Below are 72,089 nucleotides of genomic sequence, written 5' to 3'. Positions count from 1 at the left end.
GTTTAAGTCACAGGCAGGTTCAAGGCAGGACAAGTTGGACCACTTATCTGTGGATGTATCTATAGTGAAGAGAGAGACTTGCTAAATCATAGACCAATCAACTCTGAGGTGGAAGACAAGTTAAACATTTGCCTTGCTGGAAGAGAATCTGGAGGTTGCCTTCCTTCATACTTGAAGGACTTTGAGAATGAGTTAGAGTTATTTCATTGCAGCTAAACTGATGAAAGGCTTTTACATTTTGTGTTGGAAATATATAGACTATGCCCCATGTGCTTGAGGGTTATAGTAGCGGGGAAAGGAATTGCATCAAATACTTTCTTATTTTTATGGCTTCATTCAAGAAGGTGCAGCTGTAAGAGACTACTAAGTTGTATGAATAATCTTAAGTACCTGTTTTAAACTCTGATTATGAATCCAGGAAGCAGACTGTAGTTTTTGTTCCCTTACAATTTTATTCTGTGTTAGCATTTTTTTCACTTCTAATTCTTCAGGTAAAAGTTAAGTCTATTTCACATTCTTCAAATAATAATCATATGCTTTGGAAAAAATGGGTTTACTTATTTATCAAGATGTCACATACAGTAGATGTAACAGGCAGCTTTTTATTGTCAATTTCGCATACTGCTGCCAGTGAGTTCTTTCATCATGAACCCTCTGAGAGAGTGAATCTATGCCTGAATCGAGTCATGAGTTGTTACTGGATAATCTGGAGATGTACTTGTCCTGAGGTTTACAATGACTATAGTCAAGCAGCTTCTCCAGATGATTGCATCTGATGACAAGGGATATTAGTGGTAGCCAGAAACATGACACAGCCAAGAGTTTACACCCCTATTGAAGCCACTCAGCACTAAAGTAAAGATGGAAGCCTACCTGATAACCTTTGAATGGATAGCCACCCAGGAAGTGTGTGGCCATAGGAGATGAAACCTCACAGAGACATTCCTAAAAGAGACTATTATAACTTTGAGAACATAACAAAAAATCTATTAGTGAAGGCAGGAGTTACCTCAGAAACTCAGGCTGTCAAGTTCCATGAATGCATTGTACTTCAGGTAAGAAAGTCAGGCACATGTATTTAAAATTAAACATATTCCCTGTGATTCATTAACAGCCATGTAGGCATCACTTAATGACCTCATCAGTGTGTTTCAGAGAGGATGTTGCTGCAAAACAAGGGATAAGGGAACACAATCTCACAAACACAGATACAAATACACATAAACATACACAAGTCTTCGGTGGTGGGTATTGAACCTCCTACCTATATAGCTTACACAATCTAGAGAGCAGTGTAATTGTCACAAGCACCACAAAGGAATACATAATACCTGTATAAAATTGGATATTAGAATATTTGTACAAATCAGTGCTTGGAAGAGATAGTGCAGTGCATCCCAGATCATGCAACAAATACCAAGTTTGCTGATGACTACAAACTGGAAGCTATTATTAGCTCCCCAAATTATGTTGACATTCTACAGAAAGGCCTCACGGAAACCAATGACTGGTGTCAGAACCATGGCTTCAAGCTCAGCACCAAAAAATGCATTGTCATTCCCTTTGGGAAGAACATGGTACCGACGAACTACCACATCGATGGTAGTCCAAAAAGATCTGGGAACACAAGTGAATAGCAACCTACAGTGTCCAGCTTACTATGTGGGCAAGATGCAATGTAAATTAACACAGAGAATTAAAGAACATTTTTATGAGATTTCACAAAAGAAGGAATCTAATGCATTGCTTAGACATTTACAAGTGTATCCTGAACATACTTTTAAATTTGCAGTGGTACATCAGGTTAAGAGGGATTCCCAGGGTGGTCCTTGGAAAGTTTTTTTAGAGCAAAAAGAAACATGGTGGCAAATATATTTAAATGCCAGCTTTCCCCCCAGTTTGAATGAAATGATCTCTATTTCAATTCTCTTAAAATTAAAAGTGTTTGACAGGTAATTTTCCTGTCTGGTTGTAAATAGTTGCTGTGCAACTATGAAGTTATGTATTTTTATACATTTCTTATCTATTTTCTCATCATCTTACTTACACACACATATATATATATATATATATATATATATATATATATATTACAAAATAGAAAGAAATATAGACATGGAAATACTGTGTGTAAATCTATGGGGGGTTTATTGTTTCAGTATTTTAATCAACAGATGGTTAAATGGTATTTTGAACTGTGCTGATGTCATGTATATATAGGGTATGGTTTTTAATCATTTTGTCTGAGGAAGTTTGGAGATTACTCTAAACGAAAGCACTTACAATAAATGGTTTTACCTACTTTCGAAAGGTCCTTCCTTGTTTGTACTGCCAGCCTTTGTGGTTTTACTGGATAGCAACCTATCCTTTGATAATCACATTGCCACTGTGATCAGAAAATCCTTCTATGTGGCACATCTCATTACAAAGGGTTTTGCTTCCAGGAAGAAAGAGGTCATTGTCTCTCTCTACTCTTCCTTCATTAGACCAATTATCGAGTTTAATGCCCCATTCAGCATGTACCTCACTAAACATTTGCAACAACTAGAAAGACCACAAAAATACCTCACTTAGAGAATAATATGCCTTAAACACTTGCCCTATATGGAAAGACTAAAAAAACTCCAACTTTTCTCGCTATCATATCGCCTACTTAAAGGCAATCTCTGCTTGACCTACAAGGCCATGTCAGACCCAGCACGGCTAGATATGCTACATTTAAATAAATCCCAATCTCTCCATAACACACATGCCAGAAACCTCAACCTCATTACCACAATCAACAGAACTTGTTGGAGGGACAGATTCCTAACCCAGAGACTGCCCATTTTCTGGAATAGACTTCCCTTACACGTCAAGCAGAGCACCTCACTGACCGTCTCCAAGAGAAATCTTGACGAGTGGATGGGAAATAGAAAATTCACCCTGGGGATCATTTCAGTGGCCCTGCTGGACAAAGGCGGAAATAACATCAGGCGGCATGTTGCCAGGGAATCTTTTAGGCTAGGCTTGTAAAGGCTCGAGGGCCATTAGCTTAGTACACTCCTATGAACCTATGAACCTATATGTGTACACAGGACAATGTAACATCACTATGATTTTCACATGCAATGAGATGCCTTGATAATGCAATGTAGATACTGTCCTTACTATACATTGTGATACTATGAGGGACATTGACATGTTCCACATAATGGGATGAAATACACAATGCTGTTGCCCACCAATGGACTATCAGCTAAAAATTCCTGTGACATTATGTCAGGATGATTACACACTTGTATTGTGTCATACTTGCACCATGTACATCGGCAAGACAAATGTGGAAGTCATACATAGGAAAGTGCACTGCAGAATGGCAGCAATAGATTATGTGAAAATAGATTAGCCAAGCTTGCAACACAGTGCAAGTGTAAACACTGTACAGCAGATGCATTACATCACAAAAACTAATTAGGTGAGTTAACATCATTCAAAACTCATGATTATCATTGGACAGCAGTAATGAAGACATACAAACTTTGTGCAACAGAAAATTAGGATTCTTTGATCTCCTCTTTTTTTTCTTGTACTGTTTGAGTGCAGCACCACTAAGCTGATTTGTGCTGCTGATGGCAAAGTGTTAGTGCATGCATAATCATATACTTAAGTGTTGAACTTACAATGATAATTAATAGCACTCTCTGTTGCTCTGTGCCAACCTCGGCATAAAGACCTTTACAGGACAGCATTTCTGATAGGCAGTAGACAGATTAGTGTAGCAGAAAGATGATGAAGTGCTAAGTAAAGGGGCTTAGCTAATATGTACAGAAACACTCAAACCTCTCAACCTCTCAGCTCAAGAAATCTGGACAAAGTTATGGGGGAACAATGGTCAAAAAATGGGGACAGATTTTAAATATTGCTCCTACAGAGTTAGAAAGTTGCTAGAATAACAGGTTTTGCTTTCATGTGTATTTTCCGAAGGATATGAAGTCTGAAACTCAAATATCTGTCATTATTTAATATTATTTAGTGACTTCAATCCTCAATGACTTGGCAGAAAACTACAAATTTTATGAGGAACAGACCAAAGATAGGAGGTAAAATCTGGGCAGTTGAGAGGTATGGAAACAGTACTTGAACCAATCATCATGAACTGTGTTGTTATCTATATGCATCCGAACATTTTTAGCATGCCAAAAATTAATTTACACACGAGTGTTATTTTAGCACAATATGTGGAAATTCATAGTTGTGAAAGGTAAGAATTGACAGTGGATATCAGCAAACATCAATTGCACCACCAAGTTATGCAGTGGTGCAGCAGTTACCATTGTCACTTCACAGTACGAGGTTCTCTGGTTTGATTCTCAGCTGAAGTGCTTTCTGTGCAGTCTGCATGTCTTCCCTGTATTCACATATGTTTCTTCTGGGTGATTTGGTTTCCTTCCAAAGACATACACCTGGAGTGTTTCTTGCCGGGCCTCAACTGAAAATGGGCTCTGTCCCAGTTGGACTTTCCTGGCAAACAAATGTTAAACTAAACATGAATGTATGAAGCCATCTTTATCACCCAATTGGCAACCGTAATGCATACACTCAACTTTTCATCTTGTTTAAATTTACAATAAACTGACTAAATATAGCTTAGCAGAGTGATGCAAAGTGAAACAGAGTAGTGTGGATGAAGGCAGTCAAATCCAAATATATTGCTATGAACATTGTACTTCCATTTAGTGTTCATTACATTTGTTGCCCTGTGCCAAAATTGTGGAAATGCAGAGGTAGAAGAATAAGAATAATGATACAGAAGGAAGAATATACATTCCCTGGGTGACATGGAGGCAGGACAAAGTCAATTCTCAATGAAGAAGGGTAATAGCGGCTCACAACAATATGTAGCCAACTGATATACCTATTTTACTGAACCAAAAACTGTCATTAACACTTTGCTAATGGCCGGAATAGAACCAATGACATTATTACAAAATAATTCTACACTTCATACATTAGCTGACCACACCATAAAGCAACTACTACTTTCTGACATTACAATAACACTATTGAAGCATAATAAAAACTCATTGAAGTAGAAGGTATGAACAGAGAGAGTTAGAGACAGATGCAGAGAGAAATTGCACAAATAGGTTTTGTAGGACATGTAGAAACATCTGTATGGTTTGCTTATTAAATCATAATTCATTTGTTCTATGCTGTACAATAAAATTATTGCTATAGGTACAAATAAGGAGTTGGAGAGTTCAATAAACATGAATACCTAACCAAGAAGCTTGGCTTACTATGTCTCCCTGTTCGGACTGCAATGTTTTTGATAATGATGTCTTGCTGTACTATTCCAGTGTTATGTCAAGAGAATATGTTATATGTACAGAAATGCAGACATATGCAATTAAACACGATACAAATATGAAGTGTCATGAAGCAATAAACTGACAAACAGCTGTAATTGAACCCATGACACTTTGCCAAAAAAATCAGGCTACAAGCAGGGCAATTATCTCAATGCACCACATTGGAACAATGAGCGTAATACATCCTACAGCTAATAAATGTTACATGTAACTGTTCCACAGTACGGCTTTTAGTATGGCAGCAGATTTAAGCACATTTGCATGACAGTAACTAGACCACTGCATCTTCAGCTTTTGCAATAAGAACTTAAACAGTATTCACTGCCACTCTGTATTGCTGCACTATTCTGCGCAAAAGCTGTGGATATAAATTGAAGGCTTTTTCATGGGTCACTTCTGGCCATGTTTGTATTGTGTGTGAATCTGTTTTTTAACCAGATTAAATGTGTGGAAAAAAAGGTGGATAGGACAATGGTGAAAATGGGGTTGGCAAGCAGAGTGTAGCACCCAGGGAAAAGAAGACAGGAATTGGCAGGAGGTTTATGGGAGAGCACCATAGCTATCCACTTCTTCACATCAATGTACAACTGCACAATCAGTATCATGGTTTTGCAGAGTCAGCACACCTGTGATAGGTGACAACAGTGGAATAATGCTGTATAACCAATTGGACCTAATCAGTTGTGTCAGGATGACAAATAGGTGAAGGATAGCTATGTATGGGCATAATTTGTTTTTGGAACAGGTGCTCCTTTTTATTTTTTATTTTTTGGAAGAGAGAGAAATACTGGGAAAGGTGCTTAGGAATGAGAAGGTCAGGTAGATAGAGATGGTTAGGAAGCATCTGAAGACATTCAGGACAAAAAAAGCAGACATGGATGGTGATGGAGACAAAAGGATGGAGGACACCATGATTGGGGATATGTAGAGGACATAGAGGCACACACACATCCAGCATGAGAATAGTGAGAATCTAGTCATCACTCTAAGAACTCTCATCACTTTCTCCTGCTGCTGCTCCCTGGGTCAGTGCCAGAATTGGCATCATCTTTACAATATAATGCAGGACCCTTTCAACCCTGCTAATACATACACCGAGGCCTCTCTCCATTATATCCTCCATCAGCCCAGTCATTTCCTGCTGATGACATAATTGCCACCTCCACTAGTACTACATCTGGAGGGAACCACTGCCTCAGAAGCTGGGAAAAGCTATCTGATTTATTCAGAGCAGGAAGGACAGGGGTTGTGGAGGCAACACTGACAGGTTGTGACACTGAAGTGAGTGTCTGTGCTGCCATCTGTGGCGGTATGAATGGCCAAGACACAATGGTTGGTGTACTTCTCTGTGCTGTTGATGACTAATTTTCATCAAGTTATGCAAACAGCAGACTGCTAATAAATTATAACCCCCCAAAAAGAGACAAGGGGGTGAACAAAAAAAATAAGAGATAAGTAGACAAATGTCATGTAACAGACAGTACTGTATACTTTAAACAAATTTTATTTGGCAATGCACAAACAACTCTGATACTTTATTATTGCAAACCTTTGCAACATCTATATATGATGGAAAGGTATTTGTATATTATTAAATAAATAACACTGATCTGATATAAGAAAAAGCTGCCTTTATTTTACTATGACTGACTGGAATTATGCATTCTAACTAAACAATTGCAATTACCATAATGTAATTCTTCCTGACAGAGTGCTGTTAAAATCTGATTAACAATTATATTAAATAATTATTAAATAATGATCAATTAAAAAAAACGAGTATGATGCTTTTGGGTTATGAACCCACACACAGTAAAGCTATTATTCTAATTGTCTAATATTAACAGCAACATGTATTGGGGAGGGCATGCATGCTTCAGATGAATGATGAGGCATGCCTGCTCAAGATGCTAGTGCCTGAAGAAATGAAAATAATATTGTGGATTTAATTTTTACTTGACTCATACTTACTCCATCCATCTCTGAGTTGAGTTAATCTCTCCTTGTGAGATTCATGGTTTGCAGAAAACTCTTCGATTGTACAGAACAAAAAAAGACAACTACATATGAAAACATAATGAATAACTGCATTGGCTGGCTAGATGCATAGGTTATACTTACACAAAGACCCAATATAACACTGCTGCAGCAGCCTACGGTTGTAGCTTATTACAAGGAGTGCCACAAATATCCTGGATTGCTCAATACCCCACCTTTATGCTCTAAATTTAGCACCACTCTCTCCCTCACCAGCCATATCTGCAAAACAAAGCTTACAAACTATGTCTGAATTGGTGACTAATTCAGATCTTGTATATTACTGTTATTGCACAAACATGCATGGCTTTGCCAGCTGCATTTGCATAACTGTAGGTAGATGGACCCCCTAGGTAGACGCATTGGCACTACCTACAGCAGATAGCAGTAATGGAGTGAAACATGGCACTGAAAGTGTTCAACAATGGAATGCTTACTTGCATGGTTTATATATGTGAAACATTACAGAGATAGCTTTAATAGATTACAACTGAAAATTAAATAATGTGAATTATGGCAAGCTGCTCGCTACCTAAGGCAGCATAAACTGAAATTTTCACTTTTTTCCTTAAGTTGTGGTAGATAAAAAGACATGTGATTAACTGCAATGTGATCACTACACAGGATTTGAACAATGTCTTGTGTGCCTTATTTCTCTCAGTTTACTTCAGTTAAATCTTACATCACAGACCTTTATATCAGTAAGGTGCATTTCATGAAGTAATTCCTGTTGTGGGGGTCTGCATAACAATGACAGCTAAATGTTTTCATTGCAAATTACCTTAAAATGGATTACTTTTGATAAGTAAATATGTGAATTCTGGAAAGATGTTCTGTAAACAGGATTCAAACAATGTTTCATGTACCTTATTTCTGTCAATTTACCTGTTATACCTTACGTCACAGAGAAAGTTACCTGACAAATGCATTTTCTGGAATGATTACTATCTAGGGTGCTGTCTAACATGCAAAGCCACCAGGAATTTCTGAGCTACCTGAAGCAGCCTAAACTAAACTAAGTAGTAAACCATATTTGTGTGACACCAAGCGGAGAGCAAATAGAAAAGAGATTGGAAGGGTAATATATGTAAAAGAGACTAGAAATGTAATATATGTTAGGGAAATTACAGATCATAAATAAGATGCAATGCATGGGTATCTTTAACAATGACTAGAGCAAGAAATGACTAGATCAAGAAATGTGTTCAAGTGAACAGTTCTTCCTTCTTTCATCTCCTTGTAACATCAGACATGTACTTTATGGAATACGTTATCAGACTTGTAGTTAGTGACATATTATGCTACAGTGGACAGACTAATGATCACATGTTGCTAGCAACAGTGACAAAAGTTGATTTTTAAACAACACAATGGTTATCGCAAAATGTGATGAAATATACATTCAGACAGTCCTCTGTAAAAGTATCACATCAGTAGATTCAAACATCAGATATACTTTATCTATAAGCTCACTGTACCTTGCGCCATAAAAAAAAAAAAAATGAACGGTCAAGTGTAGTTTCTTCATTGGTTACTATCCAGAGTGCTGATAGCCATGCAATGGTGTCTGGTTTGCATTACCTATGGCAGTGAAAATTATTTTCACACTGCCATATGGTATGCAAAAGATACAAGAAAAACATGCAAAATATTGTAGATAATGAAATTTACATGTACATGTTGGATAAAATGTGTTATGTTGCAAAAGGGAGCTGCATGGATTTGAACCCTCAAACAAGGGTATTGAAAGTAATCATTTCACTTCATTTCCCAGACTTGCCTCAAACAAAGACATAGAGTTCACAAATAATGACAATGTGACTTTCTATCAAGTCACACTGAAAGTACAACAGAAACAAGTTATAAAAGTTGTCATTTCATATTTGACTGTGAATCTCTGCATGATTGCGATATTGCAAACAGAACAGGTATGTAGTCACACAATATTAAATAAAGACTGCAGTCACTACAAGTTTATCCCTTAATGCCTGCATAGTATATCCTTTCATAATAGCAACTCCATCTCTGTATTCATGCCATATGTTATCTTTAACAGTGGTTATAGTACTGCCTTTAATATGAACAAGTTTTCAAACTAATGGCCAGTAACTGTAGTTATTTAAGCCAACATTTGAATGTTAAGACTGTCATTCCCCTACATTAGTCAATGTACTTGTAACCCTTTTTAAGTGTATTCTCCTTGACACAGCCTTAGTAGGTGTGTAGTAAAGATAGGAGAATGTGTAAGCTGTCAGGGTAATCATAGACATCTGCAAGCCATTAATAAGAAACACTTCTCAGTGCTGGTCCTTGCATTTCTAAGGTGTGTGCATGCAATTCTGTAGGTCCTTATACCATGTTTACATTCCCTACAATTAGTGCAGAATTAGGGAATGCTATTGATTTTACACTTCATTTGCATAATCACAGGACTGATTCCACACTATATATAAAGGTAATTGTGTTACTAATTCCCTTGTATTCTACTGGGGATAGTGTTCTGAAACAAAGAGCTTGATACTGCTGGTAAAACAAGACTTCACAAGGTTTACCTATTTTCTGTAGTGCTATATTGTCAAGGTATATTGCTATTTCTTTAATACAAGTTTTAAATTAACATTAGAGGGCAAAGTGACTTACTCGCTGAAAAGCATCTTATAGAATTTAAGATTTATGTACTATTCTCCCTTCCTTTTGCCATAGCCATGTCTGCATTCCTACAATTATGCTACAAAATTCTACTTCATAGCAGTGGAAATGGAAGTTGAAATATTTTGGGTTGTTACTTTTCTAATGCTGTATTTATATTGTTAATGTAACGAGGTATTACAAATTTTAGATCTGTGTTATATCCATTATAGACATGTTATGGGATCTCTGCTAAAACTTGATCACATCAAGATCTAAGGATGTAATGGTGCCCCTCTACTCTTCCCTCATCAGACCCATTGCCTGGCTAGACATCTCCAGCAACTGAAGAGAGCACAGAGGTACCTAACCAAGAGGATTACTGGCCTCAAACAGTTGCCCTATGCAGCATAATTGAAAAAGCTAAGACTGTTCTCTGTTGCATACCGCTTTCTCCAACCCAGAATTGTTGAACATGCTCCATCTTAGCAAAACCAAATCTACTCGAGCTACATGCTCTAGGAATGTAAACCTCAACACAACAATGAATAGAACATGCTGGTGGGATAGATTTCACTATCACTCTTCAAGAGGAACCTTGATGAGTGGATGGGCAACAGAAAGTTCACACTGGGGATCACACCAACAGCTCTACTAGATAGGGGCCAAGGGTACTAGCTGCTAGTACAAGGGTCTAGGGAACTACTAAAGGGGTGGTGAATACTGCACAACTTGGCTGGGCTAATATATGCCTTTGGGCAGATAGCTCAGTACCAACCTATGAACCTATGAACCTATAAATATATACTTTTGAAGGGTAATCTATATATATATATATATATATATATATATATATATATATATATATATTCACATATATATATATATAGAGGACCATTGATTACTATGTGTGAGCCATTCTGCAGTCATGCAGACATATTTGAGTTTACTTTGAGTTTTTGGTGGAGGGGCAGCCAACTGTTGACTAACTTTATTTATGAGAATCTTTTTAATCTGCAATAGAGAAGGGACAGTTCACTTTTTCTTGTTTCATTTCGATTGTGCTACTTAGCACACTTTTTTCCTTTTCATTCGTCCCATACAGACAGTTCTGGGTTACAGAATGCCTGCCCAACTATACATGGTAAGCACACATTATAGCTTTTTGAAAATACTTTATATAAGGTAGATTCAGGTCTATATGACAATAAAGTTTGTTTCTATTTATAGTATCAGTTATAAAGTGTATGTAACTTAGTTACAAGAAAATATGTGATCGATTTTATTCTCTCTTTTTCTGTTTGTTGTGTTTATTGTTTGTTATCATAGGTGATCCTGACAATGGCACTGTGGAACATCATTCTAACTGAGGTTAAGCATGAAATGGCAAAATAGCAAAACAACATATAAATGATTTAATCCATTACTTTGAGACCTCTGATATAAGATTGTTTGAGGGTAACACATTTGATCAGGCAAGTGTGGTTACTCCAGCTGCAGAGCCAGTTGCCTCTCCTGGTAATTATCAGAAGGGGTGGTGCCACACAGGAGGGTTGGTAAGGGTGCTCAGAGGAAGCCTCCTGTCCATTATCTTCCTGATGCTGGTGCATCAAGATGAGATAGTGTGTCTACTGAATGTGGTGCATCATCCTACCTCTCAACTGTGCAGATTTTTGCAGAATGTCTAGATTTTTGCCTCATATTTTTCATCTGTTCATCATACATTTGTGGTTTTCTGGTAAAATATTGAATATTGAAATCACTAAATAATACTAAATAAAGACAAACATTTGAGTTTCAGACTTAACTTTCTAGGTTTATAGGGACAATATTTATATTCTATCCCTTTTTTGGGCCTTTGTTCCCCCATTCTTTCTGGCTTTGTCCAGATTTCTCTTTGTCCAGATTTCTTGCACTAAGAGGTTGAGAGGTATGGTGTGCATCCTTGTAGCCAGAAAGCCGCTCCATCTTCTGGTGTTATCAGATGTGGCCGTGAAAGATCCCACTCTGGCAGTGACACTACATCCACTGCTTCATTAGTAATTGCAGTGTCCACACCTAGATATGTAGGCCAATGGGTCATGGTTCTGGATGTAACCCTAACGAGAACTCAACTAGCAGACTTTGCTCACATTCAGGTATCCAATTGACTTCTAGCCAGGCCCATGGAAGTACCAGTGCAAATCATGCAGATGTGGTTCTCAGGGTCAGAGGCAACAATGCAGATCTGAGTAGCCTGTCTTGTACTTCTCACAACTGTCCAAGATGTCACGACATAGTGCTAGCACAGTGTACAATTGTGTCCAAGTAGACACACATAGAAAAGAGTTTCACATACCCATACTGATTTACACATATGCAAACCATCTAAACAGTACTGTTGAGTGGTATACATCTGTTGTTAGTGATCCCAAACACTGTATTCCCTGAGAGATACATATGTTTCTTATTTGCACACACTTACTTCTTTGGTGTCAGCCTTGCCCTTCTACCCACCCCCTCAAACCTGTGCAAATGATGATGGCTGTGCCCTACCCTTTGCACATGTCTTTGTGACTTAGGGTTGTATTTAAGTCTGATGCACACAGTGGATAGCTGATGCTTGCTTATTCACAAGACTGGATTTATAAATATGTATTTCAAAGCTAAAGCTATTGATTTCTTTTTACTACTAATTTGTGAGCATCTTACTGCTATATTGTTGTACAGTATCATATTTCAGTTTGTATTGTCATTGCATAATTGGAAACCTTAGGTATTTCAGTCTTGATTCTGGTTATAGTCTTGCAAATGAAGGTATAATTAACCAGTTCCATGTTTTATGGATGGTGGTCAGTAGAAATGCCTGATGCAAAGTATTGCTTCTAACATGTACCTGTTCAGCTGCAAATATCTTACAGATGAGATATTACTGACATAAGGCTGCAGAAATCAGACAAATAGTTTTGCTTAGAGGCATACACATATTTCCTTAGAAGAGTAATCAGTTATATAACTGTTTTAACAGATTCCACATAGCCCAGTTATGGGGAGTTGTTCCTGCAGGATCTTAGACTTTGAGTTAGGCAGTGACTGTGTATGCTATCCTTTTCCTCTTAGCCAGTGAGAGGACATACTGTGCACCTCTCTGTCTACCAGCACCATCTGCAGCTGGTGGTCCTCCCTCAGACTTCTTATCTGTACCTGCTGCTGCTGGCCCTGCCTGTGGTCCTCGAAACTGTGGTCCTATCCATAGCTGTCCTTGTTGAAGCTCCATCCTGAGAATTATAATGTATAACATGGAACAAACAGTATTTCAGCACAGGTGCTTGGGTCGTACTGCAGTACACCTCCTGATGTGTGTTGACACAGGATCCTTGATTTATGCAAACAAAACACATGGTCTATGTTATTCCTAAATTGACCATGGTTCACATTGTATCTTATCTTTGTGGGGTTGTGTAGGTTTGTCATGGATGTCAAGAGCCAGGACTCAGGTGCATAATTTGTACCCCCCCCAATAGATACCCTTGAGAAGTGTCAGCCCTAGAAAAACTGGTTTACAGCTCAAAAGTGTGCCTTATGTGTGTCAGTCATGGAAACTCCCTGGGTTACCTGCACAGACATTGTAGAAGATCCCTTGAGCATTACAGACAACCTGACATTTTATAGAGTTGAAACCGTTTCTTTTGATCTATCTCCTTCATTGCTCTCCAGGTGGATCTTTTCTTTCTATGTGTCTGCATATGTCTCAACTGTACAGATTTTTTGCAGAATGCCCAGATTTTTGCCTCATGCTTTTTGGTCCATTTGCCAAAAAATTTTGTTTTTCTGGCAAATCATTATAGTAAAGCCACTGTGATGGTGATCATAGTGACTGATTATTTAAAGAGAGCTTTAATAGTGATCATTGAGAAGCATTTGTGACAGAGTGATTGACAGGACACTGAAAGATTTTGACAGTAGTTTAGAGAATTTTATGTAACAAGAATATGTATAAAGTAATTCAAGAAAAATTACTGATTAATCAGTTAATAAAGGAAAGGAGACTACATTGACTGCTTATTGTATCGTTGCTAAATGTGGCAAGAGAGGGTAGACTGCAAAGTTCTGAGAAGGGGACACCAAAGCAGAAACTCTCTTTGACAACACCTGGAAGGAAGGTGAGGGCAAAGAAGATCTGGAGTGTGACCAAATGATAACCTGCTTGGTTGAATTAACCTCCTTTTATTGTGACCCCACAAATTAATGACATGCATGTTTAGGGTGGAGGTACAAGGTTTGCATGACACTAGGGGGTATGATCACTCTTGTAAAAGCACAGTATATTTGTAGAAGGAATGCCCATTTGACCCAAAGACAATAGAGGTAATATGCACAATGGGAAAAAATATTGCTCCTGGTTGTTCAGGTGGATTCACAGATCAAGGTGCTTCTTTTCAATCAAAATGAATGTTTTGTGTCTTTGACAGTGGAAAGAAGACAGCAAGAAGGTATCTTGTACAGCCCCATGGAGTTACTATAAAGGGCACTGGCCAAATTACAGTGTGAATAAATATATCTGAAAATGAGAGTTTTTGCCCAAGTAACATGGATGTCGGAAGGAAAGGATGCACTGACTGTCTGATGAGGATATCAGGTCCCAAGAACACAAGACAGAGGTAAAGTTATAAAGTAAGGGAGAGCCACAAAGGAAATGTAACACTGGTAGATAGCAAGATAGTAAAAGGAGACCCAAAAGATGAGTTGAAAGGAAGGGAGATAATAGTGAAGAACCACAGATGTGGTATGGGAGGAAAAGAGGAATTTGAGGAAAGCTCCTCAGATACTGGAATCACTTTCTTTGAGGAAGTATGGGATTCAGAGGTCCCAGTACTTAGCCATGTCTGGGGAGGATATTAGACTTTCTTCCTCTCAGGGTCTGGGTTAACAAGGAGCATCCCAGTCTTTCTGAATTTTAGGAAGGTCAAGTGAGTTTTAAAAGAACCCAGAAAAGATGACACCTTAAGCTGTATGACAGAAAACATATCCAGAATAATGGGAAGAGATTCGTACAAATCACAGTCACCATCTTACTTCTATTTTTTAATTTAAAAATGATCTTTTGTATAGGCTAGCTAATTAAAGAGGAGAGAGAGTTGAACAGCTATTTGTATATAAGCAGTTTAGACAAATGGTTATGAAAATGGCTCATAGCCATGTTTTTGCAAATAATTTATGACTAGACAAACCCAAAGAGTCACAGAAGATTTTACTGGCTGGGACTTAAAAGAAGTTGAAGACATCTTCACTACATGCCCTAAGTACAGACAGACAGACTCTAATCTCATTATTTGAAATCCTTTAATGCTTATGTTCATAATTAAAATCACCTCCTGAGTGTAGTCTAGCAGTGAACACAGTACATACGGGTGATGCTGGACTATGACACTGAGTTCCCAGAACCTATTCCACTCATAAAAGCTAATTTTAGAGCAAGTAGGTGGACCTAGTTTTACTGTTTTCCCAGGTAGGGACAACTAAGGAAATTTTCACAGAGATGGGCTTACTTTTTAGTTAAAATTATGAAACACTTATGTCCTTAGGTTGAACAATTAAAGACTTCAGTGTATCATGTTCAAAGGAATGAAATATTCAAATAGTTTAACTGAACTTTGACATCAATGTTGAAAATAGTAACTGAGAGAGAGAGATAAGAAAGACTTGGAACAATTATTGTCTTGCTATGATTATAATTGTTTAGATATTCCAGGCTTCCACTTGGGTTTATTCCTTTTGGGTTATCATATGGTAGGAGATCTGAAGGATATTTAAATATAATGAAAAAAAATTGGGAAGAAGAAAGAACACCCTTTAGGAGTGTCATTTAATATTATACAGACCTTTGGGAGAGACTGAATGTCATAATGGCTATTGTATGAAAAACATGGAAACAGCTCAAGTAAACAAACAAGGGAGTATATATCAAGAATAGTTGTAGTTCATAGGTTCATAGGTGTTTACTAGGCTAATGAACACAAGGGCCTTTTAAGCCTAGCCATGCATCCCAAATCTCTGACAAGTTTTAATACCCTTGATAAGTGTAAGCATGGGCCTGGGTGATGAACCTTTTACAGGTTATCTGTGTCCATTAGAAACAAAAGTGGCAAACCAGAGATAAATTTCTGGTTTCCAATCCAGTTGTCCAAGTTGCACTTGAATTGGGTTAGGGAGGAACTCTGCTTCACATGGATGAGGAACCTGTTCCATAGATGCGGTAGCCTCTGGAATATATACCTATCTCTCCAGTAGGTCATATTTGTATCACAGGCAAGGATTAAGTCTTTAGAATGGGTAATTCTGGTGCTGTTTGTTTTGTGGATATGCAGGAGATCCATCAGAGTGGGGTCTGACAATGCCCTGTATGCCAGGAATAGATATCCCCCCTCAAAAAGCCTGTAGGAGACAGAATACAGGGATAGGGCCTTGAGGCGGTCTACATAGGACATTTAACTTATGCCCTGTATTCATTAAGTTCAGAACCTCTGTGGACATTCCAATTGTTGTATATGCCTGGTTGAGTACATACCAAAGGGGGCATTGTACTCAATGATAGGTCTGATGAATGCTGTATACAGCAAAAAAAATTACTTCCTTGGACTTAGATGCCATACCTTTGTTTATAAGTTGCACAACATAGAATGATTTCTTCACCACTGTAGACAAATGATAGTCAAAGGCTAGATTACTATCTTTGTGTGTCCCTAAGTCCCTGACTACTGGGCTAGCTCTAAGGGGTGCATTGTCAATATGATATTTACCAGGGATGGGTGAGTTCCCAAAGGATACTATTATGAATTTCTTGGCATTTAGTTTTAGTCCATGGCTCTGACACCAGTTGTTTGTCTGTGTCAGCCCCTCCTGGATAACATTTGTGTCAGTATAAGAGTCAATGACAGTTCCTGATTTGCAATCATCAGCAAATTTAGTCAATCGGAGACCACTGACATTGGCCTTGACTTCTGAGAAGTAAATTCCAAAAAGAGTGGTCCAAAGACTGATCCCTGAGGGACTCCACTTATGATTGGCCTCTTTGTAGAAGTGGAATTCCCAATTCTAACTTCCTGGGTCCTATCTGTGGGCCAGTTGGCTATCCACTGGGTGACATACGGGTTTATATCTAACCTCTTGAGTTTGTCAACAATGATCGAGTAGAGTATTGTGCCAAATGCCTTGGCCAGGTCAAGGAAGGCAGTGTGAATGATTTTGCCCTCATCCATTGCTTTGCTGACCTTCTCAAAGAAGTCCACTACTTTGAGTAGGCATGATCTGCCCTAGATGAAACCAAACTGGGTTGAATCCAGTGTATGGAGGTTTGGAATATCTCTATTGATCATCTTCATTATAATTCTTCCTTGGCTTTATATATGAGACTAGTGAGACTTATGGGTCTGTAGTTTCCAGGGTCAGTAGATGGCGCACTTTTGTGCATAGGAATGACTGTTGCCTTTCTCCGTTCATGTGGAATGAAACCTGTTTGGAGGATACAGTTAAATAGTAATTGCAGAGGCCCTGATAGGTCATGTTTCATGCTATTTAGAAGGCATCCTGGGATATTGTCTGGGCCCACTGATGCAATGTTCTTGGTCTTTGAGAAAGCATTAATGAGCTGTTCCCTAGTGATAGTAGGGGGAGTTATATTTGATGTATTTCCTGAAGGAAGGTTGAGGGGGAGAGAGGCTAAAGTTGGAGCTGAATTTATCAGCCAGGAGGTTTGCTATTTCTTCTGGCTCAGCATAGGAGGCTCCATTTACTATGAGCTCTGCACAAAATTCTGTATAGCAGTTGAGGTTGCAGACATAACTAAAGAATGTTTTGTGGTTTTCCTTGGCCTGGGTGGCCAAACTTACCTCAAATCTGGCTTTGATAGACTTTATTTGTCCTCTGAGATGTTTGTTTAGTTTGATGGGAGTGTTTTTCTCCTGCTGGGTGCTGTATCTCCTATTTTTTGCCATGATTTTCTTCCTCCTGTTATACAGCCTATTGATTTTGCGATTCCACCAGGGTGTCTTGTTTTTTGAGTTGGTTTTGTACTTCTTCTGGTGGGTACAGCTGTCTCTATGCAGCTATTAACATGCTTGTACATGGTTTCTGTGAACAGTTCTGCATAGGCAGCAGTGTTCTCATGGTTTATGAGGGCTTGAAATTTTGCCAAATTCTCTCCAGGTTTAAATGGAGTCTAGGTTTTATTTTTACTTCAAAGGAGACTATTTTGTGGTCTGACCTTACCAAGGAAGGAATTACAGTAGGGGGTGTGCAGCAGTCTCCCATATTAGTGAGGACCAGCTCCAGTATGGTTGTACCCCTGGTTGGTGTAGTGACTATCTGGTCCAGAGAGTTTGTGTTTACAAACTCCGGGAATCTCTCTGCATGTACATTTGGTGTCGTATAGAATTCCCAGTTAATAGTCAGGTAATTAAAGTCACCCATGAGTGAGTAATACAGAGATTCTCAGTTTTGTTTCTGGACCCACCCTGAAAACAAGATTTTTGCTATTTTGGAAGGAAGCTACAACATTATTGGGCAGATAAATGAGCTAAATCCCAATGGTAAGCAAATATATCATGTACATTTTCTGAAATCCAAGTTGGAGGGTACAGTGCAGTAGATAGGATATCCAAAGCCTGAAAGCATGAAAAAGAAAATGTGTCCCCTCAGTCCCTGAAGCTGACAAAACTTTCTCTGTAATCCTAAAAAGCAGAAAGTTCAGAAAATTCTCCTGAGGAATAGAAACATATTTTCTGAATTATCAAGGAGAACATCCCAAGATCCTACCAGCTACCAGAAGCTCAAAATGAGCAGTGAAAGAGAAGATAAATGAATACTGAAACTGTGGATTATTAAAGGGTCCACCAGTAACGAGTAGCCCATTCTTTTGGTTCCAAAACTAGATGCCACAACCTAGTTCTATAATGATATCAGGAACTATAATAGTATCTCAGAATTTCATAGCTACTCTGTGTCTAGGGCAAATAAGCTAGTGGACAAATTGGGATAGGGTAAGCTTTTGACTATTCTGGACCTCACAAAGGGGTATTAGGAAATCTTCTTGAACAACAAGGCTAAAAAGATGACAGCTTTTTCTACTTCTCCATGGCTAATGTTTTTTTTCCCAGTATACAGTTTTACCATTTGGCCTCCACAGCACTCTGGCCATGTTCCAAATGCTGATGGATAATGTATTAAAACCTCATCAGGCTTATGCTGCTGTTTTCCTGGAAGATGATGTTATTCTTTAAGAAGACTGGGATTCCCATCTCCCCAAGATTCAAACATTGTTTAGTTTGCTGAAGCAGGCAGGAATTACCATTAATGCCCTAGTTGTGCAATATGGATGACCGAGGTGAGGCACTTCAGATATGTGATGAAAAAGACTGATAAAGTTTCAAAAGGAAGAGGTATATGCATTTAGAGACTGGCCCATACCACAACCCAAGACTCAAGTAAGGGCCTTTCTGAGGTTGGGAGTTTGCTACTAGAAATGTATTTCACAGTTTGACTCTATATTGTGTCAACTTATCAACCTCAGTAAGGGGAAGTTTCCAGAGTGAGACAGGTAGACCAAGGAGCTGTCTTTCTAAAAGTCAAAGTGTCTCTGTGCACAGTCAGCCCAGGTATCCCCTGACTTTTTCTGGTCCTTTAGTTTCTATGCTGATATCAAAGGCGGTGGCTGGGGGACTGTGTTAGCATGTAAAATAAGTAATGAGGAACATCTGTTATGCTAACTTAGAAATAAGTGTAATAAGACAGAAGTTAAGTACTTCATCACTGAAAGACAATGTTTGACCATGAAGTGGGCCTACCCTGGTTACAAGACATACCCTCCTTCGGTGGCCACATTATCAAAAGAAAGGGAATGCCAAGCTGTGCAGGTGGAGTCTATCATTATAACTATTCCATTTCTAAGTACAGCATCAGCCTGGTGTTATCTATAACACTGTGGGTGATCTAAACAAGGTCCATCGATCTTCCAGTTTGTTTGACTCCAGTCGTTTCAGTCTAGGGCGGGTCATATGTAACATAACATTGTAGTTCCATTGGGTAATTGCCAAGCAGGTAAACCAAGCCAGGAAGGGACAGTGTAGTTTTCCACCATGGCACTTGCTCAGGACCAGACAAGGTGTACTTCAGTGATACAATATTTGGAAAGGCTAGGAGGAGAGGAGAGATAATAAAGCAGATTAATGGGGTCTGACCCTTTAAACCAAGATGTGTGAGTTTCCAGGTGCGATTGTATCTGAGCAGTTGCCTGCTGCTATTTAAAAAGAGGGCAGGTTTACAAGGGAAAAGGGCCATAAAAAAATCAAGAGGAGTTTATCTGTGCATGTACTCATACTAGACAGTCCAAGGCGGGGCACTTAGCTCCAATGCAGAGATTTAATAGAGCATTTGTTGGGAGGTTTCTGATAGAGAATCTGAGTGGTATTGCAAAGGCTTTGGATACATTAGAGTAATACTGAATGCCTACCAGAACCCATGCCTATGGGTTAAAGTACAGGGAAGAAGTTGTATTATATAATTATGTCAGTACAATTCATTTGGTTGAACTTACTGATTAATGGCAAATTGTTTTGTATGAGAATTGATCAGATGTTGAGATTATTGAGGAGAGCAAAAGCTGAAGAGCTGAAAAACATATAAATGATAAGCTATGGCAGGCACTTATGCAGAAGCTTTCTTTGTAATGAGCATTTCAGCACTGAGACTGTGTGTGTGTGTGTGTGTGTGTGTGTGTGTGTGTGTGTGTGTGTGTGTGTGTGTGTGTGTGTGTGTGTGTGTGTGTGTGTGTGTGTGTGTGTGTGTTTATGTTTATCTGTGGGTTTTGTTTAGTGGCACTGTTAGAAAAAAGGTGTTTAGTACTCTAATGTGTAGGGTTGGCATTAGGAGCAGAGGTAGGGAAGGAGTTACCATAAGCATGTATGACTAAGGTGGTGGTGGTATTAACTTGATGACAATGTTACCAGAGTTATAGATCAGACATACTTATAAAGCAACAAATGATTCCAAAAAGATAAGAGGAGTATAGCCTATCAGCCAGTTGGGACAAATATGGATTCTTGAAACCTAGTGCTTTGCATTATGGAGTTTAAAGATGTCCAGGGAAGGCATGAGTGCAAAGACAAAATTCAGGCTGTACTGTGATTACAAGGAGTTTGACAACTCAGATCTTTCTTGTGATTTGTGAACTATCATTGCAGTTTTTTTATTCTAAATCTGCCAATCATGTTGCACTCTAAATGATCTGCTGCAATCTGGTAGACCATAGGACTAGACTAAAGAATCTGATCATTCATTTTCTAAGGCAACAAGGTTGGTAACATCTAATACAGTCAAAATGCACTACAACCAATCTCTTTCTTTGAAACTACCCAGTGATGCATTCCCACATGATATTGAAGCAATGATGTTGTTTGTGATGTCTGATGTCAGCACAAAGTCTGTAGTATTCACTTTATACTCCATATCCTCAGCTGAGAAAAATTATACCAAAATTTAAACACTGGCATTGAGTCTTCTGTGGGTTGTCAAAAGGTTACAGACACCAGACTCCAGACACCAGACACCGGTCTCCATTTTTAGTCTCATAAGGGAATTCCATACCACAGCAGCTTCTCAAATGCAGTGTCTGGTATTGTTTTTGAGAGGACACCAACACAAGCTGAGTATAAATGCACTACATGTCATGATTTATTTCAATTATCTTTGGAGATTTTAATAAATAATCATGATGAAAAGAATGCATTCGATATGTTCTCCTTCAGTCAGTCTGAAAGCCTGTCAGTTACAACAGGCAGTAAAAGCAGAAAATGTATTTAACAAGGTTTCATCACAAGTACGTATTATAACACAAAATGTCTGCATGGGCTAAAATAAATCTCATTCACTCCAATGGAGCTCAGGAAGTTTGCACTGTAACTTCCAATGGCGGAGCCTAAGCCATTTGACAGAATCAAATTATGTCCTCACATTTCAGACAAATGTTCATATCTCTGGAACCATAGGGGTTATGAAAGAAGTATAAATGGCAAACTCGTCAGCAGAAACTATTTTTATAGTGGTAGTATTCTTTCGGTTCTAGGTCTTAAACTGAATTTTATAAGTCACAATAAACACAGTAACTATTGCATTTGCAATATTTTGAAAATGGCTTACAATATCTCAGCAACCAATCAAGTTACACACATACTGTCAGCAGCATTTTATTCGTCTAACTAAGAACTTTCATATGAGGCTAAAGAGTTCTGTCTGTGGTACTAGGCTGTTGAAATATTTAAAAAAATGTGAAAATTATATCTATATAAATTAATATCATAAAAACAACAGTTAATGTCTATTTACTTGTACTAGACAGAGGTCAAATATTAATGCAGTTGGATTTGCCATTGTGTAGGTTTTAAGATGAAACCCTTTAAAACCTTGTACACAGCATGGTTTTGGAATTATTGATGCAAATATGAACAAGCAATATTTGACATCTAGAGGCATCAGTTGGAGTCAACTGCAGATGCACCTGGAGGTGTCATGTGGATGTCATGAAATAAATATCTACTCACAGACTATTATCCAAGATGAAATTAACTTACCTTAAATGCAATTGCGGGGTTAGGGATAATCATACCCACTATATTATGACACAGGTTATTGGAAGAACTTCAGCAAGGTCATTTTGGAGTGCTAAACTGAAAGCACTACATGAAAATTAATGTCTGATTGTATAGAAATGATCAACAGTGACTAAACGGTCTAGAATGAGTAAAAATGTGAACTAGTGCATACATGCGTAACTCTTGACTGTCCAGATTTTCATAGAATGTCCAGATTTCTTACCTTACATTTTCAGACTGTTCCTCATAGAATTTGTGTTTTCTGGTATTGAAAAATTATTGAGGAATGAAGTCAGAATGCAATGACTGACATTTAAGTTTCAGACATCATACCTTCAGAAAATTCATGCTAATGTTATCAATTTTCTAAGTTTGTAACTGAAATATTTAAAAATAGTCCCTATTTTCGACCCTTTATCCCCCCCATTATCTATGGATTTGATCAGACTTCTTACGCTAAGAGTTTGAGAGGTATGCATCCAAGGGAATGGACGTCATCATCCCAGCAGTGGATCTATGTTGATTTTGTTTGCCAATTATGGGAACAATATTTTGGTGATTTTTGTCACACATTATAAATGCTACTTCAAAAGTAAACACAAAGAGTTAACCAGAAGTTCTGGTGCTTAGTTTGGAGCTTAGAGGACTACATGACAAAAAGGACTGGTCCTAGTACAGAGGTCTGGAGTCTCGACTGGTTGCCATCATGTTTTCAGATAAGCCACCTGCCATGCAGACTATTCAGATTATTTCTTTCATCCAATTTGCTATCCATCTTAGCATATAGGGGTCTATATTCAAACCATTTAGCTTACTTACAATGCCTGAATGGGTTATGGTGTCGAAAGTGTTGGCAAGTTCAAGATATGCTGTTGGGCTGTGACTATGAGAACACTTGAGAATATCAAATCCAAGCCATGCTACATCTGGGAAATGCAAGTTTCTGGTTTTGCATTTTAATTTGTGCTAACTGATCACACTAAAGTAAATGGCATCTAGCTAAGTGATTGATAGCTAATCAGACATGAACTCAGAATCAAACGCTACTACATCTGGGAAGTACATGTTTCTGTTTTTTGCACTTAAGTTAGAGTTTGCTAGTGATGATTTAACTAATCTTCTGTATTCTTTGTCTTATGTTGAATTTCTTCATTTAGAACTGGTTTAGGAAGTTATCTCCTGGTGAGAGTAGGGACTGATTTTCCTCTGTGTAAAATGTGCTACCGTTGCAAGGGAAGTGCGTTGTTTGGCTGGCCTATGTGCTCTGGTCTGTTCTTTAAACTCAGGGTATCTTTGAACATCATCACTCTACTCTACTCTGCTGGGCTGTGGCTACACAAAGACATCTAAGGATACTTAATTTGACTTGACCTTAGAACAATCCCTACTACATCTGGGAAGTCGACATTTCTGTTTTTTGTACTTAAACTGTAGTATGCTAGTTCTAATTTAAATACTTATATACAATATTTGTGCTGTGGTGGACTTATGCATTTAGAAGTGATTTAACAAGTTATCTCTGGGTGAGAGGGTAGTGGGTGCTGCTATTTATCTGGGCAAAATTTGCTACTGGTTCCAAGGGTTGTGTGTTGCTTGATTGGCCTGTGTGTTCTGGTTTGTTCTTTAAACCTGAGTAATTTTTTTCTTTAAATGTAGGAATCCTATCAAAATCATTGCTCTACACTGCTGGGCTGTGACTACATGATGATGCCCATTCAAACTTGACCTCAGAATCAAACCCCGCTAGATCTGAAAAGTGCTGCATATTGTGAGCACGGTTGTGCAGGAACTATTTATGATAGTTTCAAGTGGTTTTACAGTCTAGTTCTTTAAAAATATAAATGATGAAGTATTGTCACCTCTGATATTACTTATTAGGCATGGTACTAAAATGACAATAGTATCCAAATGACACATGCACACACTCCTGCAGATGACTGAGTGATGTTACAGACAGATGAGGATGCACAAGCTTAGTTGTGTACAAGAACATTTGTAGTGAGCTATATCACCCAGAGATGAGCTTCATCTTGCTGTAGGCATGTTTTTCTTTCACTACGTTTGCCAGCTTTGAGCATTTTGAGCCTAAGTATAATCCTTGCTGTGATGTCAATTTGTTGTACAACTGTGGTTATGGCTTTCAAGCCAATTTATCTTCACTGTCTCCAAGAAACTGTTAGTTATTGCAAGCACTTTTACTGTCTTTTGTACCCATTTGCTATCTGCTGCATGCATTCTGAATCTGAGTAAAATCGTAGTAGCAGTTTATTGATTGTTTCATCACTGTACTAAGTTGTTGTATTGACAACTGAGCCAAATAATTTGTTCTAAGCTGTTGAGCTTGCACTGAGCCCAAATTATTTGTATTACGATATTATTGTGGAATCCAGCCACATCACTTTGTACTAAGCTGCTTTTGTGGCACCAAGCCAGGTCAGTAGTCACTGTGTCACATATCCTCTGGTAGATACTACACTTTTACTGACTTTTGTATCCTTCATTTATTTATATTGTATGTATATAATTGAAAAGCTGGTGATTTGACTCATTATTTACCCTAGTGTTCTAGCATATAGATCCTTTCTACAAATTAATTTTGTTAGCATTAATTAGTGTTCCCTATTTCACCAGGCACTAAATATCAGGAAGCCACAGTTTATCTCACCCTCTATTGCCAGCCTGATAACAATATGAACATTAAGACAATGCAAGACCTGCCTCATGTTCCTGACAGTTGTTTGATTAATCCCGCAAATAATTCTAAATGTGAGAGGTGCAAGTGCCTACTAACCCTGGAGGCCAACCTCTCTTCAAAGGCAGTAGACAATAACTAGGATGTTGTCAGTTCTGATTCCCACCTCACACAACCATGCCCACCATGCTGATGTACTTGCCTAAACCTCACAGGCCTCCTAGACAAAGGTTTGGTATACAGGACCTGAGTGTCACACCAACAGACAAAAAACACACGCAGATACTACAGAAAACAATTACAAAAATAGGTCACTCAGATGGCAGTCCAAAGCCCTTATGACAGCAAGGCCAAGACAGTACATCTAGAGAAGTTTTAATCACATGTGACTCCATTGTCATATACAAGGATATATCACTTATCAGCTGAGCACAGACAGAGTGATGGTTAGCAGTCTCTTACAAGCCAGGATCTGCAATCTCACTAGAACCCTCAAGGTCTTTCCGCTATGTACACATATGAAATGGTAATTGCACATGAGGAAGTGAATGACTTGAGACATACATTGCAAAGGCATGCATCTAGAGCATTTCTCCTCAGGCTTCCGCTGAAAATTGGCTTTGTTCCAAGTCGGACTTTCCCGGTTAACAAATGTTAAATAAATAAAATAAATACTCCTTGGATCATATGAAGAGGAACATGGCAGAGCTCTCAAAATTTGCATCTGAAATATGTGTCAAATTAGTATTGAGCAGTATCTTACCATCGCCAAGAATGATGCCACAAAACAAACAACATAGCTGACTTCCGTTATAACCTTGTTGGATGGCATGGAGTTCCTTTAATGTGAAAAAGATGTGGAGGAGTTTGAAGTGATTGCCCAGACCTACAAGTCCGGAGGTGAGATGGCTTCTTAAGAATACAGACATGCCCCTCCAATAACGCCATAATTTCCCACCTTGGGTCTCAAAAAGTGATAGGCATGGAAACCCTGCACTGTGGTGGTGCTGTCACTGTTCCAAAACTACCTTACCACCTCCATGTTACCTGCAGCCAGTGAGATATATCTAAACAAACTGACATCACTCCCTATCCAGCCTAACACTATTCTCATGGGATTATTCATCTATTCCTCCATTAGTTGGTAAAACTACAATACCTCAAATAAATATGTACAAAGGTTGTTGGACTTCATTAATGCCAGCTCCCTAGCCATGCTATGCTTAACATCTACAGTTGTCATGTCACTGGTCATATCTGCTCACCACTTGGTAACACTCAGTACGAGAGTAAAATCTAACTTACAAAAAAAAAAAAAAAAAAAAATCTTCTGCCTTTACAGACTACTGTAAGGCAAACCTAATCAAGCTAAGTTATTTTCCTGATGAATTTTAAGTAACGTCCTCAGCTCAATGACCCCATGCTGTGTGTTACATATATGGATAATTTCTACACCCACATTAAGGCATGCATTGAATAATCTGTCCCTGTAAGACTTAAATGCAATGCCAAAGCCAGCAATAACCCCTTATGGTTGAACCCCAGTATAAGCAAAGTATGCATAAGGGGGAAGAATCCCATAGTTCACAAAAGCAAACTTATTACCCTAGTATCAAGAGATGAACTCAAAAAGGTCAACAATGAACTTGAAAAGAAAATCGAATCCTCCTCTTCTGCTAAGGGTAACCACATAACCTTCTTCAGGTGAGTCAACAAACTTAGCTCAGCAATGCTCAAAGCTAATACACAAAAACTAACTTGCTCATTCCCTGAGGACACACCCAACATATTAGCAGACAAATTCAGCTCTAATATTACTCCACAATCTCCCACTAACATTTGCCAGCTTATTAACACACCTACACCACCCCCTCTGATCACCTCTGAGCAAGCCCTAAATGGTCTCTTCAGGTCCAAAAATGGTAGCTCCATGAGCACTAATAATATTCTAGACTGCCTTCTTATCAGTGCCAAGTATTGTCTGTTATACTTGATACAAAGCCTACTCAACCTCAGCATCTCCTCTGGACTCATGTCAGAGGAATGGAGAACTATGGTACTTATCCCTGTCTACAAGGGGAATCCAATACTGATCGAGAAAGCTATAGACCTACAAGCCTCACTAGCCTTATCTGTTATGCAATGTAATGCAAAATTATTGAACTTATTAACAAGGATATATGCAGTTTGCAATCCCTGGGCCTAAGCCAGTTTGGGTCTGCAAATGGAAGATTCTGCCTTCTAAACCTGGTGGACTTCTGAGCAAGTGACTACGTATTAGACTCAGTCAAATTGGCACAAGGAGCCTACATGGACCTAGCCAAGGCCTTTGATACCATCTCCTTATTCACTTTTCTGATGTTGAAGCCAACATCATGGGCCTGTGGCTGACCAAGCTTGCAGATGACTATAAACTTGAATCTATCATTAATTCCTCATCTGATTTCCAGAATGTTAAGGAGAGAAGTGCCTGGACTGTGTACTACAACTAAATGTCAAGAAATGCTGCATTTTGTCCTTTGGCAAAACTGGGTACCCATGTACCTGCCACATCAGTAACACCCATTTGAAAGTTGACTTAGTCATTAGAGACCTGGGCACATTCACTGAAAGTAAACTACCCTTTGATCACCATGTATCCACTGTCATTAGGATATCCTTTTAAGTAGCCAGAGTGCTCACCTGTGATTTTTCTTCCATATCTAAGGAAGTTATCATCCCTCTCTACTCTCACCTCCTCAGGTACAGAATAGAGTATAATAGCCCCTTTGGTATGTACTTGTCTCAGCATGTCTTTCTTGGGCTACCCTGACTACCTTAAGTCACTCCCTCTTTCCGATTTCCTCCAAACTAGTGAGATGAGACCTCTTTCTAACCTACAGAACCTTGAAGGTTCCAGTCCAATGTGATCCGCTGCACATCTACAAAACTAATATCACTGTAAACACTCACTCAAGAGATCTTAATTTCCACCAAAACATAAATAGGACCTGCTGGTAAGATATATATATATATATATATATATATATATATATATATATATATATATATATATACATATATATATCTCAGAGAGTCCCTCTTTTGTGGAATAGACTTCCTCTGATATATAAAGGAAGGTAGCTACCTGACCTTCTTTAAGCATAACCTGCATAAATGGATGGGAACTAGTATGTACATCCTGGGTCTGGCCCCTCAAGCATTCATTTAAAGGGACTGATACTAGGTATAAATTAGTCATGCTGCAAATTATGTTTAATTGGCAGGACACACTCTCTTCTTATGAAGCTGAACTTTTGAGGGTCTATCCTAATGAGATTTTCTTTGTATTTTCAAAACATTTTTTAATTAATCATAGTCAGTGCTTAGTCTTGTATTTATTTATCCTTTGTTAGCCAGTTCAGTCCCACTAGGCTGGTGGCCTCTTTTCAGGGGAGATCTGAGGTGGTATTTATACTACTAGGGTAAATTTAGCCGGGACATTGGGGAATTTCCCCTACTATTTTCAGTAGGTGCCATGGGATCTTTTACATTCACCTGAGTTACACCAACTTAAGCAGATGGGGCCTTGGTTTAATGTCTCATTCGAAGGATGACATACTTAGGAGTGCAGCACCCAGTTCAGTACAGTGTTGTATAGTTAGTGCATATATACTTCTAAGTACATCAACAAATTGCCACATCATTGTTGGCAAATATTCTGTTAACACAGTTATGAAAGTAGCTATGAGCATGCTGACCTCACCTTCTTCCAACATCGTAGTTCAGTCTATTAAATAGACAGTATCAATGGATAGTCTCAGAAGATGTTTTTTTTGTCCTTCATTTTGTGCCACAAACAGATAATGCATTTCATTTGCATTGAATGTTTTAGGAGCATATTATTTATCTTTGTCGTCCTTTAAATGTGCAGAACAAGCATTCACTGTTGGAATTCAGCACTAGGCTCTGTAACTCCTCATTCAGTGAAGTAAATTATGGTAGAGTGTGGCTTTGTACACACATTAGGGCAGAGACAACTTCTGACTGGATAATCTCCACGTCAATGCCCTCCCCATATTCAGTATTCTTATGTGCAGGACTAGCTTAGTCCTCCATGGAAGCGGATGTTTAGGAGCAGAACAGCAGCGCGCCATGCATATTAATGAAGGAGCTCTGCCCGACCCCCTAAATGGACACTGAGTATGTATGAGTGCAGGGGGCATGTCTGAGAGCAGAGCTCTTAGAATATACATGCCCATGCAATGAAGAACAGCAGAGTATGCATAAGAATGAGCGAGACCGCTCATAGGTGTTCACATACCCCCAGCAACATCCCCCCACATTTACAAGAGTGATAGTTAAAACATTAAATATAAAGAAGTCTTTTTTTTATGAAACAGTTTAAATTTAAACACAGGTGCGCGGGTTCGCCCATCGCTTAGCTATGGTTAATGCAGCTTAAAAGGCACAAGAGGATAAAAAGCAAGATATATGCAAATGAAGCAGGACAGCAATAGCGTAGTGGGCAGAGCATTTGCCTTACAAGCAGTCATACCCGGTTCGAGTCCCACTCCAGTACAAGCCATTTTCCATGTCAAATCACTGTATGATCAATTTATTTTGCTGCATATCCTATGATAACATATATTTATAACATTCATATATTTATAATATATATTTGTGAACTGGAGTACTGCATTAAATGCAGATGTGAGGTGTCATTGTCATTATGTTGCAAAGTCCACAGATAATCACAAGTGCCCCATATAGTATATGTACACAGGAATCATGGATACAAATGGAAGGTAAAATGTGTAATGAATGATAACTCCATACAGTTTCCAAATCCACCACCTTCCCAAGAACCATTAAACATTATTGTCTAAATTAGTGCGGTGGTAAGCGAGAGTAAGCAAGTGGAAGCATAATTCAGCAGTAGTAAGTGGGAGTATTCATATGTAAGCAGTGGTAAGTGGGTTTAAGCCCGTTTGCATGGGAGTAAGCAATGCACACACAGGTAAGGCAATTTTGAAGCTAGCTCTCTGTAAGCATATTTAACTGAAGGTTAGCATTGCTTACCTTCATGCAAACCTACGCAAACCTGCTTACAACTGCTTAAAAGTGCCTTAAGCACTCTGTATGCATCAGCTGCTGTTCTGGCCAGAAACAAAATAAACAGCCTTTGCAGGTCTTGAACCCAGAACCCTATACACTATAGTCACAGTAGCTAACCACTAAGCCATCAGAGCAGTACATAAGACTGAGGTATCACCAAACAGATCCTCATTATAGAAAATCCAAACTGAACATGTGAAAGGAATCTATATACAGTTTTATGTTGTATAACCTACTACATAACATAAACATGTGAACTGGAGTACTGCATTAAGCCCAGATGTGAGGTGTCATTGTAATAAAGTGTTGAAATTCTCTAATAAACACAAGGACCCCATACAGTGTACGTACACATGAATTATGGATACCAAACACAAAAATAACATGTAATGAATAATAAATCAATGCCACAATGCAAATACAATGCAAGTTAAATATTAAGCAACGCTAAGCGTTGCACAGCCCAGCTTCATAGGTGTAAGTAATGTGTAGGCCAGCTAACTCAATCTGCCCATTGATATACCCCTTTAAGCAATGCCAACATTAGGTAAGCAGATTTGCCTATAGCTTAGCCTTTTCAAAACCATCCAGTCATGGCAAAGTGTGAGAAACCGTCCCTATTTAAACCCAACAGGTGGGAATGCATCTCATAACTGGTTGTAGCTTCCCCTTGTAGGCACAATGTCTGGAATGGGAGAGGGTGTGCAGCTCTGGGGCATCCAGGAGTCCAGAGTCATGGCAGGACTCTTTGTGAAAGACCATGACACGAGACTGTTGCAGGGCCAGTACCAGGGTTCCCAATACAAAGTGGAAGCCTGGGGCTGTCTCACCCATGACCTCACCAGTGCCACTGGCATACTCCAAACTGTTGAGCAGGCCTGAAGAGGCATAAGGGGGATCTCTTGGATCAGTGGATCCAAGAGGCTAGGAGGACAGGGGAGGTCCCAGCCATGTGTAAGTATCAGTCCACTACCTGTTTAATAATTGCCAGCTCATGTATATTATGGATTGGTATGGCTACATATTCTTCTTATGTCTTTCACAGCGACAAGTGAGTGGGCTATGAACCAGGAGGCCCATGGATGTAGATTGGAGCGGTTGTAATGCGAGGCAGGTTAGTAATACTTTTGCATGTACTGTCATAAGAAATAAATCTAAAAGTAGTAGTAAGTTAATTGCCTGTATAAAACCTGTATTGTTTAAGGCATATACTGCATACTCCAGAGAATATGGCAGGAAGAGTCTAATATAGGTTGTATGTAAATAAAAGCAGGTCTAACTGCTGGATTGCATGTGTTTACTCTGGTATCATATGGTAATGTAGATTTGCAATCACTTAATAGTACTGTTGTATTAAGCAATGTTACCCACACTGTGCTACATAAATAAAATGTGTAGGAATGTCTGTATATGACTGGTGTAATCCCAAGAAGTCATATAGTACAACTGAAAGAGACTTAGACAGAAAACAGTGAAAAGACAGACAACAAAATCCAAATAGTGCACTCAACTGAGATGTGGGCTGTTGTATTTTTAGCACACACAGCCATGGTTTGAATCCTGGAAGTGGTAGTAGGCTGCATACAGAATCATATCCCACAACTGTACAGATATGTCCAGAATGTCCAGTAAATCGGTCCATACCTGTTGCTTGTCACCCTGTCCCCCTGGGAAATCAGTGGGATGATCCCAGACATTTATGCAGCAAACAAGAAATACAACTGATTGTCAGACATCTGTAAGAACAAACCTGTCACTCTAGCAACTCCCCAAAATGTTATGAGAGAAATAAGCCAAGTATGCCCCATCTACATTCCCATGTTTGATTATAACAATGAAAGTAAGATACTCCAAATGGAAACAGCAAACGTGTAAACATAAAAATAATAAAAAACAGTCACCAGAGAAAATATCAATGGTCTTCCACTTTTAATATGCCAGAAAACACAGAAATACCAAACGACTAAGCACTTTCACCAGGCTACAAACCACTGGCTTCTTCAGAGTCATTTGGTTTAACATCCACAGTTCATTACATACAAACCTTTAATTACATAATTGGTTACATCACCACTTAACACAATGATTTAACTAACTTCAATAATAAGCTCAATTCATGTCTTTTCACCTTTCCTACACCTAAAATTCAAAAGCTAAAACACTATAATGTTAGATGTTTAATAAAACAGGTATGGAAATGTTGACTATTATCATTAACAACAATGTGACTAAACTTGTAAAATTGCAGGAAGAAATTAATAGCCTCAATGTTAGTATTACAAGTGATTTACTGTTTTCTTAGCAAAAAGACAGTCTTGATAAAGTATTAAAGAGTGTAGAGACCTTTGTTAACAAAAACCTTACTACTAAATACAAAAAGCTCAACAGAGACACTCTTGACTACAAGAATAATTGTGCCTATCCACCGGGCACTAAACAGCAAAAAACTAACATTTCTGTGATTGACAATCGAGCTGATTTTGTTGAACACAATAAAGTAGATGAAAATACTGACTGTGATGAATGTTTTTTAGTACACCAGACTGAATTGAGGAGATCGGAGAGACTGTTAAACTAGGGACAAAGAGGCAGGAATGTTCAACACCAGTATTGGAAAGGTCATGGGGGGGTACAGAAGGGGTTATTAATGCCTACGATGGAGAGAGCTGTTCCTTTAAATAAATTGATAAAAGTGTCTTCCAAAGAAGTTTTAAATGTTTGTAATGGCAGTATTGTTCAGTTTACAGGAGTGAATGATAATGAAATGCATGATTCTGTACACGAGCAACAATTTTTTGGAAGTTATTTACACAATGAATGTTCAACTGACAAGAGTTCTTTGTCGATTTTTAGTGACTCTGAGAAAATTACATTTCCCACTATCAACAACACATTAGAGTGTTATAAAGTGTGCAAGAGAAATTTTTTTTTTATTTACAATTATACTGATATGGAGATAGGAGATGTTCACTTTGATTTATTAAGTAAGGGCATAAATTTCGTACCAGCCTATAGGTTAGACATTGTGCAAGTTCTGATTGATCTTAAAATGTATATGAGACAGTTAAATTTGAAAATGTTTTTTCTTACGACAAAGGAAATACTATTGGGATAGGAATGAATATGCCCCTTAAGAAAAGTAGTACATTCATCCCCCCACCAAATTCCGAGGTTTCTACTTTAGAGAGATGTGTGGAAACAGATTTTAGAAGAATATTATCACAGGAAAAAATGTGAAGGATAATTTAACAAAGGAAAAAAGGTTGTTTTTGAAAAATTTATCTCAAAACAGGCAATACAGGTTTATGAAACTGGACAAGGGAGGGGGGATGGTGATTATGACTAGAATGGACTACTCGAGTAGAATGATTAATATCCTTAATAATGAGACTACTTATAGGAGAACATCAAAAAATGAACTACATAGAGCTTATCTAAAGATAGACCTATTTCTCCAGGATGCACTTTTCCAGGGGGTGATTAATGAAATAGAATTCAACTACTTATTAGTAAAATTTCCAACTTTGCCAGTTATGTTTGGCATTCCCAAGGTCCACAAAGAGGTGAGCAACCCTCCATTTAGACCGATAGTTGCAGTTAAAGACAACAACAACTTCGTTTTTTTAACAGTAGATGTAGTTAATTTATTCACAGTTATTCCCCATGAACAAAGGCTTACTATGTTTTATGAGAGTCTCTCAAAAAGTAAGAAGATGGGCAAAAATAGAATTAATTTGCTCATAGACCTTATGGAAATGGTCTTGAAGAACAATTTCATCAGTTTTGAAGGAGAAATTTACCAGCAACTAACGGGTGTAGCAATGGGAGCCAAATGTGCCCCAGTATTTGCTAATTTAGTATTACTTGCCTGGGAGGAATTGTACATTTTTTCATCTGAATATAAAGACAAGATACTGTCATACAACAGATTTTTAGATGACATATTAATATTATGGAAAGGGGATGGAACCTCTATTGTAGAGTTAATTGATTATTTAAACACTACAACAGAGTTTTTTAAATTTACACACATATGGTACAATGAGGAGATTCATTTTTTGGATATAACTATCAAAAAAACAAATCATGGTTTATGTAGTAACATTTATAGAAAGGAATCATATTCCAACTCACTACTACACTTTGATAGTTGTAACCCCTATCACCAAAGGAAAGGCATTATTAAGGGCCAAATGGTGAGAACATCTAGACTGGTCAGTGACAACTCAACTTTTAAAAATGAATTATACAAGTTAATAGGAATGTTCTTGGACAGGGGGTACCTGCTCAAACTATTATTAAACATCAAAAGAGAGATTATGAGAAAAAGGGAAACCTGTTACATCCCCATTATACGGAACACAGCACCTATCACAAAGAGTGAGAATAACTTAGAAAAGTTAGGTACCAATCTTATACTTAAATATAATGATAGAGCTCAGGAATTGGTGACAAGTTTGAGAAATGCCTGGAAGTTTTGTCTTAGTGACAACATTAAAGTTATTTTAGGACCTGAACATTATAGCAGAGGGAACAACATAAAGGGTATACTTGAAAGAGAAATCAACACTGTTAGAAAATCTTGTATGAAGAAATGTGCCATGTGTAAATATTGTAGATATATAAGTGAGGGACCATACTTATGTGTTTATAGTTTTAAATATACAATTCCATGTCCAGGGTATTGTTTATGTTACTTCATGCATTTCACGTGATGGATTTTATGTGGGTAAAATCATTAGGAGGCTGCGTGATAGAATTTCAGAACATCTGAGATGTATTAATAGAAAGGATGAACATAATGCACTTTTTTTACATTCAAAAATGTGTAAGAATTTTAAGAAGTTTAGATTCTTTATTATAGGCTGGAAAACCATGGGTGAAAGGGGTTGTGATATCAACAACAAGGTTGGAGCTCTAGAGACAACATGGCAATTAAGATTAAATGCCATGAAGTTGCCTGGCTTAAATGATGCTATTTCTCTGATGCCTATTTTAAAATTAAATTCAAATCAAGTGTAACTGAAAAATATATTATTTTAACAGTTATTATGGTGAATAGAATTTGGTAAACACCAGTAGGTTTAAAATGTTAATGAAAGACACTTTTTAGTGTAACCATGTAGATGTACTACAAGTTAAGGGTTACAATAGTAGTAATAAGTTGAACATCTTGCCTATAAATTTGTATGTTTTTTTAAATAACATGACTATTTCAAGTCAGTTTTAACTTTGATATGAACAAAAAATTTCTTCTAACATTATAGTGTTTTAGCTTTTAAATTTCAGGTGTAGGAAAGGTGAAAAGACATGAATTGAGTTTATTATTGAAGTTAGTTAAATCATTGGGTTAAGTGGTGATGTAACCAATTAAGTAATTAAAGGTTTGTATATAATGAACTGTGGATGTTAAACCAAATGACTCTGAAGAAGCCAGCGGTTTGTAGCCTGGTGAAAGTGCTTAGTCATTTGGTATTTCTGTGTTTGTTGGCATATTAAAAGTGGAAGACCATCGATTTTTTTCTCTGGTGACTGTTTTTTATTATTTTTATGTTTACACTCCCATGTTGTCAAGCTGTGACCAGAGTGTGTACAGTAACATAGTGAGATGTATATGCATCATACTAATGTGGAATCTGGTAATTTGTGTGGCAACATTCAGGTAGTGCTAACAAACATTGATCCCATGGGTCTGTCAGATACGAACACTGTGCCTAGAAATAAAAGATTGATACCCTGCACTGGTAGTATTTACTCTGCTATTGTATGGCATTGTTAGAATTGCAGTTACTCTGAATAATAAGGTATTACTCATCACTGTCACCCACACTGTGCTACATAATATAACTGTCTAGGAAATCCTGTATAAGGGTGTTGTATTACAAGGTCAGAATGTAAAACCACAGGAGACTTGTAGACAGAAATCAGATAAGAGATACACAGCAATATCTATATAGCACACACAACTGTGATGGACAGTGCTTTATTTTTAGCAGACACAGCTATGGTCTGAATCTTCGGAGTGGTAGTAAGTTGTATGCAGAATCATACCCCACAATTGTACAGAAATGTCCAGAATGTCCAGTTAGTCGCCCCCATATCTGCTGCCTGTCACCCTGTCCCCATGGCATATCAGTGTCCTAATCTCTGACATGTAGGCAGCATGTCATGTCATATAACTGACTGTCAGGCCTGTACAGAAATGTCCAGAATGTCCAGTTAGTCACCCCATATATGCCGCCTGTCACTGTGTCCCCCTGGCATATAAATGTGTTAATCTCTGACATGTAGGCAGCATGTCATGTTATATAACTGACTGTCAGGCATGTACATATTTGGAAAATGTCAATGAAAACCTGCATGTGGTCAAGAATGCCCAGAGTCTGTGCAAAAAGAGATGGACAGGTATGTGCATAACATCATATTAAGTGAATATATGTGTATATATATATATATATATATATATATATATATATATATATATATATATATATATGGATGTATGGTGTGGCATATTTTTAACTCCAGGAAGGCTGTGCCAAGGTGCCAGAGTGATATTCAGTGTGAATAAACTATTTAATACAAGATTGGTGGCATATTTTTCACTGGCTTTGTAGTCTGGTATGTGCATAACATCAATCTGGAATCTGGGTGTATATGTAGAAACAGTTAGTTAGTGTTAACAAACAATTCCTCCACAGATATACCAAGTAAGAGGTGTATACTGCAGGTAAAACCAGTTCATGTCTATAGCTGTCGACAGCCATACCACTGTCCAAACTAAGGCAATAGGGTAGTGTGCTAATACTTGTAAGGTACAGATAACAGCACTGACTATGAAAGTAATGCGAACTACATAAATATACTAGTTGTTAATTAACATATTTCTCTCCCTCCACCACATCTGCAACAATAAACTAAATAAACAACTCAATTGGAATGTGCTGACTTAACTCTAATGTTGGGACATATGTCCTATTGTTCAATAATTATTTAAATCTGTTTCTCTGCATGTGCTATGTTGAAATACTCCCACATTGGTGGCATGGTGCCATCAATGTACCTGCATGCTGTTGTAATTAGCACTGTGGTCCCATATATGCATGCGTTCTGTTTGCTATGCAACTGTTGCATATCAGGTGTTTGGGTTAATGGGAATATCTATGCATGCTGTTATAACTAATCCTGGAATTTGTTGACTATTACTAACCCACATATGTTGATAAAACTTAAACACCATAGCACGTATGGGAATGCGGGTCCCAGCAGACCAACCTGTTCCACCTTAGCTGACCGTGGCATTGGGTACCAGCACATCTGGGGCCCAACCTGGGACCTCCTTGTCCATTGGGCCTGCACCACCTTCGGGTGGAACCACCTCAGGGGATGAGGCTGGACTCCCCCAGGGAGAGGGTGTGGACAGAAACCTGTCACCCATTGCCAAGTCTGGGTCATGGTGCATAGCAAGCTCCACAGAGAGGTCAGAGATCTGCTACACCAGCTTGAGGGCCATGTGTCACAACTAGATGATCAGCCTGGCTCTCCTACTCAGCCCCCCAGCACAGACACCTTTGGGGCTGTGAAGGTGGAGTGGTGACTGCCCATGGGTGAGAATCTCAGTCCCACTGTTTCCACTAGGGGACTCATGGGCTTCCGATGTCCCATCACTCCTACCCATCAAGGTGTTTACCCCCCACATGTGTCATATACCACCTCTGAATGTGTCTTGTTTGTCTTGTCCGTTAACCTACCCAACCTACCTCCCCAAATATACCTACTATCCCTACCCACCATCCCACTCTCACCTGAAAAAAAAGGGCAATCTGTTCCCCCCCAAAAAATCTCACCCCATACATAGCTGTCAATGTTGCACACATGTCCACTGGACACATGTAATCTGGTGTAATTGGCTAAACAACATATTATTGTTGTCCTCACCCTTCTCTCAGGGGTGTGAGTGTCCACATCTATCTCCAAATTCAGTGTATATGCAAATCTGTTGCTGTAGAAGAAATGGGCAGCTATAGACCATCCCTACACCCTTCCTGCACATCCCTAGCTATTTTCCCTCCCCTCTTTGTGCCCCTTTTTCACCACTATCCTATCAACCCATTTTCATTTCTTTTAAAGAAATTAGTGCAGGGGTAAGCACTTTTAAGCAGGGTTAAGGCTGACTTTGCGGCGGTAAGCAATGTCTATAGAGGTTAAGCAATTTAGAAGCTGAGTATAAGAAACTATAACTGGAAGTTAGTAGTGCTTACCTCTGCCCAAACCCGCTTACAACTGCCTTAATTACTCTGTATTCAATGGCCCTTGTTCTGCCCAGCCTCTGCAAGGCTCGAGCCCAGAACCCTACACACCATAGCCAAAGTGATTTACCACTAAGACATGTCAGATAAACTTACTTCTGATGTTTTCACAAACATATCATCCAGCACAGTCATTCAACAGTATTGGAAATGTATTTATAGATGTAGATGTATGTGTGTGTGTATGTGTGTATGTGTGTGTGTGTGTGTGTGTGTGTGTGTGCATATATATATATATATATATATATATATATATATATATATATATATATATATATATTTATATATCTCCGTGTACATATATATATACATAACTATATATATAGATATAGATATATAAAAATGTATACATATATATATATATATATATATATATATATATATATATATATATATATATATATATGTAAACATATATATAATATCTATATATGTATATACATATATATATATATTTTTTTTTCCCTCTGGTGACTGTTTTTTTATTATTTTAATGTTTACATTACCATGTTGTCAAGCTGTGACCAGAGTGTGTACAGTAACAGAGTCAGATGTATGTGCATAATACAAATGTGTAATCTGGTACTTTGTGTAGCAACATTCAGGTAGTATATATGCATAAAAATAATAAAAAACAGTCACCAGAGAAAATATCAATGGTCTTCCACTTTTAATATGCCAGCAAACACAGAAATACCAAACGACTAAGCACTTTCACCAGGCTACAAACCACTGGCTTCTTCAGAGTCATTTGGTTTAACATCCACAGTTCATTACATACAAACCTTTAATTACATAATTGGTTACATCACCACTTAACACAATGATTTAACTAACTTCAATAATAAGCTCAATTCATGTCTTTTCACCTTTCCTACACCTAAAATTCAAAAGCTAAAACACTATAATGTTAGATGTTTAATAAAACAGGTATGGAAATGTTGACTATTATCATTAACAACAATGTGACTAAACTAAAATTGCAGGAAGAAATTAATAGCCTCAATGTTAGTATTACAAGTGATTTACTGTTTTCTTAGCAAAAAGACAGTCTTGATAAAGTATTAAAGAGTGTAGAGACCTTTGTTAACAAAACCTTACTACTAAATACAAAAAAGCTCAACAGAGACACTCTTGACTAAGAATAATTGTGCCTATCCACCGGGCACTAAACAGCAAAAACTAACATTTCTGTGATTGACAACGAGCTGATTTTGTTGAACACAATAAAGTAGATGAAAATACTGACTGTGATGAATGTTTTTAGTACACCAGACTGAATTGAGGAGATCGGAGACTGTTAAACTAGGGACAAAGAGGCAGGAATGTTCAACACCAGTATTGGAAAGGTCATGGGGGGGTACAGAAGGGGTTATTAATGCCTACGATGGAGAGCTGTTCCTTTAAATAAATTGATAAAAGTGTCTTCCAAAGAAGTTTTAAATGTTTGTAATGGCAGTATTGTTCAGTTTACAGGAGTGAATGATAATGAAATGCATGATTCTGTACACGAGCAACAATTTTTTGGAAGTCAATGAATGTTCAACTGACAAGAGTTCTTTGTCGATTTTTAGTGACTCTGAGAAATTACATTTCACTATCAACAACACATTAGAGTGTTATAAAGTGTGCAAGAGAAATTTTTATTTACAATTATACTGATATGGAGATAGGAGATGTTCACTTTGATTTATTAAGTAAGGGGCATAAATTTCGTACCAGCCTATAGGTTAGACATTGTGCAAGTTCTGATTGATCTTAAAATGTATATGAGACAGTTAAATTTGAAAATGTTTTTCACGACAAAGGAAATACTATTGGGATAGGAATGAATATGCCTTTAAGAAAAGTAGTACATTCATCCCCCCACCAAATTCCGAGGTTTCTACTTTAGAGAGATGTGTGGAAACAGATTTTAGAAGAATATTATCACAGGAAAAAATGTGAAGGATAATTTAACAAAGGAAAAAAGGTTGTTTTTGAAAAATTTATCTCAAAACAGGCAATACAGGTTTATGAAACTGGACAAGGGAGGGGGGATGGTGATTATGACTAGAATGGACTACTCGAGTAGAATGATTAATATCCTTAATAATGAGACTACTTATAGGAGAACATCAAAAAATGAACTACATAGAGCTTATCTAAAGATAGACCTATTTCTCCAGGATGCACTTTTCCAGGGGGTGATTAATGAAATAGAATTCAACTACTTATTAGTAAAATTTCCAACTTTGCCAGTTATGTTTGGCATTCCCAAGGTCCACAAAGAGGTGAGCAACCCTCCATTTAGACCGATAGTTGCAGTTAAAGACAACAACAACTTCGTTTTTTTAACAGTAGATGTAGTTAATTTATTCACAGTTATTCCCCATGAACAAAGGCTTACTATGTTTTACGAGAGTCTCAAAAAGTAAGAAGATGGGCAAAAATAGAATTAATTTGCTCATAGACCTTATGGAAATGGTCTTGAAGAACAATTTCATCAGTTTTGAAGGAGAAATTACCAGCAACTAACGGGTGTAATGGGAGCCAAATGTGCCCCAGTATTTGCTAATTTATATTACTTGCCTGGGAGGAATTGTACATTTTCATCTGAATATAAAGACAAGATACTGTCATACAACAGATTTTTAGATGACATATTAATATTATGGAAAGGGGATGGAACCTCTATTGTAGAGTTAATTGATTATTTAAACACTACAACAGAGTTTTTTAAATTTACACACATATGGTACAATGAGGAGATTCATTTTTTGGATATAACTATCAAAAAAACAAATCATGGTTTATGTAGTAACATTTATAGAAAGGAATCATATTCCAACTCACTACTACACTTTGATAGTTGTAACCCCTATCACCAAAGGAAAGGCATTATTAAGGGCCAAATGGTGAGAACATCTAGACTGGTCAGTGACAACTCAACTTTTAAAAATGAATTATACAAGTTAATAGGAATGTTCTTGGACAGGGGGTACCTGCTCAAACTATTATTAAACATCAAAAGAGAGATTATGAGAAAAGGAAACCTGTTACATCCCCATTATACGGAACACGCACCTATCACAAAGAGTGAGTTAGGTACCAATCTTATACTTAGGAGCTCAGGAATTGGTGACAAGTTTGAGAAATGCCTGGAAGTTTTGTCTTAGTGACAACATTAAAGTTATTTTAGGACCTGAACATTATAGCAGAGGGAACAACATAAAGGGTATACTTGAAAGAGAAATCAACACTGTTAGAAAATCTTGTATGAAGAAATATGTGTAAATATTGTAGATATATAAGTGAGGGACCATACTTATGTGTTTATAGTTTTAAATATACAATTCCATGTCCAGGGTATTGTTTATGTTACTTCATGCATTTCACGTGATGGATTTTATGTGGGTAAAATCATTAGGAGGCTGCGTGATAGAATTTCAGAACATCTGAGATGTATTAATAGAAAGGATGAACATAATGCACTTTTTACATTCAAAAATGTGTAAGAATTTTAAGAAGTTTAGATTCTTTATTATAGGCTGGATAACCATGGGTGAAAGGGGTTGTGATATCAACAACAAGGTTGGAGCTCTAGAGACAACATGGCAATTAAGATTAAATGCCATGAAGTTGCCTGGCTTAAATGATGCTATTTCTCTGATGCCTATTTTAAAATTAAATTCAAATCAAGTGTAACTGAAAAATATATTATTTTAACAGTTATTATGGTGAATAGAATTTGGTAAACACCAGTAGGTTTAAAATGTTAATGAAAGACACTTTTTAGTGTAACCATGTAGATGTACTACAAGTTAAGGGTTACAATAGTAGTAATAAGTTGAACATCTTGCCTATAAATTTGTATGTTTTTTTAAATAACATGACTATTTCAAGTCAGTTTTAACTTTGATATAAACAAAAAATTTCTTCTAACATTATAGTGTTTTAGCTTTTAAATTTCAGGTGTAGGAAAGGTGAAAAGACATGAATTGAGTTTATTATTGAAGTTAGTTAAATCATTGGGTTCAGTAGTGATGTAACCAATTAAGTAATTAAAGGTTTGTATATAATGAACTGTGGATGTTAAACCAAATGACTCTGAAGAAGCCAGCGGTTTGTAGCCTGGTGAAAGTGCTTAGTCATTTGGTATTTCTGTGTTTGTTGGCATATTAAAAGTGGAAGACCATCGATTTTTTTCTCTGGTGACTGTTTTTTATTATTTTTATGTTTACACTCCCATGTTGTCAAGCTGTGACCAGAGTGTGTACAGTAACATAGTGAGATGTATGTGCATCATACTAATGTGGAATCTGGTAATTTGTGGCAACATTCAGGTAGTGCTAACAAACATTGATCCCATGGGTCTGTCAGATACGAACACTGTGCCTAGAAATAAAAGATTGATACCCTGCACTGGTAGTATTTACTCTGCTATTGTATGGCATTGTTAGAATTGCAGTTGCTCTGAATAATAAGGTATTACTCATCACTGTCACCCACACTGTGCTACATAATATAACTGTCTAGGAAATCCTGTATAAGGGTGTTGCATTACAAGGTCAGAATGTAAAACCACAGGAGACTTGTAGACAGAAATCAGATAAGAGATACACAGCAATATCTATATAGCACACACAACTGTGATGGACAGTGCTTTATTTTTAGCAGACACAGCTATGGTCTGAATCTTCGGAGTGGTAGTAAGTTGTATGCAGAATCATACCCCACAATTGTACAGAAATGTCCAGAATGTCCAGTTAGTCGCCCCCATATCTGCTGCCTGTCACCCTGTCCCCATGGCATATCAGTGTCCTAATCTCTGACATGTAGGCAGCATGTCATGTCATATAACTGACTGTCAGGCCTGTACAGAAATGTCCAGAATGTCCAGTTAGTCACCCCATATATGCCGCCTGTCACTGTGTCCCCCTGGCATATAAATGTGTTAATCTCTGACATGTAGGCAGCATGTCATGTTATATAACTGACTGTCAGGCATGTACATATTTGGAAAATGTCAATGAAAACCTGCATGTGGTCAAGAATGCCCAGAGTCTGTGCAAAAAGAGATGGACAGGTATGTGCATAACATCATATTAAGTGAATATATGTGTATATATATATATATATATATATATATATATATATATATATATATATATATATCTACATATATATATATATATATATATATAGAGATGTATGGTGTGGCATATTTTTAACTCCAGGAAGTCTGAGCCAAGGTGCCAGAGTGATATTCAGTGTGAATAAACTATTTAATACAAGATTGGTGGCATATTTTTACTGGCTTTGTAGTCTGGTATGTGCATAACATCAATCTGGAATCTGGGTGTATATGTAGAAACAGTTAGTTAGTGTTAACAAACAATTCCTCCACAGATATACCAAGTAAGAGGTGTATACTGCAGGTAAAACCAGTTCATGTCTATAGCTGCTGACAGCCATACCACTGTCCAAACTAAGGCAATAGGGTAGTGTGCTAATACTTGTAAGGTACAGATAACAGCACTGACTATGAAAGCAATGCGAACTACAGAAATATACTAGTTGTTAATTAACATATTTCTCTCCCTCCACCACATCTGCAACAATAAACTAAATAAACAACTCAATTGGAATGTGCTGACTTAACTCTAATGTTGGGACATATGTCCTATTGTTCAATAATTATTTAAATCTGTTTCTCTGCATGTGCTATGTTGAAATACTCCCACATTGGTGGCATGGTGCCATCAATGTACCTGCATGCTGTTGTAATTAGCACTGTGGTCCCATATATGCATGCGTTCTGTTTGCTATGCAACTGTTGCATATCAGGTGTTTGGGTTAATGGGAATATCTATGCATGCTGTTATAACTAATCCTGGAATGTGTTGACTATTACTAACCCACATATGTTGATAAAACTTAAACACCATAGCACGTATGGGAATGCGGGTCCCAGCAGACCAACCTGTTCCACCTTAGCTGACCGTGGCATTGGGTACCAGCACATCTGGGGCCCAACCTGGGACCTCCTTGCCCATTGGTCCTGCACCACCTTCGGGTGGAACCACCTCAGGGGATGAGGCTGGACTCCCCCAGGGAGAGGGTGTGGACAGAAACCTGTCACCCATTGCCAAGTCTGGGTCGTGGTGCATAGCGAGCTCCACAGAGAGGTCAGAGATCTGCTACACCAGTTTGAGGGCCATGTGTCACAACTAGATGATCAGCCTGGCTCTCCTACTCAGCCCCCCAGCACAGACACCTTTGGGGCTGTGAAGGTGCAGTGGTCACTGCCCATGGGTGAGAATCTCAGTCCCACTGTTTCCACTAGGGGACTCATGGGCTTCCGATGTCCCATCACTCCTACCCATCAAGGTGTTTACCCCCCACATGTGTCATATACCACCTCTGAATGTGTCTTGTTTGTCTTGTCCGTTAACCTACCCAACCTACCTCCCCAAATATACCTACTATCCCTACCCACCATCCCACTCTCACCTGAAAAAAAAGGGCAATCTGTTCCCCCCCAAAAAATCTCACCCCATACATAGCTGTCCATGTTGCACACATGTCCACTGGACACATGTAATCTGGTGTAATTGGCTAAACAACATATTATTGTTGTCCTCACCCTTCTCTCAGGGGTGTGAGTGTCCACATCTATCTCCAAATTCAGTGTATATGCAAATCTGTTGCTGTAGAAGAAATGGGCAGCTATAGACCATCCCTACACCCTTCCTGCACATCCCTAGCTATTTTCCCTCCTTTCTTTGTGCCCCTTTTTCACCACTATCCTATCAACCCATTTTCATTTCTTTTAAAGAAATTAGTGCAGGGGTAAGCACTTTTAAGCAGGGTTAAGGCTGACTTTATGGTAAGCAATGTCTATAGAGGTTAAGCAATTTAGAAGCTGAGTATAAGAAACTATAACTGGAAGTTAGTAGTGCTTACCTCTGCCCAAACCCGCTTACAACTGCCTTAATTACTCTGTATTCAATGGCCCTTGTTCTGCCCAGCCTCTGCAAGGCTCGAGCCCAGAACCCTACACACCATAGCCAAAGTGATTTACCACTAAGACATGTCAGATAAACTTACTTCTGATGTTTTCACAAACATATCATCCAGCACAGTCATTCAACAGTATTGGAAATGTATTTATAGATGTAGATGTATGTGTGTGTGTGTGTGTGTATGTGTGTGTGTATATATATATATATATATATATATATATATATATATATATATATATATATATATATATATATATATATATATATATATATATAGATATATATATATATATATGTATACATATATATATATATATATAGATATATATATATATATATATATATATATATATATATATATATATATATATATATATGTAAACATATATATAATATCTATATATGTATATACATATATATATATTTTTTTTTTCCCTCTGGTGACTGTTTTTTATTATTTTAATGTTTACATTACCATGTTGTCAAGCTGTGACCAGAGTGTGTACAGTAACAGAGTCAGATGTATGTGCATAATACAAATGTGTAATCTGGTACTTTGTGTAGCAACATTCAGGTAGTGCTAACAAACATTCATCCCATGGGTCTGTCAGATATGAACACTGTGCCTAGAAATAAAAGATTGATACCCTGTATTGGTATTGTTTACTCTGCTATTGTATGGCATTGTTAGTATTGCAGTTGCTCTGAATAATAAGGTATTACTCATCACTGTCACCCACACTGTGCTACATAATATAACTGTCTAGGAAATCCTGTATAAGGGTGTTGTATTACAAGGTCAGAATGTAAAAGCACAGGAGACTTATAGACAGAAATCAGATAAGAGATACACAGCAATATCTATATAGCACACACAACTGTGATAGACAATGTTTTATTTTTAGCAGACACAGCTATGGTCTGAATCTTGGGAGTGGTAGTAAGCTGTATGCAGAATCATACCCCACAAGTATACAGAAATGTCCAGAATGTCCAGTTAGTCGCCCCCATATCTGCTGCCTGTCACCCTGTCCCCCTGGCATATCAGTGTCCTAATCTCTGACATGTAGGCAGCATGTCATGTCATATAACTGACTGTCAGGCCTGTACAGAAATGTCCAGAATGTCCATTTAGTCGCCCTATATCTGCCGCCTGTCACTCTGTCCCCCTGGCATATCAATGTGCTAATCTCTGACATGTAGGCAGCATGTCATATCATATAACTGGCTGTCAGGCCTGTACATATTTGGAAAATGTCAATGAAAACAAACCTGTCATTGTACATTTCACTAAAGGTTTAAGAGGGCAGTAACTGAAACATGTCCCGATTCACCTGCATGTGATCAAGACATGCCCAGAGTCTGTGCAAAAAGAGATGGACAGGTATGTGCATAACATCATATTAAGTGAATATATGTGTGTATATATATGGATGTATGGTGTGGCATATTTTGTAACTCCAGGAAGGCTGTGCCGAGGTGCCAGAGTGATATTCAGTGTGAATAAACTATTTAATGCAAGATTGGTGGCATATTTTTCACTGGCTTTGTAGTCTGGTATGTGCATAACATCAGTCTGGAATCTGGGTGTATGTGTAGAAACATTTAGTTAGTGTTAACAAACAATTCCTCCACAGATATACCAGATAAGAGGTGTATACTGCAGGTAAAACCAGTTCATGTCTATAGTTGTCGACAGCCATACCACTGTCCAAACTAAGGCAATAGGGTAGTGTGCTAATACTTGTAAGGTACAGATAACAGCACTGACTATGAAAGTAATGCGAACTACAGAAATATACTAGTTGTTACTTGACATCTTTCTCTTCCCCCACCACATCTGCAACAATAAACTAAATAAGCAACTCAATTGGTATGTGCTGAATTAACTCTAATGTTGGGACATATGTCCTATTGTTCTATAATTATTTAAATCTGTTTCTATGTATGTGCTATGTTGAAATACTCCCACATTGATGGCATGGTGCCATCAATGTACCTGCATGCTGTTGTAATTAGCACTGTGGTCCCATATATGCATGCGTTCTGTTTGCTATGCAACTGTTGCATATCAGGTGTTTGGGTTAATCGGAATATCTATGCATGCTGTTGTAACTAATCCTGGAATGTGTTGACTATTACTAACCCACATATGTTGATAAAACGTATACACCATAGCATGTATGGGAATGTGGGTTCCAGCGGACCCACCTGTCCCACCTTAGCTGCCATGGCACTGGGTACCAGCACATCTGGGGCCCAACCTGGGACCTCCTTGTCCATTGGTCCTGCACCACCTTCGGGTAGAACCACCTCAGGGGATGGGGCTCGACTCCCCCAGGGAGAGGGTGTGGACAGAAACCTGTCACCCATTGCCAAGTCTGGGTCGTGGTGCATAGTGGGCTCCATAGAGAGGTCAGAGATCTGCTACACCAGCTTGAGGGCCATGTGTCATAACTAGAGGATCAGCCTTGCTCTCCTACTCAGCTCCCCAGCACAGACACCTTTGGGGCTGTGAAGGTGCAGTGGTGACTGCCCATGGGTGAGAATCTCAGTCCCACTGTTTCCACTAGGGGACTCATGGGCTTCCGATGTCCCATCACTCCTACCCATCAAGGTGTTTTCCCCCCACATGTGTCATATACCACCTCTGAATGTGTCTTGTTTGTCTTGTCCGTTAACCTACCCAACCTACCTCCCCAAATAAACCTACTATCCCTACCCACCATCCCACTCTCACCTGAAAAATGGGCAATCTGTTCCCCCCAAAAAAATCTCACCCCATACATAGCTGTCCATGTTGCACACATGTCCACTGGACACATGTAATCTGTTGTAATTGGCTTAACAACATATTATTGTTGTCCTCACCCTTCTCTCAGGGGTGTGAGTGTCCACATCTATCTCCAAATTCAGTGTATATGCAAATCTGTTGCTGTAGAAGAAATGGGCAGCTATGGACCTTCCCTACACCCTTCCTGCACATCCCTAGCTATTTTACCTACTGTCTTTCCCTCCCCTCTTTGTGCCCCTTTTTCACCACTTTACTATCAACCCATTTTCATTTCTTTTAAAGAAATTTGTGCAGGGGTAAGCACTTTTAAGCAGCAGTAAGCAGGGTTAAGGCTGACTGTGCAGGGGTAAGCAATGTCTACACAGGTTAAGCAATTTAGAAGCGGAGTATAAGAAACTGTAACTGGAAGTTAGCAGTGCTTACCTCTGCACAAACCCGCTTACAACTGCTTAAAAGTGCCTTAATTACTCTGTATCCAATGGCCCTTGTTCTGCCCAGCCTCTGCAAGGCTCGAGCCCAGAACCCTACACACCATAGCCAAAGTGATTTACCACTAAGCCATGTCAGATATACACACTATGATGTTTTCGCAACCATATCATCCAGCACAATCATTCAACAGTATAGGAAATGTATTTATAGATGTATGTGTGTGTGTGTGTGTGTGTGTGTGTGTGTGTGTGTGTGTGTGTGTGTGTGTGTGTGTGTGTGTGTGTGTGTGTATATATATATATATATATATATACATATATATATATATATATATATATATATATATATATATATATATATATAGTTATATATACATATGTATATATATATATATATATATATATATATATATATATATATATATATATATTTATATCTAAATAGATATATACATAACTATATATATATATAGATATATATATATATATATATATATATATATATATATATATATATATATATATATATATAAGCATATATATAATATCTATATATGTATATATATATATATATATATATATATATATATATATATATTTTTTTTTTTTCCCCCCCTCTGGTGACTGTTTTTTATTATTTTAATGTTTACATTCCCATGTTGTCAAGCTGTGACAAGAGTGTGTGCAGTAACAGAGTGAGATGTATGTGCATAATACTAATGTGTAATCTGGTACTTTGTGTAGCAACATTCAGGTAGTGCTAACAAACATTGATCCCATGGGTCTGTCAGATACGAACACTGTGCCTAGAAATAAAACATTGATATCCTGTACTGGTAGTGTTTACTCTGCTATTGTATGGCATTGTTAGTATTGCAGTTGCACTGAATAATAAGGTATTACTCATCACTGTCACCCACACTGTGCTACATAATATAACTGTCTAGGAAATCCTGTATAAGGGTGTTGTATTACAAGGTCAGAATGTAAAAGCACAGGAGACTTATAGACAGAAATCAGATAAGAGATATACAGCAATATCTATATAGCACACACAACTGTGATAGGCAATGTTTTATTTTTAGCAGACACAGCTACGGTCTGAATCTTGGGAGTGGTAGTAAGCTGAATGCAGAATCATACCCCACAAGTGTACCGAAATGTCCAGAATGTCCAGTTAGTCACCCCCATATCTGCTGCCTGTCACCCTGTCCCCCTGGCATATCAGTGTCCTAATCTGTGACATGTAGGCAGCATGTCATGTCATATAACTGACTGTCAGGCCTGTACATATTTGGAAAATGTCAATGAAAACAAACCAGTCATTGTACATTTCACTAAAGGTTTAAGAGGGCAATAACTGAAACATGTCCCGATTCACCTGCATGTGGTCAAGACATGCCCAGAGTCTGTGCAAAAAGAGATGGACAGGTATGTGCATAACATCATATTAAGTTAATATATGTGTGTCTATATATGGATGTATGGTGTGGCATATTTTGTAACTCCAGGAAGGCTGTGCCAAGGTGCCAGAATGATATTCAGTGTGAATAAACTATTTAATACAAGATTGGTGGCATCTTTTTCACTGGCTTTGTATTCTGGTATGTGCATAACATCAGTCTGGAATCTGGGTGTATGTGTAGAAACAGTTAGTTAGTGTTAACAAACAATTCCTCCACAGATATACCAGGTAAGTGGTGTATACTGCAGGTAAAACCAGTTCACATCTATAGTTGTCGACAGCCATACCACTGTCCAAACTAAGGCAATAGGGTAGTGTGCTAATACTTGTAAGGTACAGATAACAGCACTGACTATGAAAGTAATGCGAACTACAGAAATATACTAGTTGTTACTTGACATCTTTCTCTCCCCCCACCACATCTGCAACAATAAACTAAATAAACAACTCAATTGGTATGTGCTGACTTAACTTTAATGTTGGGACATATGTCCTATTGTTCAATAATTATTTAAATCTGTTTCTCTGCATGTGCTATGTTGAAATACTCCCACATTGGTGGCATGGTGCCATCAGTATACCTGCATGCTGTTGTAATTAGCACTGTGGTCCCATATATGCATGCGTTCTGTTTGCTATGCAACTGTTGTATATCAGGTGTTTGGGTTAATGGGAATATCTATGCATGCTGTTATAACTAATCCTGGAATGTGTTGACTATTACTAACCCACATATGTTGATAAAACTTAAACACCATAGCACGTATGGGAATGCGGGTCCCAGCGGACCCACCTGTCCCACCTTAGCTGGCCGTGGCACTGGGTACCAGCACATCAGGGGCCCAACCTGGGACCTCCTTGTCCATTGGTCCTGCACCACCTTCGGGTGGAACCACCTCAGGGGATGGGGCTCGACTCCCCCAGGGAGAGGGTGTGGACAGAAACCTGTCACCCATTGCCAAGTCTGGGTCGTGGTGCATAGCGAGCTCCACAGAGAGATCAGAGATCTGCAACACCAGCTTGAGGGCCATGTGTCACAACTAGAGGATCAGCCTGGCTCTCCTACTCATCCCCCCAGCACAGACACCTTTGGGGCTGTGAAGGTGCAGTGGTGACTGCCCAGGGGAGAGAATCTCAGTCCCATTGTTTCCACTGGGGACTCATGGGCTTCCGATGTCCCATCACTCTTACCCATCAAGGTGTTTACCCTCCACATGTGTCATATACCGCCTCTGTATGTGTCTTGTTTGTCTTGTCTGTTAACCTACCCAACCTACCTCCCCAAATATACCTACTATCCCTACCAACCATCCCACTCTCACCTGAAAAAAAAGGGCAATCTGTTCCCCCCAATAAAATCTCACCCCATACATAGCAGTCCATGTTGCACACATGTCCACTGGACACATGTAATCTGGTGAAATTGGCTTAACAACATACTATTGTTGTCCTCACCCTTCTCTCAGGGGTGTGAGTGTCCACATCTATCTCCAAATTCAGTGTATATGCAAATCTGTTGCTGTAGAAGAAATGGGCAGCTATGGACCTTCCCTACACCCTTCCTGTACATCCCTAGCTATTTTCCCTACTGTCTTTCCCTCCCCCCTCTTTGTGCCCCTTTTTCACCACTTTCCTATCAACCCATTTTCATTTCTTTTAAAGAAATTAGTGCAGGGGTAAGCACTTTTAAGCAGCAGTAAGCAGGGTTAAACCTGACTGTGCGGGGGTAAGCAATGTCTACACAGGTTAAGCAATTTAGAAGCGGAGTATAAGAAACTGTAACTGGAAGTTAGCAGTGCTTACCTCTGCCCAAACCCGCTCACAACTGCTTAAAAGTGCCTTAATTACTCTGTATCCAATGGCCATTGTTCTGCCCAGCCTCTGCAAGGCTCGAGCCCAGAACCCTACACACCATAGCCAAAGTGATTTACCACTAAGCCATGTCAGATATACATACTTCTGATGTTTTCACAAACATATCATCCAGCACAGTCATTCAGCAGTATAGGAAGTATATTTATAGATGTAGATGTGTGTGTGTGTGTGTGTGTGTGTGTGTGTGTGTGTGTGTGTGTATATATATATATATATATCTAAATAGATATATACATAACTATATATATAGATATAGATATATATAAATGTATCCACATATATATATATATATATATATATATATATATATACACATATGCATACATCTATAGATATATATGTCTACACACACACACATATATATATATATATATATATATAGATATATATATATATATATATATATATATATATATATATATATATATATATATATATATATATATATATATATATATATATATATATATATATATATATATATATATATATATATATATGTGTATATATATATATATATATATATATATATATATATATATATATATATAAATATATATATATATATATATATATCAAAGACAATGGGGTGAAAGGACCCAAGCAATATACAACTTGTACGTATTGATACCCCCCCCCCCCACAGCCAAACAGGTCTGCCCTGCAATACAGTACCAACTGCTGCAAGTCCCATAACAGGACCTGACACAACATGGGCACAAGATGTTAACAGTAATCCATCCCACCTGTATCATGTCAGGCTGGTATCAATAACATATCATGCAGTACATTCTGGCTACCATAGGGAATGTACAATGTGGAAGCAATAAACATTCCTAAGATACATATACACAGGCACATATATGCAGATACACACACACACACATATATATATATATATATATATATATATATATATATATATATATATATGTAACTACACATACACACACACGGATATGTATAAGAAGATACATATTTAGAGGGTGCACACCATACGGAACAGCCAGTATGCCTACAGTTGCCACCTTACCGACTGGACACTGTATGAGCCATCCATACAAAAGACAATTGTTGCCCGAAACATATACCCACAGAGAGGTCAAAGGATATAACACCACACACAGGTTTGCATACATGAGAAAGCTTTATTTGTGTATTATTACAGTTGTATATGCCATGCCATATAACTGTTTAGACTCTGAAATACATATAAATAGACTAATGTAACTCTCAAACAAATAAATTAATACAGCATTCCTTAAAACATTACATATATTGCTGTTCAAGTAGTACAACAGTAAAGACAGACTCGGCCACAGGATAACAATCTATTAACAGTAAGTAATGCAGATGTATAGTCCAGCAGCCTCTATCTACACTCTGTACACAATCCCTAGGGAGTAAAGACTTCAGTTGACTCAATGGGATGTATCTGTTACATAACAAGGCACAACTGAAACCATCACAATCACAATGACAAACAGAACAGTCTGTATGGCAGGAGGCAGTAGGTCTGCATTTCTCCAAGGTGAATTGTGTGGTAATGTACATCGGGATACCTTAAGGCAGCTTACCCCTGATACCCCTCACGTGTTGTAAAAGCCTAGGTTAGTTATGGTGCATTCCTCCCCCTATAGACTGACATACAGGGCCATATACCACTGATACATGCGCTGGCCTCTGGACTGCATAAGGGCACACGTGTATTATGCAGATGAAGCTCGCACATATATGGACCCAACCCCACAATATGTGTTGGGGCCACAACAGCAGTGGAATGATGGCAGGAATGGCAGCATGACATACTCACAGGCCACTACATAACAACCCCTTACAGCATATTATATGGACAGAGCCTGGTATGTAGCTGGAGGACAGAGGGCAGAACACAGGCCCATATGTGAAATAGTGTTGTCATACACTAAGCAAGTCACTGGTGTTACAGGATAGTCTGCAACATACCCTTAGTCAGGAATATGAAGTCAGAAACACAAATGGATGTAGCCATATAATGATAGTACTCAACACACACACACACACACACTCACACACACACACACACACACACACACACACACACACACACACACACACACAGAGCCAGTGATATAGCTGACACAAGACCTGTGTGGGTGACAGGCAAAACATAACACGCACACCTCTGGCCATCAAGTGGATAGGCACACAGCTGAGAGCTATGCAGACAGACTGCAGTCCATGTTAAACTAGTATGTACACACAAACCCTGTAACACTGGTGCTATACAATGCATACAACAACATTACTCACACTCTGTTTATAGTTCTGGAACCTCATACAAATATGTAGCTTGCCTGAGTGTGCAAGTTCTCTTGTAAGAGGTATTGCTAGTTGCTGTCTGTAACACTGCTGCACACACACAGAAAGGAGGTCCACCATACAGGAAAGATAAAGGGACCATGCCCACATGATGTAGGGATTTATAGTTGCAGGTTAGCATGACAGTGGTAATTGGAAGTACTACACAGCATGCTGCATGCAGGTAGCAAGTGGAGGACACTGACTGGTGCAGAGGCCATCACCTGATCATGTGCATCCCCCACAAAAGCCATATTGCAATCTATTCTAAGCAGCTCAATCCATTTACTGGAGAGAGAGAGAGAGAGAGACATGGAGAGAAAGAAAGAGAAAGAGAAATGAGAAAACAGAAAACAGATCCAGAACCACAACCACACCAAAAACAAAAACAAAAGAAGCAGGCTAAGGTCATAGCTAAGGAGAGAGAAAAAATAACTCTTACAAGGACACTATCCAAAACAGACTTCATCCCCACAACAGGTATGTGAAGTATATATGTATGCAATTGACTGCAATACTTGGTCCACAATACTGGAGTAGATGATGTGGAATGATATACATGTGCCATCTGGTGTTGCTGTTGTAATGATCTTCAGCTGAACAACTGCTATGGACATTAGAGTCTGTCCCTGTATGTAGTGAGCCATACCCATCAACTGTGTAGAGCAGCACTGACTGACAAGATGTAAGCCAATATAGTGTATGTTGTGTAATGGAAAGGATATATATTATTGTGGCCAATAGCTGGTGGTGGAAGTAATGCCATAATGATGGAAACATGGGATCCAGAGCCCACCACTTGCAGGACACTCAGGTTAACATGTACTGTAGCATGCTGAAATGCCATAGGTATGTAATAGGCTTACCTGCAATCTGGCCCTATATAATACCCCCTAATGTTAGGCTGTGTCCATATGTGGCACCTGTCTGTGTTATAGCAAAGCAGAACAATGCAGCTGTGCAGGAAGGAGAGTTAGAGATTGTGGACCTGATGTCTGAATGTACCCCATAGATAGGTATGTATATGCGTGTGTATATATATATATATATATATATATATATATATATATATATATATATATATATATTTATATATTTACATGTATGTCTACAGATATACAGATACCCATATGTAGACATATATATAAACAAATATATATCTTCTTCTTCATTCAGCTTTTCCCGGTTAGGGTTCACCACAGCGGATCACCATCCGCTCATGATTGGCAGTGGAGTTTTATGGTGCCAAGTTGCCAGCCTGGCACCCAACCTTCCACAGAAGGCACACACACACACACACACACGCACTCACACCTAGGGCCAATTTAGTGTGTCCAATCCACCTACAGCATGTCTTTGGTATGTGGGAGGAAACCGGAACACCTGGAGGAAACCCACGCGACCACAGGGAGGACATGCAGACTCCGCACAGAAGGCACCCCAGCCGAGGATTGGACTGGAGAACCTCTTGCTGTGAGGCGGCAATGCTAACCGCTGCACCACCGTGGCCACCCTATAAACACACACACACACACACATATATATATATATATATATATATATATATATATATATATATATATATATATACAATATAATATATATCTACACACACACACACACACACACACACACACACACACATATATATGCGTATGTCTACATATATATACAAACACACACACACACACACACACACACACACACACACACACACACACACACACACACACACACACACACACACACACACACACACACACATATATGTATGTAAATACTTGTCCCCGATATTACCACCACAGTGCATCATGCTATGTGTGAGGGAACAGCACACATAGCAATACACACAGATATATACAGCTGTATGTGTGTGCAACATGGACGGGTATGTCACATGTGAACTTCTTGTTAGGACCACATTGCCCTTGTCTGTGAAGTAGGGAATGGGAATATGGGGAAGGATGGCAGATATATTTGTGGAGGTGGCCCGGGTTGGTAGATATAGAGTACAGCCTACAGGGGAGGTATATGACACATGTGGTGGGTAATCACCCTGGATGGTGTGTGTGGTCTGCGATGTGGAAGTCCCACCTGCCCCCATATGGAAACAATGGGAACAAGCCTCCCACCCATTGCTACTCACAACAGCAGTCCTTAGCACTGAAGGTGCCTGGCCTGGTGGCTGAGGAGGAGGAGCATTTGGACCCTGTGAATGCGAATGTGTGTTGGGTGCCTCAAGGTAATGTAGCACATCCCACAAGTGTCTGTGGAGCCCCCTATGGAACAGACCCTGGACTTGACCTTGGGTGACAGGATCATGTCTGTGTGTGCCCCTGGGGGGGGCAACATCCTCTGAGGTGGTTCCACCTGAAGGTAACGCTGGACCAGTAGATGAGGAGGCCCCAGGGTGGGTCCCACATGTGATGTGCCCGGTAACATGGCCAGATGAGGTTGGAGAGGTGGTTCTGCTGGCATCTATTCTCTAAACTTGCTGTTTTGTCACTATTATTGAATATATGTGGGTAGTAATAGTCTACACAATTCCGGAACATATCCAACAGCATGCATAGATATCCCTAATAACACAGAATGTCAGATGTGCAGCAGTCATATAGCAAGCATACCACATGCATATATGAAACCATAGTGGCCCTGACAATGACATGAAGGTGAAATAGTCTGTAACAGGCCAGCAATGATAGTGTCCACACAGGGAACATGGCTACAAACACATAGCACAAAGTGTGGCACAATACAATATATGTCCCACTGACAGGTAAGTTGTAGCCATAGCTATTGAGTTGTGTGAACAGTTTGTTGTCACTGATATCGTGGGGGGGTGACAGAGATGTATATTAAGAACTATGGTAACCCTGCTGTATGTGTTGCTCAGACCTGTTTCCATCTTTATGTCTTCCAGGTCAGATGTCCCATGGCCGCCTACCTGCATATTCAGCTGCAAAAAATGATGTTGTGCTAAACTACCTTATCCAGCACTACCCTGTCCTGTTTGGCAGGGCCACCCCATGAGCAGCAGGAGTGGACCACCATGTGGAATGATCTAGTTCACATTGTCAGTGAAGTCGGCCTGCATAACCACAGTTATGATCAGGTCTGGCATCATTGTTCTGACCTGCTTTGCAATGCCCATTGGCATGCTGCTGCAGTCTGGGGGGATCACCTAGCAACAAGGGGGGTCATGCCATCCATCCCCCCTGACACGTGTTGAGGAGCTCCTTGCCAGCCTCATGGCACCTGCAGGTCCGCACACCCAACAACTGGCAGACACCATTGTGGAGGTGGGTGCTACCCACGCACCGGCTGAAAAGCGTGCAGGTAAGGCCACAGGGAACACCAGTAGACCACTGTTGTGTATGCATCCACATCTGAAGAGGTAGATCATGTATATCTGACATGTCATATATATATATATATAGTTTGTTGGTGCATAGTAGTAATAAGCAGATGTGCATAAGTGGTAGTATTGTAGACTTGTACTGTTGATGCACTGTAATGCTGCACCCACCCTGTAGCTATGCCACAGCTGTGGCCACTGACATCACATCTCTCACATTCTTATGTAGGTTCCTCTGGTATACCACCAAGGCAGCAGCCTGTAGCTGGTGAGTATGGTTTATGTTGATGCTTGCCAATACAATGGGCATATAATGGCTATGGTATATTCCATGCACACATCTAACACACCTACCCATAATGCATGCTGTACATGTTCACGTATTGTTGCTGTTAAATGCACTGCATCACATTGGTGATAATGATGGGGTATAGGAAGGGTATGTCAGACACCTGCAAGATAACTAACATCCTGTCATTGTGAATTGTGTCCACAGGGATTAACATAATGGTGGGACACATGGCCTACTGTAGGAACATGTGTGAAACATCACCCTTATACAGTGCAACAACAGTGTATATACCAGTATTACAATGGCAACTGTTAGAGATCTACACTATGGCATAACATATTACTGTGGTCCACTTTATTATCTGTGACTAGGCTGTAACACGTGGTGTTCAGTGCATGGCACACTGCAAACTGACACACATGTGTAGGCCATACTTGTCAAGCACTTGCAAAAAGGCTGAAGGTGGGGAGGATGTGTCAACATGACACACCAGTGCAATGCAGCAGGGAGCCTAAGGATGTTAAGAATGGCTGTACCTGCACAAAGTCATGTTCAGGAACTGTGGTAGACATAACCCTACCCCCACAGCAATAGTGACGGCAGTGTGTGAACACCAAGGGATGTGCACATGAGTAGACCTTGCAATCATGCAGAGTTGGGGGGCATGTGTAGGGCAAGACTGACCATACACTGGCAAATGCAGATGGCCCATGCTAGTATACCCCTGCCAGAAACAGTGACTGATGTAGTACACATAACAATAGGTGCAACAAACCGTCATGAAAAGAGTGTGCACACATATGCACACACGGAGTGTATGCATCTAGGTCAGCATCCACACACCTAACACATTTCGTAGACACTGCATGTGAATGTACAGGACATATATCACATACCAGGCTCATGTACTGCTAATATAGGCAGTGATGTGGTCCCATGGCAGATCAAGGGTCATATCAATAAGGGTGTGTACACTCCCCATAGCCACGGTATGGTCTGATGGTTGTCAGTGTAATAGTATTGGATTGGTCATACAAGGTCCGCTGATGTTGAGATCTGTAAACCAGACATCAGGCATTCACAAATTACATCTGTCCACATATCATCCCAGGTATGTGTTGCTGAAAAACATAGGGGCTGTGAGCATTACAGCAGACATAACTGACACAGTACTACACATTCAGCAATGGGTTGTACATCTGTGAGGTTTGGTGCACAGTAAATGACAGGGTACAGAACAGGTGCACGGCAATACTGTGTACATGGGTGCAGTGTTTTCCAGGGGAAGGGGCATCACCTAATAACACAGCCCATGCATCACACACATGTATACTGTTGTTAGCATGGATTGACTATAGCTACACTGCATGCTGTTGTGTAACATATGTTATGCATGTTGACAGATGGGTAATGGGAGGACAGTGTGTACTATCTTTGTGCAACCTCACATGTGTGTGTGTGTGTGTGTGTGTGTGTGTGTGTGTGTGTGTGTGTGCGTGTGTGTGTGGTGTGCGTGTGTGTGTGTATGTATGTGTGTATATATGTGTGTGTGGGTGGGTGATTATTTTGTCTGTAGGTTAAATCTGGTGGAGTGGAGGGAGGTTGATGCATGTAGGATGTATGTATGCATGTGTGTGTGTTTGTGTGGGTGTCCATGTATGCACATGTGTGATTGTGGGGTTGTTCATACGGCAGCACTTCCCTTTGGGATCGTGCAGTACATGGACTGACACATGATACACCAGGAATACTTGTCTGATATGCAATCACAGGACAGCTGATAGTATAATACCATCTGTAGCATGGAGCATGCATTGGGAGGGAAAGTAGACACCAGGTATACCCTTAATATCACATTTAGCAGAGAGGTGAACAACAACCCACGAATGCAGCACTACAGATATATTGGGGAATTACTAGACAACACCAGGGAGTGTATCCATATATTACATTTGTCACATGATAGGTTGATTGAGCAGCATATCTGGCATGTACTGAGCAATACTTAACCGTGACACTCCAGTGCATGACATTATGGAGTGAACATAGTAGCCCCTCACATATAGGGGCCATGCTCACGATGTCTGGACATACACACGGTGAACACTGAATGACAGCAGTGAGGCCACGTAAAACCTACTCCACTCAGGTCAAGGAGGTAATGGAGTAACAGGTCTTGTGTTGTGATCACTCGTCTAGGCATTTAGAGGAATGATACGTTAATGAGTGGTATTAATGAGTGTATGTTGCCAAGTGTCATGCAGGATGGGGAACATATGGGAATAAACGTGTGGCTGTCTGTAAAATCATGGACAGGTAGGTATTAAGGTGGAATGTGTGTGTGTGTGTGTGTGTGTGTGTGTGTGCGTGTGTGCGTGTGTGTGTACTGTTATGCAATGCTGTACAGGCCTTAAAGTGCATTTCTTGTTTTCCCCCACAGGTGGCGAGGTGGGTTAGGGTCCCTCCTGCATGCAATCTGAAGTTGGTGTCCACACAGACACTGAAGATAATGATAGTACTTTTGAGGCACAGGTGGGGTTGTCAGGGGCCAAAACTGCGCCATCATTTGACATCCTCCTCTTAGCCACCCCAACCCCACACACAGTTTCAGTGCCTATACATACCCCATCACCAGTGGCCATAGCAGAGGGACAGTTGGCGGTTGGTGAAAGTGCACAGGAGAGTGTGGTATCAATGCCTACTGTGTCTGGTTACAGCAGGCATAGCTGGATGTCCGGCAAGTCACCACATAGGCAGATGTACCAGGGTGCTCGCTGTAGGGCCACTGGTCATCATGCCCCTGGCAGAGCAACTGGTACCACCAGGTGCATGTTTCAGGCTGTCATGGGGGTGCAGGCACTTATGGCACTGTACACCAGACAGGGCCTAAGCCTGCAGAGGGCTGTTCTCACATCTGCAAGCGACAAGTTCCATGAAATGTCTGGTGCCCTCCGTGCTCATACCGAGGTCATGGATAGATGGTTTGGTGAGATGGTGGGCCTCATCAACTGTGGTTTGTCCATGCTTGAACATGTGATGGGAGTGTGGCGATGGCCTTGTGGACGTAGGTCAGCAACACCAACAGCTGGCAGTCAACGTGGGCATGCTAGGACATCAAGGTGCTCCCGTAGTGGCAGTACCAGCCTCAGCACTGTAGGGGGGACACTGTCCACATCACACCACAGCAGGCCACGAGCGCATGGTCCTGGCCAGTCCCAGGAGGGACCTGGTTCCAGCAGACATATGTCATCATTAGAGGAGAGTAGCACATCGAGGCCTGTACCTGGAAATGCCCATGGAACCCCTGGCAGGCACAGTCTGCATATCTGTGGCCGGAGGCGGTGAACTGCACACCCTGCTAGGTATGGTCTTCAGATATCCAAAACACACCTGTACAGGACAGCCATATGGCAGAAATGTGTGCATGCATACCCACACACTATATGAACACACCTAGGGCAACCCCATACCTACACTCACCACATCACCACACCCAGTTCAACTAATTACACCATTTACCCACACACATGGTGTGAAATGTATGGCCCACCCTAAGCCTCTGGCAAACCAACAACACACCCTGTCCATATGATGATACCTGTGCCACATCCCTGTCATCCATAATATCAATGCATGGACAGGCTAATATGGTTCTGATGAAGATGGTGACTGTACTACAGTGTACCAATGTACTGCAGTGTAACATGTAATCAGGAGTGATGTTTAATGCATACATGTCAGGTAGTGTAACCATCCAGGAATGATGCATTGTAGCTGTTAGTAACACTGGGAGATTGTTGTCTCCATAATGTTATCCATTTGTGTTGTAGGTGTACATGTGTCAGCAGGAGGATGGTCTGCAGTCATATTCCACAAGGGATATGGCACTGTGGTGACACCATGGTTGTGACATATCCGAGGTACAATTGAACACATGTCACAGGTTTGTATAACAGTTATTGCCTGTGCCACATGGACATGTGACCCCCTGGGGCATGTATAACCAGGAACCTGATGTAGACCCATCCACATACATGCACACTCTTACTTGCCAACACTGGGTCTGGACCCCTACCTAGGTATGTAGTGCTACTAAACTTTGTGGCTTTCATTGCACACACCACACAGCATTTAGGGTGAGGTGTGTTCCAGGTTACATGTTACATGCAGAACATCCCCTGACATGTACAGCATTGTAATGGGGGATGTAATGGTTGTATATAGACAATACATAGTGTGACATGCCATCATATAGACATTAACAGACACATAACAGGCAGACACACATCCGAGAGACCTGGGCCTATTGGTGCTAACTAACTTGTCCATGTGTCCAATGTGTTACAGGTAGGCTGCACACAGCACAAGCATAACTGGGCTGGATTGTGGTATCAGTTACCTGTATGGTTGATGGTGACAGTGGTCACCATAAAGTGGTACACGGGCATATACCAGGTGTACCATGGTTTAATGACAGTGTACACAGCACCCACATCCCACAATGGATATTGTTCTCACTGGAACCCATGATGACATTCTGACATACCCACCATCATACATTGCCCACGACTGTGATACACCCATTGTATATCCCAACAATGGTACTACAGGGATATGCATCTAATGCACATGCCACAGGCATAGTAGGGTTTTGCATTGTCATGACTCACCTATGGGCAGCAACAACACTATCTGTACTACTGTGTGGCAATGCATATAGTAATAGGAGTATGTGGCCTCAGAATGCTGTACCCTACAGATATACAGACATTCACACATACACACACTTGCCAGTACTCAATGGGTATCCTATGCCTATCAACCCATTTGTATAACACTGTTGTGCTGGTACTGCAAGGCTCATGGAGCTGTTAGGGAGAGAAGCGTAACAGTGTACATGTAATGTCCAATACAGCAGCAGCCACATCTGACTATGGCAATGGTTGTTGCGGTGGTTGTGAAGGCCATCATGGAATTCCCAACTACAGGTGTATTAACACACATAGACTGCTATCCTCAGTAATGCACACGTACACATGTGTCAGTACTGGGGTGCATTGCTGCAGGTGGTCATAGCTGTGTACCTGGCTATTGTTCATGGAGAGATGGGTTGTGTAGCGGATGTGTGTACAGTGGTATCATGCCACCTGCCATGTGCCAGAAGGCAATCTATCAACAGACACCACTGTGGTGATCCTCAGGGTGAGAGTGACATGCATCAGCCAATCCTCTGGGTGCCTCCTGCAAATGGCCACTGAGGTGATCCAGTTGACATGTATGCAACATATATTACAACCCTTGGTTAGTGTCTGTGATGGAGACTTGTACCCAAGCATGTTCTGTTGACTGGTAGTGTAGTGGAGATACACGTGGCATGTGGTGTGTACAGGGTGTTGTCTCCTATATGTGCCAGTTATTACACAGCTGGGTAGACATGTCAGTGTCACTCAAGCATAGGTTTCCTGTATGTATTCAAGTTGGATACCTGTCATCTACACATCTGTACAGGGACTGACAGACATCAGCTTGGCAAGTAGCTATGCAGTAGGATGAATGTGTCGACAGATAGACTTTTGACAATATGTATGCCATTACTACATGTTGGAAGCCCTCACTGACATGTGCTATACAGACTGTAGTCTACAGTTCCATTCCACATGTCCATTCATTATCCAGTAGGGGATATATACCGTGACGCAGCTCACACACCAGGAACTTGACAGTGAGGCCTCAGAGTCCATCTATGCCTGCAGGTGTGCTTCTTGTCAGTACTACATTTAGCACTCTACTCTTGCCTGGGAAAGCACTGTCAACAGTAGTACCGCCATGCCACAATACATGCCAGTGTGACAGCACATACCCTGGGTTACTACTCCTGTATGTAACACATTCAAATGGATAACTGTGCTGTACAGGTGCTATATACTTGTGTGTCCCAGACATGACACTCACACCCCTTGCTACTGTAATGACAGCACATAGACGCATGTATTGTACATGGCATTATATACACTTATTACAGATGTCATTATCCTGCTATGTTATCAGACTGGGTGGTGAGAACTGGTTACCAGGGCTAAGCCATGCTTAGCAGGTATCAGCATTGCTGCAATATAACAGCTAAGCATATATGTGCACTGGTAAGCGAAGCCTACATGGTATAAGTGTCCGAATGGTTAAACATAGCTTAACACTGCTTAGCTTCACCCAAACCTATGCAAACACACATAAAGCTGCTCAAAACCACCTTAACCACTCTGTATCCAACAGCGCTTGTTCTGCACAGCAACAAAATACACAGCCCTTGCAGGTCTTGAATCCAGGACCCTGTACACTATAGTCACAACAGTTAACCACAATGCCATGACGACTGTGAAGACAGTTCTTGTTTTTCCAATATATCTGTCACTGCACATTTTGAATAGTATTGAACAATTGCTTTGACTTCCACAATTGTGTAGTACTTGTTATTAATATTACTGTTGCACCACATATGTTGCTATATCAAAATGTACACATATCAGATACGTACAGTGAGATACATCTGGGAAGGTATACACTACCGTGATGTTTACACATGACAGGAATATGGATATATATATACATATACATATGTTGATATATGTCTACATGTACATGCGCATGTATATTCATACATATATCTGTCTATACATCTGTATAGTGCATCATATATATGGCCTTTTGTAGATCTCTTCGTGTGTGTATATATATATATATATATATATATATATATATATATATATATATATATATATATATATATATATATATATATATATATATATATATATATATATATATAATGTATGTATATATATATATATATATATATATATATATATATATATATATATATGTATGTACATCCTATGTGTACAGATATATCTATTTATGTTGATATATAAGTAGTAATCTATAACTATATCTGCATATATATCGATTCAGATATACCTATTTATGTCGATATATATGTAGATATCCATAACTACATGTGCATATGTATCTATATATCTGTATATGTGTAAACATATATTGCTGTGTATATGTATATATTTGAGTTTTTATATGTATATATATATATATGTACATATATATATATTTCCATATATGTATGTAAATACGTATATGTGTATATATCTATATAGATATATGGATATATGGATATATATATATATATATATATATATATATATATATATATATATATATATATATATATATATATATGTATATATATACATATATGTTTACCATATGTCCAGAACATGGAGTGGAGTCTTACCTCAGCACCAATAGTCCCAACCCTCTTAGTGCAAGGAGATGTCATGTATGTATTGCAGGTATATATGTAGACTGTTGCTACTATAATAGGGGTTGTCTTAACAGACATGGTGTGTGTGGGAGGTCATGCTTTTGACATGTGCACCATTGGCTATTGACAGACATCCTAAGGATATCATAGTACAGTACCACTGCAAGCACAGTAATGATCCTGTGGACTACAGCAGTGATATGACAAAATATATGTGGACAGTCTGGCACTCTGTGGTCAGACCAGAGGTGTACACATATCTATAGGTTCATAGATTAGGTTCATAGATTAGTACTAGGCTAACTGCCCTTGCGAGCCATTTTAAGCCTAGCCAGTTATCCCTTGTGAGACTCAAACCCTGCACCTTGTGTTTGTATGGCAAACACCTTAACCATTAGGTCACCACCCCCTTCATGTGAGACATGTGGACCATGCCTCCCAATGTGGATGTTAATAGCCATGTACATGGGAATATCACATAAATACTGGACTACATATGCCCACACAGTTTATGCATGCACACACGCCAGTCTGTCCTGACACATAATACCTGGTGGTGCAGAGGCCACATAGCCACATACAATCCAGTAGTTAGTGACATACATATGTACAGAATCCCACTGCTTTGTCATAAATACACAACAGCTATGGTGGCCTGGCAGCAGTATGTCTTTCAAATAACTGGACATAACAGCACACTGGGTAATTACACTAGGCTGCTAGACATGACACAAAGCACTGTGCAAACTACAGGCAGACTGGCACAACACTGGACTACATTTTGTATGGGGGAATACACATGCATCTGTGATTATAGCAGGCTCTACACGCATGTCACAGCACAGATTAACAGACACCTGTGAGAAAGTGCATACCCACAACCAATGTAAACACAGCCACAGCCACATATGGTACACAAGCTTAATATGACACTATATGGACTGTTTGATAAACTCCATCCTCATATGTGCCACTCACACACTAACCCTATATACACTGGGTCATGACACAGTGTGGTCTGATGGCTGTCTGTGGTATGGGTCACATGTGTGTCTGGCCCTACAGACATGTGAGCCAATAGAGTACCATACACTGGAGCATTATGTAACATCAGATAGAACAGGACCAAGAACAATGGCATCTACCACAGTCTGTGCACAGCCTAAGGTATGTATGTGCAATACACATACTGTTGACATTCACCCTAAGTACACAGACCCCAGTATTTTACACACAATTGCAGAATGCCCAAGTTATGTCCTTAGAAACAACCCCTACTATACATAACATGTCTAGCAATCTGATATCTGGCTGGCTTGCTATCAGGTATGATGTCAATAAATAATGGTGTAGAAAACATATGCACCTCTTACTGCATGACATATGTACAAAGGTTGACAGATTTGTGGCTGGAGTTTATGAACACTGGCCCAATATTGGCATGTTGCTGTGATAACCTCATATATTTACTGTCAAACCAGGGTTTGTTTGACATATGTCCTATGGGGGACATGAAGTCAGTAACTCTCATGGCTGTCATCATGTACTGACTGCAATCCTCACACTATGCTTCTGCGGTTCTCAGAATAGTGTTCCCTGACTGACTATGTATTGCTATCATGTCTATGAAGAAACAAAAGGCTCCACACACTGCCCAGTCTGCAGATGACCCTGCAGATGGGAGTTTCCTCAAAAACTTAACACTGTCATGACAGGTATTAAAACATATAGACCAGCCATATCCACACACACCCTGTTAAACCATTACTCTAAATGCAGAATAGCAACACTTACATTCTGTAGTCATGTCTGGCACATCCCCCTCCTGTCTGTTGGCCAGTTTCCACAGTGTATGTTGTTAGAGGTAAATCCCAAAACCATCTGTGATGCTGTTTGCCAAACACCAGATCTAGGTCCTGCTCACATTGAATGAAAAGACCCAACACCAAGATGATGTTCCTAGATATTGGAGTGTGTTTCCATGTAATTGGCTATGGGAATGTTACCACAGCTGTTCCACATGCAATCAGCTATAGGAGGACTGCAATTTCTGCAGAGGCCATCAGCTGATCATGAGCATCACTTACAAAACACAAGCTGCTGCCTAAGCAAAGCAGGTGTACTTCTCCACATCCACCAGAGAGGGAGTGAGAGAGATAGGCAGAGACAAAGTAAGTCAGCGAGGGGGTGGGAGAGTAAAACCTAAGCATGTTTGTGTCCCTACCAGTACAGGGTTTAAAACCCCTGACTGACTATGTATTGCTATCATGTCTATGCAGTTATTGCATGCACCACACATGTTGGGGAGCTGTCCAAAGGTATATGTGATGGTGAGTGACATCTGCAACAGTGATATAGTAGCGATACGGTAGGTGTAGTACACATGCCTGTCCACATGAACAGGTGTCAATGTTAACACAGCCACACTCTTTCAGGGACTCACACACACATTGACACACTTGGCAGGGTCAGGAATAGACTTCCTAACTAGTTAGTTTGTCACAATACAGTAATGTGCAGGTATCACATGCACCACAGGGGTTATCTAGAGGTTATATGGGCAAAGGGTATGTGAAGATGGTTGACAATAGACAGCATGCTTCAGTAGGCCAATGGGAGTTGTAATGAGTGTGAATGTGGTCAAAAGCATCATACATCACACACACAGACACAGGATGCCAGTACTGACATGCATGGGTGCATTGCTTCATGGGTGTGTAGTAGTTGACTGTGCCAGAAGGCTATACAAGGCTAGGTAAAGGGTATACCTTGGTATCAGTCCACACGACAATGGTCTGCATTGTGGCTCAGGGGTGTAGTGTCTGGATTGGCCCACACAAGTGTGTATTCACTATCCAGTCACCAAGTTTACTATTGTGTGTGGCTAGTCCTGTGGAATGCTTGCCATGTATGTGTTCTATAGTCCATGACATGGATGGTGTCTGGGATGTGCATACGTCTCGCATGTACAGTGACATGTGGAACTGTACCTGGGGTGTCTGGCCCATGTTGTGTACACAGATTGTTATCATCAGATTTGCCAGTCCTGGCCTCATGTGGTGGGAACTGGTAATGGACACAAGATTGATCCTGCACCTACATTGATAGCATGATACAGGTATTCCCTAGTGTCAGTGCATCTGTCCATTTGATGGCAACACAGTTGTTGCAGGCATCCAGTGGGGAACATAGTGAAGGTGCACTGTCTGTAATTACATGCCTATTGTATTAATGGACAGGGTGCCATGCCCTCTGTAGTCCACTGCAATCACACCATGGTTACTATCTGTGGGCAATATGCAGGGTACTACCAACATAGAGATTGTTGCCTAGGCAAGTGTGTTTGTATATGAGACCTGGGTTGAGAGTATTCTCTGCGTAATACAAGGGTTGCTTACTTTGTTTGCTAGGCCTTGATGTCACACGTAGGGGTATGGATTGGCACCCCAGCATCTCGGCTATTTGACATCTGTTATCCTTGTAAGGTAGACATTGTGACATATAATAGGGCCACCATATAAGAAATTTGCAAAACCCACTCCACAATAAGTCCAGTTGTTACACACTCACAGCCATCTCCATACAGGATACGAATGACAAACAGACACACACACACTTGCCATGTCTGGAATGAGAACACCTACCTAACTAGTTTATCACACTACAGCATAACGCAGTTATAGGACGCGCCATGGTGATTACTGATCTACTCCTTCCCCAAAGATGTATTTCACTGGGAATGACATCAGCAGGATTGCCAAAGAAGGTCAATGGAGGTTGTAGTGACTGTGAATGGCCTCAAAAGCATTGCACACTACACAGACAAACACACAGACATCCACATCTGCTATGTCTGGGAATATATCCCCTACAGAACTACTATATTACACTACAGCATTACACTGTTATTGGATAATCCATGAAAATTACTGGAGTACTCCTTCCCCAAAGGTGTATTTCACTGGGAATGACATCAGCAGGCTTGCCAAAGTAGGTCAGTGGAGGTTGTAGTGACTGTGAATGGCCTTAAAAGCATTGCACCCTACACAGTCAAACACACACACAAACATCCACACTTGCCATGTCTGGGATTAGAACTCCTACCTAACTAGTTTATCACACTACTGCATTACACAGTTATAGGATGCACCATAGAGATTACTGGGCTACTCCTTCCCCAAATGTGTACTTCAAAGTGAATGACATCAACAGGCTTGCCAAAGTAGGACATTTGAATTGTGAGTGTGGCTAGACTAAAAATCATTGTTCTTTACACAGACAGACACACACACACACACACACACACACACACACACACACACACACACACACACACACACACACACACACACACACACACACACACACACACACACACACAGTTGCCATGTCTGGGATTAGAACTCCTACCTAACTAGTTTATCACACTACAGCATAACCAATTATAGACCTCGCTGCAGAGATTACTGGGTTACTCCTTTCCCAAAGGTGTATTTCAAAGTGAATTACATCAGCAGGCTTGTCAAAGTTGGGCATTTGAATTGTAATGGGTGTGACTAGCCTAAAAGCATTGCTGTCTACACACACACACACACACACACACACACACACACACACACACACACACACACACACACACACACAGTTGCCATGTCTGGGATTAGAACTCCTATGTAACTAGTTTCTCACACTACAGCATTATGCAGTTATAGGATGCACCACAGAGATTACTGGGCTACTTTTTCCCCAAAGGTGTATTTCATAGTAAATGATATTAGCCTAAAAGCATTGCTCCCTACACAGACAGAGACACACACAGTCATGTCTGGGATTAGAACTCCTACCTAACAAGTTTATCACGCTATAGCATTATGCAATTATAGGACATGCCACAGAGATTACTTCGGTATTCCTTTCCCAAAGGTGTATTTCAAAGTGAATGACAGCAGGCTTACCAAAGTAGGGCATTTGAATTGTATGAGTGTGACTAATCTAAAAAGCATTGCTTCCTACACAGACAGAGACAAACACACACAGTTGCCATGTCTGGGATTAGAACTCCTACCTACCTAGTTTATCACACTACAGCATTATGCAATTATAGGACATGCCACAGAGATTACTGGTGTAGTTTTTTGCTGAAGATGTATTTCAAAGTGAATGACATCAGCAGGCTTGCCAAAATAGGGCATTTGAATTGTAGTGAGTGTGACTAGCCTAAAAAGCATTGCTCCCTATACAGACAGAGGCACACACTTTCCATGTCTCGGATTAGAACTCCTACCTGACTAGTGTATCACACTACAGCATTACGCAGTTATAAGGTGCACCACAGAGATTACTGGGCTATCCCATCCCTAAAGGTGTATTTCACAGTGACTGACATCAGCAGGCTTGCCAAAGTAGGGCTATGGGGAGGTCAATGTGTGTGCATGGGCCATAACCCATTCCTCTAGAGGTAGACACACCACACTCAGGCACACACAGGTTTATATTCCACAGGTTCATGTATACAACTGCTAGATGACTACTGTCTTGTACAGTCATGTTGCACAGCTAGCACTGGCACCACAGAGTCTTTGATGCTGAAGGATACCAGTGGCTAATTTCTACGTTGCATGACATTTACACATCATGTGGTTGTAGCCATTTGGCTGTGCTTGGTGGGACAGGCCTCATGATGGAAGGCTCTTTGTCACTGTCACTCTCTTCCACACATCTATGTATGCGTACTTTTGGCATATTATAGTGTGTTGTCCTTGGATATATGTGTGTATTCCTATCCAATGTGTGTGCAAAGCATGACTGGTGCATACTGAGGAGCGCATGCACTAGCATCTGCAACTGTCGGATATGTATGGTCCACTGTTGTTGGCAGACATGGGCTTCATTTGTTTATGTGTGTGAGCATGCCCAGTATGACCTTTCAGTATGTTGTTGTCTGACATTGCCTTCATTTCTCTAAGTGTGTGAGCATGCCCATATGCCCTTCTGTATTGAATGTGTGGATCCATTCCAGGTAGATTTTACTCCAGTGCAGACTTTTGTGTTCTACACCTACAGCTAGCAAACTGTTTCTGCAGAGTATCTGTAGATCAGTTGGCAATATGGAGTCAAACTGTGCAAGGGATAGTGGGTATTGTAGGTGATCGTGTCTGTGCTGCTTCTGCTACATGGTACTGGTGTTAGTAGAGATATTCGGACATGTATACTGTTATACACTGTGATGTTTTATGTCCTCAAGTACTGTCAGGTAGACATTTTTGCTCACAGTGATGTCCTGGGGAACACAGGGTGAATGCAGCTGTGTCCATTACTGTGGTGAAATGCCTACATATTCATGGTAAGTTGTGCCATTCTGGAGGGGGAGCTGCAGACACTTGCTACTAGATCTGTGTAACCTGTTCAGTACCTTGGTACAGTGATGATTGAGGATCCCATACTTGTACATCCA

This window comes from Protopterus annectens, chromosome 6.part0, assembly GCF_019279795.1.
Source record: "Protopterus annectens isolate FY-2018-M chromosome 6.part0, PAN1.0, whole genome shotgun sequence".
Taxonomy (NCBI): domain Eukaryota; kingdom Metazoa; phylum Chordata; order Ceratodontiformes; family Protopteridae; genus Protopterus; species Protopterus annectens.
This window is presented reverse-complemented; position numbering follows the sequence as displayed.